Source organism: Chiloscyllium plagiosum, chromosome 26 (genome assembly GCF_004010195.1).
Source record: "Chiloscyllium plagiosum isolate BGI_BamShark_2017 chromosome 26, ASM401019v2, whole genome shotgun sequence".
NCBI lineage: Eukaryota > Metazoa > Chordata > Chondrichthyes > Orectolobiformes > Hemiscylliidae > Chiloscyllium > Chiloscyllium plagiosum.
This window is the reverse complement of record NC_057735.1, coordinates 36,526,925-36,599,013: the sequence shown is the minus strand read 5'-3', so window position 1 is coordinate 36,599,013 and position 72,089 is coordinate 36,526,925. Positions and strand designations below refer to the sequence as shown.

The window sequence follows — 72,089 nt, the reverse complement described above, 5'->3', positions numbered from 1 at the left end:
GAGAAGGCATGTATGTTCAGTGTTCCTCTACAACCTTGTCATTTTTGATATTTAAGACACTTTATTGCTTTATTTCATTTTGTCATTTCTCTCAGTAAACAGAACAATGTTAGCTTTAATTTTGATACCTGCACGTAAGTAATGGGCAGTCATCTGTGAATTCAAATGTTAATGATTACCAGGATAATCATTAAATTCGACAACTTAATGTAAGATTTCCAATGTAATTATATCATAAAGTTCCTCATGATTAAATTCACTCAAACTGTGCCATCTTCTTATTGCTGAATATTCCTGGCTACAGATGTTGTGGTAATAAATTGCATATTATGTGTCTTTCAAACAATTTCCTTTACCCTGGCTTTATTTTTCAGTCTCTCCTCTACTTTATTCCGGATATTGAAAGTTCAATTTTCAAGTAGCCAAGTTACATTGTACAATGGCTCACTGAAACACGATAAACATCTCCAATAATGAAGAGAATGAATGAGGTCACTTTTAAGAAGGTATCTGTATCGAGATGGAAAACAGGTTGCTTTTCATGCATCTACTGGAAACTTCTAGGGGAAGACAATTATTTGGGTTAAATTAAAGGCAACTGTTTCAAATTTCAGGATCATAATGAAATTCATATCCTCCTCAGTCAAATACTTGATTACTTACAATGATGCTGTGTGCAATTATTGTAATTTATAGAATCCCTGCAGTGTGGAAGCAAGTCATTTGGCCCATTGAATCCACACCAACCTTTGAAAGCATCCCATCCAGACTCATCCCATCCTTGTAACCCTGCATTTCCAATGGCAAATCCATTTAGCCTGCAGATTCCTGGATACTATAGGCAATTTAACATGGCCAATCCACCTAACCTATACATCTTTGGGCAGTGGGAGGAAACCCACAGAGACAAGGGAAGAACATGCAAACTCCACACAGACAGTTGCCCACGAGGCTTTGTTCTTTGCAGCCTGCAACACATTATCAATAAGGATGAGCACGTCACCAAGACCTTCCCCACAGCTCCACCGCTCGCCTTTAACCACCAACCTCAAACAGATCATTGTTCGTAACAAACTGCCAGTTTTCAGGACAACACCATGCAACCTTGTCATGGTGGACGCTGTAAGACGTATCGGAATGTCGACACGGATACCACCATTATGCGGGGGGACACCTCCCACCATGTACGTGGCAGGTATTCATGGCTATCTCATACGTTGCAGGTAAGGATGCCCTGAGGCATGGTACATTAGCAAGACCAAGCAGAGGCTACAGCAACAGATGAATGGACACCGCACAACAATCGACAGACAGGACCGTTCACTCCCAGTTGGAGAACACTTCAGTGGTCCAGGACATTCGACCTCAGACCTTCGGTGACATCCTCCAAGGTGGACTTTGGGACAGACAACAATGAAAAGTGGCCAAGCAGAGGCTGATAGCCAAGTCTGGCACCCATGGGGATGGCTTGAAACAGAATCTTGGGTTCATGTCATACTACAGGTGACCCCACTGCACTATACACACAGACAGACACACACACACACACTCCAACAGACCGATACACTCCCACACTCACACGTGCACCCTCTCACAGACTGATACCCCTTTACGCTCACACTCATGCACACAGACGCACTCTCTCACAGACACCATAACCACCAGCCACCACCTCCTCCCACCCCACACACACACACCCATATGCAGACATACACATATAAGTCTGTGGGGTGAATTTGTACTTGCAGAATTACATTTTACTTTGTTCAAAAACTGCATGAATCCATGTAAGATTCTGTAAATACATCTTTTTAGATTAGAATCCGCCTGACCATTGTGGCACAGACAGTCTCACACAGGGCAGCTCACAACCTAAATGCATTATCTGGGCTGATAATGACACCAATTGTAAAAGTTCACTTGAGAATGTAACTTAGAGTCAGAGAGTCATAGAGATGTACAGCATGGAAACAGACCCTTCGTCCAACCCGTCCATGCCGACCAGATATCACAACCCAATCTAGTTCCACCTGCCAGCACCCGGCCCATATCCCTCCAAACCCTTCCTATTCATATACCCATCCAAATGCCTCTTACATGTTGCAATTGTACCAGCCTCCACCACTTCCTCTGGCAGCTCATTCCATACATGTATCGGCCGCTGCGTGAAAAAGTTGCCCCTTAGGTCTCTTTTATATCTTTCCCCTCTCACCCTAAACCTATGCCCTCTAGTTCTGGACTCCCCAACCCCAGGGAAAAGACTTTGTCTATTTATCCTATCTATGCCCCTCATAATTTTGTAAACCTCTATAAGGTCACCCCTCAGCCTCCGACGTTCCAGGGAAAACAGCCCCAGCCTGTTCAGCCTCTCCCTATAGCACAAATCCTCCAACCCTGGCAACATCCTTGTAAATCTTTTCTGAACCCTTTCAAGTTTCACAACATCTTTCCGATAGGAAGGAGACCAGAATTGCACGCAACATTCCAACAGTGGCTTAACTAATGTCCTGTACAGCCGCAACATGACTCCCAACTCCTGTACCCAATACTCTGACCAATAAAAGAAAGCTACCAAACGCCTTCTTCACTATCCTATCTACCTGCGACTCCACTTTCAAGGAGCTATGAAAACCTGCACCCCAAGGTCTCTTACTATTAAGTGTATAAGTCCTGCTAAGATTTGCTTAGGTGCGGAGATTAGCTGAGGCTCCATCTGCCTGCTCGCTTTATGTAAAAGATTCCATGCAGGGCAGTTACCTAACATTCTGGTATTTATTCTGTCAACCAGCATCACAAGAATAAATTATCAGGTCATTATTAAATTGCTATTCCTGGGAATTTGCTGAGTGCAACCACATCCTTCCTAACAGTGTGGTGACCAGAGCTGCACACAGTACTCCAGCTGTGACCTTACTAACATTATAAACAACTCCATTAAACAGCTCCCTGCTCTTTTATTCAATGCCTTAACTAATAAAAGCAAATAACCCATTTGCCACGTTTAACCCCCTAATCTACCTGTCCTGTTGTCTGCAAGGATCTATGACATGCACACCAAGGTCCCTCTGATTGTCTGGACTTCCTAAGGTCCTACATTCAATATATACTCCTTTTCCTTCTTAGTCCTCCCAAAATGAATTACCTCACACTTTTAGAGTCATACAATCATACAGCATGTAAACCCTTCAGTCCAACTCATTCGCATCGACCAGACAGCCCAATCTGACATCATTTTGTTTGCCTGCACTTGGTCCATATCCCTCTAAACCCTTCCTATTCACATACCTATCCAGATGCCTTTTAAATGTTCTAACTGTACTAGCCTCCACCATTTCCTCTGAAAGTTCATTTCATAGACGCCTCACCCTCTGCATGAAAAAGTTATCCCTCTGGTCCTTTTTACAGAATTAAATTACTTTTGCCACTGTTCAGCACATCTGTCCAGCCTGTCTCTACTGTCCTATAGTCTAAGGCTTTCCTGCTTGGTTTTTACCACATCACCACTTTTCATGACTGATCATAACTCGTAAATCAATGTCTAAATCATTAATATACACCAAAACAGCATCTCCGGGACACCCACACCAATCAACCACACCGCTCCATGGCCGAACATTTCAACTCCCCCTCCCACTCAGCCGAGGACTTGCAGGTCCTGGTCCTCCTCCTGGTCCTCCTCCACCGCCACTCTCTCACCACCCAACGCCTGGAAGAAGAATGCTCATCTTCCGCCTCGGAACACTTCAACCCCAGGGCATCAATGTGGACTTCAACAGTTTCCTCATTTCTCCATCCAATGCCCCAACGGAGCCTTCCACATCCATCAAAGTTTCACCTGCACATTCACCAATGTCATCTATTATATCCGTTGCTCCCGATGTGGTCTCCTCTATATTGGGGAGACTGGACGCCTTCTCGCAGACCGCTTTAGGGAACATTTCAGGACACCCACACCAATCAATCCCACCCCCCAGTGGCCAAACATTTCAATTTCCCCCTCCCACTCTGCCGAGGACATGCAGGTCCTGGGCCTCCTCCACCACTGCTCCATCACCACCTGACGACTGGAGGAAGAATGCCTCATCTTCTGCCTCGGAACACTTCAAACCAAGGGCATCAATGTTGACTTCACCAGTTTCCTCATTTCCCCTCCCCCCCACCTTACCCCAGTTCCAACCTGCCAGCTCAGCACTGTCCTCATGACCTGTCCTACCTGCTAACCTTCCTTCCCACCTATCCTGTCCACCCTCCTCTCTAACCTATTATCTTCATCCCCTCTCCATCCATCTGTTGTACTCTTAGCTACCTTCTCCCCAACCCCACCCCTTGCCATTTATCTGTCCACCCCAGAGGCTCCCTGCCTCATTCCTGATGAATGGCTTTTGCCCGAAACGTCGATTTTCCTGCTCCTCGGATGCTGCCTGACCTGCTGTGCTTTACCAGAACCACACTGATCTTGAAAAGTGCAACAATGCAGGCTCTCTGGGCCATTTGTCAACGAACAAATGCAACATGTCAGAGGCCAATTGGGAGATTTGGCCTGTCAAGTGGCCAGGTGCAGTTTGAAAGGAGCTAGTGGCAAGGAAGTTCAATCCTGTGGTGCTATAGCACCACAGCACTTCCTCCCATACTGCCTGGCTGCAGACCTGCCTGCAGAGAGTGTTAGAGGAAGGCAATAGTGTCCTAAGCCCTGTCATATTGGCACTCATTCATCTGCAGGTAGCTACTGCACCTTCAGTTGAAGCTGTCATCGTAGATTGCTTGAAGGTGTTGAAGACCCTGGGTCTCCTCTCCGGACACTGCTCAATGCTCCACAGCTAGAACGCCCTGATTCTCGGATCTCTGTATCTCTCATTATTGGCCATCCTGTCTCCTTTCCATCCTCCTTCTCCATATGCTGACTCGGAGTCAGTATGGCTGCTGGACATTCATTTTACATTGAAGGAGGGATTTGTCAACAGCAGGAAAGAGACATCCTGCCTCCAACATTTGTACTCATCTTCAACTGAACTGCTAACTTTAAAGGAGAAACTTACTGTACAGTTATCTCAGTTAACAATATGAAAGTGAAAAAAATGATAACCTTTGTTTAAGATTTTTTTTCAGTTTAATGTTGTTTTCAACAGACTTCACGTAGGATGGACTTTACTCCCATGTTCCTCATGCCTCTGCTCCCACATTCAGTACTTGTGGCTTTCCTCTGGTTCCTGACTAACCTGATCCCCAGGCTTCCACATTCCGCACTCTCACTTTTAATGTTTCGAGTGTCTGCTTTCTCCCTGCTACTGTTCTCAACTCGCACTGAAGTTCTGCGGTCCACCTAGTGGCCGAATTTGATCTGTGCAAGTCATTCTACCCGCATTGACCAATGTCTGCCACTAGAGGGAACACGACCAGTTAAAATATCATCATGAGAATTTAAATTTTATATATAGTACCTACATCACCTGGATTGTTTGTAAATAGCCAAGTTCGGTACATATGGGGATGGCTTCAGTGGGGACCTTGGGTTCATGTCACACTACAGGTGACCCCACTTTACTATACACTGACTGACACACACTCCTTCAGATCCATGCGCTCACACAGATCCTCTCTCATACACAAGCTCTCTCTGAAACACTCACACCCACACATGCGCCCTCTCACAGACTTATGCCCCTTTACACTCTCACATACCCTCTCACAGACACTCATACTGCCTCCCTACCCCAAACACACACACACACACACACACACACAAAGGTTTGTGGGTGAACTTGTACTTGCAGAATTATATTTATTTTGGTCAAAAACTGCATGAATCCATGTAAGATTCTGCAAACCATTTTTTTAGAAATAAAATCAGTCTGGACAATGGGGCAGACAGCCTCACATAGCGCACCTCACACCTTCAATGCATTATCTGAAACAACATGGTACCTATGGGAAAGTTCACTTGTGAATGTTACATTAAAAAAAAGTTCTGCAATTTACATATGAAAGAATTGAAACCAATATGGTCATTCTTAAAGATGAGAGACTTAAACAATCCAGGTCTTTTTCAATATATAATTTCAGTTGCAACACACTGTAAACTTTTGCTATAAATTCTGTCTTGTGATCTTGCACTCCACAACCACCTAATGAAGGAGCAGCGCTCCAAAAGCTAGTGCTTCTAAATAAACCTGTTGGACTATAACCTACAATTTTCATCCAATAATGCTACCCATTATCAGTTTTATTTCTCGGTTTTATAATTATCCATCCCTTTGTCTGCACAACTGTTCTTTTTTTTCTCTGCTGGTCTCCATCTCCACCTGTCATTCACTTCTTGTCCTCCCTGCTCCCCACCCAGTCTTCAGCATAGGTGCCATTGCCTCTTGACAAAGCTGAAGAAATATCACGACCTGAAACATTAACTCTGCTTTCTCTACAGATACTTACCAGCAATTTGTTTTGTTTCTGATTTCCAGCAGACCCAACTCTTTTGATGGATCAAGCAGCAAAGGGATCTGGCTGTGTATGTGCACATGGCATCCTAGACTTGGTCATTAGGGGCACAAAATACAAGATTAACGTTAAACCTATATAAAAAAAACCAGTTGACCTTAACTGGAATATCATGTTCAGCACTGGGCACCAAATGTTAGGAAAGATACAAAGGCATCAGAGGCAATAAAGATTCATGAGAATGGGTCCAGGAAGGAGGAACTTCAGATGTGTCAAAAGATTGACTGTGTTCCTTGGTAAAGGTCGAGAAGAATTTTTAGAGGTATATAAAATTAAACTGCTCCCATTGGTCCACACAGAGAAGCAGTGGGGTCATATGAAAAACGTTTCTTCTAAAACTCAGATCACGGCTCAGCTTCCAGCATAAACTGGGGGAATGCTGCACACTCTGCTTCACAGAAACCCGGCTCAACCTATCCATTCCCGACTGCGCACTTCAGGCTGATTGTCTTACCAGAGGACACTGTACGGTCCATATGATGGATCAAAAAACCAAGGGTGGAGGGATTTGCTTTTAACTCAACAACTTGTGGTGCACAGACATTGCAACCCTGGGCAGCCATTCCTCCCCAAACCTTGAATTCCTCACCATCAAATGTCACCACTTCTATATACCACAGGAATTTACCCCTGCTATAATAACTGCAGTGTACATACCGCCACAAGCAAAGGTTGAGGAAGCTCTGAATGTGTTGTATTGCACCACTAATACCCTGGAGAAAGAACACCCTGAGGCCCTGTTTATTGTAACTGGCAACTTCAATCAAGCCAGTCTAAGGAAGGTGTGTTGTCCAAGTATCACCAGAACATTACCTGCCACACCAAGGGCCCAAACATTTTCAGCCACTGCTACACCATTGTGAAGGATGCCTACCGCTCCATCCTCCCACCCTCATTTCAGGAACTCCGACCACAATGGAGTGTTTCTTCTCCTGGCTTACAGGCAAAACCTTAAGTAGGAGATCTCATTGTGGATATAGGTCCAGTGCTGGTTGGAGGAGGAGGCACAGGATCAACTCCGGTGCTGTCTGGAATTGGCAGATTGGGCCTTGTTCAAACAGGCCACAGGTACATTGGACGAATACCACACTACCGTCACAGACTTTAACAACAAGTGTGTGGAGGACTGCATACCGAGGAAGTCAATCCAGGTGTTCCCCAACAGGAAACCCTGGATGAATCAGGACACACAGAACCTGCTAAAAACCAGGCATGAGGCTGTCTGTGCCCCAATGTTCAGACTGATTTTATTTCTAAAAAAAATGGTTTGCAGAATCTTACATGGATTCATGCAGTTTTTGACCAAAATAAAATATAATTCTGCAAGTACAAGTTCACCCACAAACCTTTGTGTGTGTGTGTGTGTTTGGGGTGGGGAGGCAGTATGAGTGTCTGTGAGAGGGTATGTGAGAGTGTAAAGGGGCATAAGTCTGTGAGAGGGCACATGTGTGGGTGTGTATGTGAGTGTATAAGAGAGAGTTTGTGTATGAGAGAGGATCTGTGTGAGCGCATGGATCTGAAGGAGTCAGATCAGAAGGCCCACTCAAATATAACAAAGCCAAGTATGACCTTCGCAGAGCCATTAAGCCAACCAAGGAACAATACTGATCCAAACTAGAGACGCCCGATGACTGTGGCAAGGATGGAATGGTATCACAGGTTCTAAAAAGAGACTGTACAAGATAGCAGACGATGACACACCCCTCCCAGATCGTCTCAATGCCTTCTATACCTATTCCGACAAGTCCTGACGAACCTATCCCAACAGTCACTGCATCAGAGGTCAGATCAGTTTTCCTTCCTGTGAATCCAAGGACAGTGATGGGACCAGTCAGAGTACCAGGCCGTGCACTCTGAGCATGCACAGATCAACTAGCGGTTGTCTTCTCAGACATCTTCAACCTCTCCCTGGAGCAGGCCACCTGCTATGGTCCCTGGTATGTTTCAAGAGGTGAAATGTGTTGCTGGAAAAGCGCAGCAGGTCAGGCAGCATCCAAGGAACAGGAGAATCGACGTTTCGGGCATAAGCCCTTCTTCAGGAATGAGGAAAGTGTGACCAGCAGGCTAAGATAAAAGGTAGGGAGGAGGTACTTGGGGGAGGAGCGTTGGAAATGCGATAGGTGGAAGGAGGTCAAGGTGAGGGTGATTGGCAGGAGTGGGGTGGGGGCAGAGGGGTCAGGAAGAAGATTGCAGGTTAGGAAGGCGGTGCGGAGTTCGAGGGATTTGACTGAGACAAGGTGGGGGGAGGGGAAATGAGGAAACTGGAGAAATTGGAGTTCATCCCTTGTGGTTGGAGGGTTCCTAGGCGGAAGATGAGGTGCTCTTCCTCCAACTGTCGTGTTGCTATGTTTCAAGAGGGCCAACATCATCCCTGTGCCTAAGGCGGCTCATGCAGCATGTCTTAATGACTACCGCCCAGTGGCCCTAACTTCGGTGGTCATGAAGTAATTTGAAAAACTGGACATTGCATTAATCAACTCCGGCCTCCCCACTACTCTTGACCCACTCCAATTTGCCTATCGGACCAACAGATCCACATCAGATGCCATATCACTTATCCTTCACGCCTCCCTAGAACATCTTGACACCAAGAACACCTATGTAAGAATCCTAATCATTGACTACAGTTCAGCCTTCAACATTATTATCCTCTCAAGACTGATTATAAACTTAGCGATCTCGGACTAAGCCCCACTCTCTGCAATTGGATCCTCAGTTTCCTGACCCACAGGTCACAATCAGTGAAGATTGGGGGCAATATTTCATCTTCACTAACACTCAACCGGAGCCCCCAAGGGTGTGTACTCAGCACCCTACTATATTCACTGTATATCCATGACTGCGTCACCAAATACCAGACTAACGGCATTTACAAGTTCACTGATGACACCACCATAGTCAGTTGAATTTCAGATGGCGACAAAACAGACTATAGATGGGAAGTGGAAGACCTGGAAAAATGGTGCAAGGAGAACAACCTAGCTCTCAATGCCAGCAAAACCAAGGAACTCATTATTGACTCTCAGCAGGATGTTACTCATGTCTCCCTTCACATTAACAGCACAGAGGTGGAACGAGTGGAGAGTGTCAAGCTCCTGCGAGTGGTCATCAACAACAAGCTTCGTTGGATTCTTCATGTGGACGCACTGGTTACAAAGGCCCAACAATGTCTTTTCTTCCTCAGACAGCTGAGAAAATTTGGCATGATGGCGAATACCTTTGTCTACTTTTACAGGTGCACCACCAAAAGCATTCTGTCTGGATGTATCACTACCTGGTATGGCAACTGTACCGTTCAAATCGGAGACTGTTACACAGAGTGGTGAACTCGGCCTGGACAATCACAACGGCCAACCTCCCATCTGTAGAATCCATCGACTAGGCCCACTTGTCAAGGAAAGACTGCCAGCATTCTCAAAGATCCATCCCACCCTGGCAATGTTTTCCTACAACCTCTACAGTCGGGGAGGGTACAGAAGCCTGAACACATGCACCAACCAGTTTCAAAACTGTTTCTACCCTACTGTTGTTAGAATACGAAATGGACTCAAACTCTTAGCATTTGCCCGTGCCTGTGTTTTTGCCACTGTTTACTATTATTTACCTATGCTATTTAATTATATGATTCTCACAAGACAATGCTTTTCACTGTGCCTCGGTGCACGTGACAATAAATTCAATTCAATTCTAAGTGGCATGGATCTAGAAATGCACTGCCTGAGTGTGTGGTGCAGAAACAGTCAATTGAGCTTTTCAAAAAGGGAATTGGCTTATTAATTTGAAAGAAAAAAGTAGCAAGACTATGGGAAAAAGACCAGGGTGTGATAAGGGGAATTCTTCCTTCAGAGAAACCAGTACAGACATTATTTGTCTCTCTTCTGTACCATAACCATTCTATGAGTAGTTCTTCATATTTGTAATTGCTCATGGATGCAAATTTGAAGTTAAATCTTCAGAAACAATATTTAGGTTTAATCTATTGAACTGAAGTGAAAAATAGTGAGAAACAATGCCATTGATTATTGTGCTTACAAGATTGCAAGCCAGAATTGATTACATACTCGTTTTGCTGATGAACACTAAACCAACCCAACCTTAAAAATACTTAAGAAACAAATTACCAAAATACCTTTGTATTTTGCAATCAACATTCTAAGAAATACACACGGATTAGAAAAAGTGTAGTTTATAATACGGCTATCGATTCATGCCAGTTCACAAGAAGCTGTGATTCTCTAACGGAGATCTTCTAAACGCTTTCCTTAAAGCAGTAACTTCAAATTCTTGTTTCTGAACTTACAAATGATGTCAAATTTCGCAATATCTGCTACCATGCAGCGTCTGTGCAAGTGATAATTTCCATCAGCATGACGCGACTGTCAGCCCAAAAAGACCTTCTGCCTGCCACACAATTGAGCAACACCATGTATGAATTTCACATAGCATATAGATTGCACATCTAACAACTGTCCAATCAAATCAAACAGTCTGTTACTTCTGTTGCTCATAATAATCACATTGCACTTAGTCAGCCTGCACTTGCAAAACCAAAAATATGCTGTTAGTTGTGACTGATCAATTGGGCAGCATTTACTGAACAATATTCATTGCAACAGTAGCTACAATACCATAATTTAAGACAATCAGAGATCATACTGCGGCTGATTTACATTTGCGAGAACATTTAAATATACAAGTCAGGAGCAACAGCAGCCCTTTCAGCCCCTCAAGACTGCTCTGTGTTACACCTCAACAAGGTATCACATTGGAAATCAAGCCCCACTATTCCTGGGTTCATCACAAACTTTAAAATTTTTTACAGAAGGTAGAACGTAGGAGACCAGCAAAGAGCACATTGAAATAGAGGTAATGAAGGCATGAATACAGGATTCAGCAAAAAAATAAGCGACAACTGGAACAAATGGGGACAATACGGGGGGTGTGGAAATAAGCAGGAACACAAAGACAGGCTCATCTTGAGGGTGAAATGGGACATTAATGGTGCAAACATTCACCATAGCGTCCAGAATTGTGCAGGCTAAGTGGAATAGCCATGGAAAATGCAGCATTACAGATATATAATAGGGGTTAGGTCAGGGTGGAATGCTCTTTAGAGGGGCAGGATGAGCCAAATAGCCTGCTTCCACACTGTAGCGTTCTAGTCAATGATTTTATGCCTTAATGCCAGATTGATGCAGGAAGAGACAGAGTCAGTAATTAGGGAATGCAGTTTGGATAGGGGACTAAGAACACTGATTGAACATTGGATTGTGTGACCTGCTGTGCTGTTCCAGCAATAAAGTTTCGACTAAGAACACTGATTGAACATTGGATTGTGTTGGTATTAAGGCCTTGGTCTTGAATAAACCCATTGATCACTTGCCAAGCATTAACTATATAAAAGAATAAAACTTGCATGAATTTCACAGCAACTTAATACTACCTGTACATCTATTGGGTACGAGGTGACTGTACTTCAGACTAGAGAAACTACATATGAGCAGATGGCCATATTAGTTCTGTTGGTCTGTTGTGCTACACAGCAATAATCCCTCATTAATTGGCTGTTCTCTGAAATCTTTCAATAAAAACAAAGTCAACAAGGTCCTACCAGACATAGGCTGCTCTCTCATTCGAGAGAGATAACTGGTGGTGGTTAAACCAGAGGATCATTATACCTCAAGAGGAGAGGTTGAGAAGAAGTATGCTTCATGATAACCTTAGCCAGTGCGGGAATTGTGCCCACGCTGTTGTCATCACTCTGCAGTGCAACTGCGTTAACTGACCCCAATCTTTCAAGAAAGCAACTATAAAATCAAATTTCAAAATCTGTAGATGACAAGGTATTGGAAACAAGACCAGTCTGCCATCTAGGCATCACTTTAACTGATCATAAATTGTTTATTCAAACACGTGTACTTATAAAACTACTGAAATATTGTTTCATACTGCTATTGAAGGCAGTGTGATGAATTTCCACAATAGCAATTGAATTAAAGAAAATTTACATGCTTAGATTTTTTTTTATCTTGAAAACTTGAATTTTCTCTCCCATCTTCATTTGAAGGAGAGAACGGATGTTTTCAAATGCATGAAAAATTTAGTGTTAACAAGAAAACAAATAACTTTTTAACATGATGTTGTCCCGATATTTGTAAACCAGATGATTTTTCCCCCCAGTAGGGAAGCAGGGCTGCTTCCATTGAAATGTTGTGCTCCACGGTAGTAGACAATATATTGTAACAAAAGTAAAAGAATTTACAAGTTCTCACAATCTTATGCAAGCTTTATTGGGCTCATGAAATTGTACACAGTGTAAAAATGCAATCTATTCCTTCTGAAAATGATTTAGTTTTGCACAGAAACAGTTCAACTTTTGAAAAGTGTAACTTATTTTTAAAAAATGAACAGTAGGGTTCACTGATTATGAAAGAAACAAATCCAAGACATGATTTCAGGCAATCAAGCTCACTAGATGACAACCTACATCAAGCTAAACATTTACTTAAAGTCCAGTTGAGGGAATCAGGTTATACTTCAGTAGATTTTACTGATATTTTAAAGTACAGAAGCAATACATTGTGAGCAAGTTGAACAGGTTGATCAATTCATGGATTCTGCCTCACTCATAAATAGGTAGTGCTGTATTATTCGATGTTCAACAACTAAGGTCTACAAAGTATTTTCCCCAATTTGTTTCTATCCACTGAGTATATTCATTAAACATGAACTTACAGCAAGGCAACTTATTGAAAGAGACTATTTCCATTGGTGTGAAAAATTTTAAATGGGCATAGGCATTAAAACTAACTATCCAAAAATGTATGTGTAGTTATTTTTAATGATCGTACTTAATTACATTCCTTCAATCAGCTCCCCTCACCAAGGAAAAGTGAATGAGTGTTTTATGCTTTTGAAAATACTAAATCTCAACTCAAATGCCAAAGTGGCAGAAAACCTGGAATGTTGTATCACAGAAAATTAAAAATACAAGTATGTCCTCTTGTTACCTCAAAATGCACCACCACCATGTAAGCTGTAAAAAAAAAATTCATGGCTACAAATTGTTAAATTGAGCCTTGCTATTTGAAGTGCAAAAATGGACGAGCACAAGAATATTCAGATTAAAAAGACATCTTATCAAAGCAACTGGAAAATTTCTTCAAAAAAGCAAGTTCCATGTTAAATATATTATTCAGATAACTTATTTGAATATCTTGAAGATAGTGTTACACTTGGAGACCTGGTTCTCATTTAACTTAAAAATTCAATACTTGCAAGTTGAATTCTCCAAATTATTCTTCAAGCATGTGCCTGTTCTTTGTTGTAAACTACCTGCATGTATGAGCAATCAAACATTTCATCAAAAATGAGTTCCTCTATGTTTCAATGTTTAGAATGCTTACAAGAAAAATTTAAATACAAGAATTACATTGTTGGCAGAAACTTCACATTCATCAAGACTTTCAGCAGTTTTCAGCTATGCTGTTTTAATTGATCAATATTTTATCTTTCCCAGCAGAAAATTGTATAGTTTAATTGACAGTCTATGCTTTAAAGGCTATCACTTAAAAATAAGACTGTTATTGATATTTTTCCCTATTCACAATGCAATAATTTAAATGCCAGTCTCAGGGAACTTAGTTTCAGTAACAGAAAGAGAAATCTGAGTCAAGTGATAAGTAGAAAATTGGCACAGAAATTTTAAGAACAGGTTCACTGATTTTAAACATAGCAAAGGCCAAATAGTTTCTCCTAAACAGAGAGAGTCTGCATGTTTAAACATGGGCATTAACGTATGCGCGTTTGTTTGAGACCACTATTTATAATCAATCCAGAAATTTAAATTATCTTTCAGCATGCTGTTTATGCATATTTAATGAGAAATAATGGTTTAAGAACAGACGCAGAAACTACATTGGCTCTAACACAAATAACAAACTCAAAATAATTTAACTCTTAAGTTTTCACACATTGGTTTAAATGTTCATTTGGGATAAAAACATTACTTTGCAAGCTTCAGACTACACTGAAACATTTATATTATTAAACCCAAACAAGCTGAAATTCGTCTGTGTATATATTGGTTTTGCTTCAGAAAACAATTTTTTTTTGTCTTCAAATATTAACAAGAAACAATTATTTTCATCCATGATATTGCCTTCAATGATTATCTTTGAATTCCATAATTCCACACCTCCAGAAACAAAGCCTGTTTACAAATGTAATGCCAACTTGGAAATTAACTTCTTTTACTTCATTTATGGCATGTCAAATAACATTCCAAATTAGATAATCAGAATATTAATGTGCCATTACGCTTTCATGTTTTAGTCTTTCGAGGATTTAAAACAAGTTTTCTGATTCAAATAACGAACTGCACCAAGCGACTATTTTTTAGTTGAAATAAGATTTGCAACCCACAAACTTAGTTATTTTTAGAGATTCTGAAAGCGTAAAACAAAAATCAGCATTTCTCAGATTGTGTGTATATATCAGCCACTCTTGATAATTCCTGCCCAGTGACAGTAAGTAAAACTTGACATTTAACCTTTCTTTCTGAGCAAGGATCGATAAATATTTATCACTGCTCCATACTACCTATAATAATATGATAAGACAATTTATCTGTCAAATTACTTTACACAGCAACTAAACTGCTGATGGATTATGAAACATTCCTCCACTGTACTTCATGGAAAGTAAGAATAACTATGCCATTTTTTTGAGTGGGTAATGTGAAAGTTTACTTCCTTACAATTAAAACTTTTTTTGAACATTTCTAAATATGACGGTGACTAACTAATTGCGCCTTCTCCAGGTGTAATCTGGCGAACACTCCATCACTTAAACACTTGCTTTCAATTTCGTTCAATTCTGACTCTTCAGAATTAAAATGGTAGTTGGGGGCGGGGCAGGGGGTTGGAGGGCAACATGGTCCGAAATTGAAACAGTGCTCATGCAAGTATTTTCTCAACAATAAATTGACTGCAAAGACTAGTTTTTCTTGTGAGTCATAATAATCTGATACAGTGATTTTAACCTGAGTTAAATTTAATGTTCTTAGCAAAAACTCAGCTCTGTTTCTAGGAAGTTCTGCAAGCTATTTTATAATAGTCTTTAATGGAACATTTTACAAACAGAATTTTTTATATTGGCCGTCATTCAGATAAATATATGTAGTGCATTGAATGAATGCATTCTAAATGAGATGCAAATATATGTAAGCAACTGTCCTGCCCATTGTAAATTACTGCAAGTGTTTGAAAAACAACTTCATACATTCCAAGTCAAAAGTGGTCTGCATCACATCTTAGACATTCTGCAATATAAAAAAAAAGCAAGTTGTGGTGTTGAACAGTGCCTTTATCTAAATTAAGATTACTTTATATAACAGAAACATAGAAATCTCAAAAAACATTAAACTATTGTTCTTAAAACTGAACTCATTTTCTTTATCTACCATGCAAAGCACTTTCCAGAACCCATCTTGTGTCAGCAGTTTCACATGATGTTGTGAAACACTAAATGCTGGCAGAAAAGGGAAACTGTGGATGCCACCAGTCCAGTAAGCGCACACTATGCACAGGGTCCAAAACAACTTGGAGTCCTTGGTCCTTTTTTGGCTTTTTTCCATGTGGAAGTGGAGAATCTTGGAACAGCATCCTGACACGGTGGTGCCTCATATCAGTGCTTACACTTATTGTAAACTGCAAGAGAAAAGAACAAGACACAATCTATCATGCTTTTCAAAATTTCAATGCCCCAAAGTGCATAACAGTCAATTAATACCCCTGAGGCTGAGTCACTAGTGTAATGCAAGGAAAATCTGTATGACTTGTCATATCATAAAAGAAAGATAGTGTTCCAATCCATTCTGCTGAATACAAGTTTCGTAAAATAATTTCAGATGCAATGTGACTATCCTTTCAAAACATAAATCAAATGCTGACATTTGGCCTTCCATAGCTGGTTTCTCTTATGAAGTCGACTCCAATAAGAAGATTATGCTTCCTAAATTTGGAGGAACCATAAATATCCTGGCAAAGCGAGTCCTAAACAAATAAGGAACCTCCAATAAGCTTATTTCATTGTTGAAATAAGACGTATTTGTTGAAGCTTTTCATCTTGCACTCAGCAAGACCATTTGCAAGAATACCAATGTAAAGAGGCACAGCAATTTCATACTGTACAAGAAAAATGTGTTGATTCATTGGAAAATAGGTTCTGATTAGTAGAGACATTGCTATGAAGCATGCACCAGTTAGAAGATGAATGAGAGTTAACTACTAAGGCTTTTACTTTGACTAATTGATTCATTCCTCAGAGTAATAACAGGATGCTTGTCATCTATTTTGTTCAATTAAACCAGGGGTCATAGGTATATAATTTCTTAAACCCATCAGTATGCACTTCTCATACAAAACAAAATTATTGTTTGTTTACATTGGTTAGGATTCCTGAAGAAGGGCCTGTGCCCGAAACGTCGAATCTCCTGTTCCCTGGATGCTGCCTGACCTGCTGTGCTGTTCCAGCAATAAAGTTTCAACTTTGATCTCCAGCATCTGCAGACCTCACTTTCTCCTCATTGGTTAGGAATTGTCTTGATGAGTAGAAAATGTGTCTTTATGAGCAGTATATAAATTCTGTACTACCAAATGACCATCTCAGATTACGGTGTAGCTTTGCTCGCTGAGCTGTAGGTTTGATATCCAGACGTTTCATTACCTGGCTAGGTAACATCATCAGTGGCGACCTCCAAGTGAAGCGAAGCTGTTGTCTCCTGCTTTCTATTTATATTTTTCTCCTGGATGGGGTTCCTGGGGTTTGTGGTGATGTCATTTCCTGTTCGTTTTCTGAGAGGTTGATAGATGGTATCTAGATCTATGCATTTGTTTATGGCGTTGTGGTTGGAGTGCCAGGCCTCTAGGAATTCTCTGGCATGTCTTTGCTTACCCTGTCCCAGGATAGAGGTGTTGTCCCAGCCGAATTGGTGTTTTTTTTCCTCCGTGTGTAGGGCTACGAGGGAGAGAAGGTCGTAACTTTTTGTGGCTAGCTGGTGTTCGTGTATCCTGGTGGCTAACTTTCTTCCTGTTTGTGCTATGTAATGTTTGTGGCAGTCCTCGCATGGAATTTTGTAGATGACGTTGGTTTTGTCCATGGGTTGTACTGGGTCTTTTAAGTTTGTTAGTTTTTGTTTGAGAGTGTTGGTGGGTTTGTGTGCTACTAGGATTCCGAGAGATCTTAGTAGTCTGGCTGTCATTTCTGAAACTTCTTTGATGGATGGTAAGGTGGTTAGGGTTTCTGGCTGTGTTTGGTCTGCTTGTCGTGGTTTGTTCTTGAGGAATCTGCGCACTGTATTTTTTGAGTATCCGTTCTTCTTGAATACGTTGTATAGGTGGTTCTCCTCTGTTTTCCGAAGTTCGTCTGTGCTGCAGTGTGTGGTGGCTCGTTGGAATAGTGTTCTGATACAGCTTCATTTATGTGTGTTGGGATGGTTGGTGGTGTAGTTAAGTATTTGGTCAGTGTTTGTCGGTTTTCTGTATACGCATTTGTAGTTCTCCGTTGTCCTTTCTTTCGACTGTGACGTCCAGGAATGCGAGTTTGTTGTCGGTTTCTTCCTCCTTGGTGAACTTTATGCCTGTGAGGGTGTTGTTGATGATGTTAAATGTCTCTTCTATCTTGTTTCATTTTGTGATGACAAAGGTGTCATCTACGTAGCGGACCCAGATTACAGAATGTAATCTCAGATTACATTTAGGATTTCTATTTTGTATCACAATACAAGATAAATTTTAGTCACATTGGATGATTTCCATAGCAGACTTAAGTGACAAACAGATTAATTCTCTATAATGATTATTTATGGATAAAAGTGATACACAGTTGTTCAAATTAGCTTAAACAAAACAATATTTCAAGAACTTGGGTGTGCTTGACATCTGTTAGCCATTTAATGTTCTTTTCTTAATCCTTGTATGTTCACAGTCGATAAAAATGAAAACATTTTCCAAGCTTGCAATTCTCAAATCCGTTTTGATAGAACATCATTCTTTAAAAAAGCTTTATGAAATTTAGTATGAAGAAAGAAGCCATAACATCTAGAAAATAAAACTGTCACATTAAACAAAACCTTGAAAAGTTAGTATGAATCAAGTACTTTCAACTCCATGCATAATTAAGTTTTTCTACAATAGGAATTTGTTATTTTCCTGATTATCTCATAACCTCAAGAAAACACTTGTGAAAGGTTTTCATACAAAGATTTGGATTAGATGATTAAGAAGGACGACATATCATTGAAAAATAGCCAGATTCTGCTGTAATAATTTTCCTTCCACAAATTATCCTTGAAATTGTAGTCAGTTTAATATGTTCTTTAATAAGAGAAAGATGAAAGAAACAATACCAATTCTTATTGTAAAAGTTTTATCATGCAGATTATTTAGCTTTGGAATATTAAAATGCTCTTACCAATGCTAGAGTCATTCCCATAACCACTGGCGTGAAGATGAAATTGAGAGTGGTTATCTGCAGCAAGTAGCAGTCTTGGTCAGGATTTGTGTGCACCTCTTCATACTGTCTTGGAAATTGAAGCCCATTTCGAGACCCATTTTTCAACTTGGGAGACTGAAGGACATAAATTAAGATAGATACAAGTCATTTAAAACAAAATTCTTCCCATTGAAAACTCTAGGTCATCTACGGTAATATGGAAATCAAAGGTTTGACAGCAAATTTTGGAACATAAAACCAAAACCTTTCTGATCTGGTGAAACAGAAATAGGAATTCTGTGGGTGATTTTTCCTCCTAGTCCAGGAGTGAAGAAACCAACAGTAAGATCTTACAGTGAGGTCAGCTAATACTTTGCAAATTTGGATTGTAAGTCTCAGGCACTCATTGCATAAACCCACTGATCTAATGGGGAACTAGAAAAAGTTATCTGAAGTTCACAAAACAAGACAGTTTAGGATTTATACACAAGAACAATCTACCAATCATCAGAAATTGAGGTCACAGAGTCATAGTGTTATACAGCATGGTAGCAGACTCTTCCATCCAACTCATCCATGCTGACGAGATATCCTAAACTGCTCTAGTTCCACTTGCCAGCATTTGGCCCATATGCCTCTCAGCCCTTCTTATCCATATATCCAATGAGATGCCTTTTACATGTTGTTATTATACCAGCATCCAACACTTCTTCTGCAGCTCATTCCATATAATGCGCCATACGCTGCGTGAAAAGGTTGCCCCTTAAGTTCCTTTCATATCTTTCCCCACTCCCCTTAAGCCTACGCTCTCTAGCTTTGGATTCTCCTCTCTCCAGCAATTCACCCCATTCATGCCCGTCATAAACCTCTATGAAGTCACCCCTCAGCCTCTGACACTCCAGCGAAAAATCCCCCAGCCTATTCAGCCTCTTCCGAGAGCTCAAACCTACCAATCCTAGCAACAACCTTGTAAATCTTTTTTGAACCTTTTCAAGATTAACAACACCTATCCCAAAGCAGGGAAACCAGAACTGAATACAATATTCCAGGAGTGGCCTAACCAATGTCCTGTACAGCTGCAACATGACATCCCAACACCTGTACTCAATGCTTTTAAAACTGAATATTTCAAGTATTCCCTGTGTAGTTTGAAATATCACTTAATTGTTGTTACAGCTGGAACACAGAAAATGAAAGATTTAGAAGAAATTAACCATTAAAAACAAAACTTTAAAGGCACACCTGCTTTTTGAATTTGTAGTTGAATTCCCATCTTTGGTCTGATCTATTTCCAGTCCCCTTCTTGCACCAGTAGAGCAAGCACTGAAAATAGAACATATGATGTGCTTCATGACAAAATGTTGGATTCACATGTTAATCACATACAAACTTGTATTTTTAAATCAAAAAAATTTGTAACTGCACAATAGTGTGCAAACTGTATTAATGTTATTCATTAAGAAAATCATTAAAAATAAATGCTTTGGTCTTAAAAGATGTGTTGAGCTTGGTGGTTAGCTTTTGTGAATTAGCAAACTTCTTTAACTAATCGGTATAAGAATTTGCATAACTTAATTGGCCCCTTTTACTACAAGTTAGCCCTGCATCAAAAGTTTGCTTTAATTAAAACGTAAAATGGATCTGTTTTAAGTTTCAACAGATCTTCTGCAATAATACAGAAAAAATGTGTCTCATTCATGAATAAAGATTAAGGAAGTAGTGTAATTTTAAAGAGGCATGTCTCAAAACAGTTAATTATTCAAAGTTCAGTACTGACTGCATTTGGAAAAGTATGATTTAATGATTTTTTTAAAACCTAGCTCACAATTCATTTCCTCTAATGTAGATTTTTATGAAGAAATAGAGGGAATGCACAATTTAATACATCAATCACTTCATTGATATTTTTTGTAGTTGCAACATTTAAATGCTATTTTAATGCATTTTTTCAGTATATTAACATCTAATAATTAAACTTCTTCAAGCAAAATAATGTCATTTCCATAACTAGATCTATCAGAAAAATGCAAAATCTGCATTTTGCAATATATTGTTAAACTAACCTAATGAAGAACACCTTGGAGTTCTTTTTAAAATCACAAGCAAAGAGGTTTAATTTAGTTGATCAGCGTTCACTGTACCAAGCAATAGTAAATATCAAAGGATTAAGTTTTGACTTACGCTACAGTTCTGTAATGTATTTGGAGTTGACTCAGGAATTGCAGGTTTTTCTGATATGCGCATACGAAATGGCTCATACATGTGATACAGAGAACGGATCACACAGGCACGCAGTGAACCCAACTTTCCTATGACTTCGCGTTGCAAACGTACAGGCAAGTAAACATCTGAACAGTAGTACCTACACATGAAGTACATTTGTGGATCAGTTAAGTGAAAGCATAGCAAAATGTCATGTTTGACTGATGTTAAAATGTAGATTCTTAATATACATATATATTGCTTAATAAACAGATACTCACCAAATAAAAACCAAATAATTAATTGGTAAAATGTCTGGGAGGTACTCTGAAACAATGACTACTAAATTCTAAATTGTAGCCTTCAATTAGAAAACATTTTTAAAAAAGCCTTCAGAATAAGTCTTTTTATAACCTATAACATGGAAAATATACATCTGCACAAACTAATTTTTGACACAAATGACTTTTGCACAATAAGCAGCCTTATCATATACCGCAGCAACAGAAAAACTATTCAATCCTTGGGACCAAATACTAACACAGCTCTATCTCAGGGACAGAACTTTTTTTCTGCAATTATAGATACTAACTAAAGAACAGTCTATTTGACAGAATTTCTTTTAGAAATAGCAGATATTACAGCAATTTTGAGCATAAAGGTACGTGAAAAGACAGCTGATGATTCTAAGGAATATTTAATTTATATTCATTCTAAAACTTAGTGCACAGTTAACCATTAAGATGGAAAAAAATAGCACTTCACTATATTTTCTTAACCAGAGACCAAACAATCCAATCCTACTTATGTCACCAAAAATTGCTTCCTAACGACTGCACTGAAATCCAAAACATTAAATTTCTAACAATCACTTATATTTCTTAAAATGTTCAGAAACATCCCTTCTATGCAAAGAGATTTTTAAGCAAACTTCTTTAAATAAAACCCATAAGTCTGCAATGACAGCACAAAGCACATGTCCTGTACCCACTGCACATGATGCTTAAAACCTCCAATAGAATTGTTGGTTATTCAATCAGTAAGTAAGGCCATCAGTCAAAATGAATTTAACTGGCAGAATGAATTACTACCACATACAATCAACTATTTAATGTTAAAGGGGAAGGGAAATGAAAATGTAAAAATGATGATTTGGTTTAAATGTCCTCAGCACGCCGACAATATATTTCCAGCCCATTCTACACTGGGACAAAAAAGGAAGCTTGATTATACTTAAGTTTATATAGGAACATTGGCTTCAATTGGTCCAAAGCAAGACAGTCCATAATCACCCTTGTGGGTGAGTACAGAACTATGGGACAATTTAAAAATAAGAGATCACCTGTTTAAAGTGAAAATACAGAGAAATCTTCTCTGTGAGAGGTGTTTGTCTGTGGAATTCGTTTCTCCAGATAGTGGTGGAGCCAGAGTCACTGAATATTTTAAAGGCTGAGTTGCTAACATTCTCTTACAGATAAGCCAGTCGCCATAAATATAGAGGGGCATATTCAGATCAGTCTTGATTTTATGAAATGGTGGAACTGGCTTGAGGGGCTGAATGGTCTACTTCTGCTCCCAATTCATACATTCCTATGCAACTATCATCACTGAAAGTTGTGCAGCTGCAGAATATTAATAATTACAGTAGACCAATTAAATCCATACAGAAAAAATCCTGGGTCTGAGCTGGATGAACATATTCAGTTTTAAAAGTGTCAAACAATGTATTTCAATCAAGAATTGGGTAAAGGTTGTATTGCAAGCGATCGACACAAAAATTAAGTTTATTTGCAGTACTCAGTTAAAATCTGCAAGCACACAGAATATAATCACAGTCCCTGGAAGTTCAAAGCATTCTAAAACAGAATTGATTAGTTTGCGTGCAAATCAAAAGATGAAACATGACCAAATATTTAAAATTTTGATGACCTAATCTTAAAAGAATCGTTAAAGATGTATAAGAGCATATAAAGAACTGGTTCAACTTGTAGCAAAATATTTCTTGGTTTGTAGGTCCATTCAGGTGTACTAAACATAGGGATATTATTCCTTCTAACAGCAAAGATAAATAACTAAAAGATTACACATATCAGAAATGCAAGTTTCACAAGAAACGGGAAGCTGCATTTACAGTCATTCAGACAATGAGGGTTCCAAGATAACCAAATAGATGGAAATGTTTTGATATGGATTTTTTGCCCTTTGGACCATTTCACAGAACTAGCCCTGATTTGTCTTTTTGCACGCAAGACCTCAAGAAATAGGAACAGAAGTAGGCTATTCGACCCCTTAAGCCTACTCTGTCATTCAATAGGATCATGGCTGATCTGACATTCCACACATCCACTTTCCTGCCTTTTCCTTGTAACCCTGGATTCCCCTACGGATCATGATTCTCTCTCAGTCTTGAATACATACATAAGTCTGCCCCCACAGCTTCCTGTATCAAGACATTCTAAAGACTTACAACCCTCAGAGAATAAATTCCTCCTTATCCCAGTCTTAAATGTCACCCTTTTATTTTGAGACAACACTCTCTGGCCCTAGACTCTCCCATGCTCTCCCAGCATTTACCCTGTCAAGCCCCTTAAGAATCTTACATCTTTCAATGAGATTAGCTTTCACTCTTCTAAATTCCAGTCAGTAGAGCTCCAACCTGTTTAATATTTGGTTATAAACTAATCCCTCCATAGCAGGGATCATCCTCATGAACATTCTCTGAATTGCCTCGAATAAAATTATGTCTTTCTTTAAATAAGGGAACCACAAATGCTCAAAGTACTCCAGATGTGATCTCACCAGCACCTTGCAGAGTTACAGTAAGATTTCCCTAATCTAATACTCCAAACCTCCCTTGAAGTAAGATCCAACATTCTTTCACCTTTCTGATTATATCACCACTGTGCACGTGGTTGGATGTTTAAGATGGTCCAAGCATCTAATTAGACAATTTGATTTAGATCAATTGAATTTGCCCTTATTGTTGAAGAAAATTCTAACAAAAAATTATAAAAGACAATATTCCACAAAGATAAAATTTGAGATACTGAGCCCTTGTGAGAAAATTGAAAGGAGATTGAAAGCTAGGTCAAGCATAAAGCTTTTCTGGATATTGCAAAAGACAGCAGGAGAAGCAGAGAGGAAAGGGAATTATGGGAACAAGTTGCAAAGAATAGGGCTAAAAGGTTGCTTTGCCACTGAAAGTGGAGGAAAGACAATGGTGATGCACTGAAGTTCAAATGAGCTTTGTGCAAAGTGACAAAAAACAGAAATCATGGGAGAAACTCAACAAATAGTAAACCCGAGAAGGAGAAAAGCTGATAATGAGGGACCACGAGTACTTGAAAATGGATTGGCTGTGCTAAAAGCAGCCTATGGCATGCCAGGGCCTGGCTTGTGGGGGTTGATGGAGGAAATGGAAAGAGGTGTATCAAGCACTCACATTATTGAACTCGATATTGAATCACAAAGACTGCAGGGACCTCTAGCAGAAGATGAGATGCTGTTCTTCTCGCTTGTGCTGAGCCTCACTGGAGCAGACACAAGACTGAAATCTGGGCCAGTGAACACGCTTGTATATTGAAGTGGTACGCAAATGGAAACTTCAGGCCAATTTTATGGAAAGAACACAGGTGTTCTGCAAAGCAGTCACCCACTCTGCATTTCATCTTCCCAGGGTAGAATACATCACATTGTGATCAATGAATACAGTAGAATAGATTTATTGAAGTGCCAGGTCAAGTATGTGTCAGGTGGTGGCATGTGCTGGAGGTGATGGAAATGGTAGCTTATGACCCTTTGTATGTGGATACTGGTGGGGTGGGGAATAACGATGAGAGATCCTATCGATGTGTGGGAGGGAAAAGAAAGAATGAGGGCAGCAATGCAGGAAATGGGTCAGACAAAGCTAAGGGCCCTGTCAGCCAAGATGGCAGGGAATCCTTGATGGAGGAAAAGTTGAACATTTCTGAGACCCTCACAGAAAGTGGAATTATCAGAATAGGATGGATTCCGGACTCAAAACATTAACTCTTTCTCTTCACAGATTCAGGCAGACCAGAGTTTCTCCAGCAATCTGTTTTTGTTTCAGATCTTCAGCATCTGCAGTTCTTTGTTTTATTCACATAAAGTTTGGAGGGTTGTGATCAGAGTGATTTTAAATTCTAGGTGCTGTTAAGAAAAGGTCAGTGTAGGTCAGTAAGGATTGGACTTGACAGTCATGTGGCAGTTAATGCTGTTTAAAATGCAGAGGCAGGATTCTCAGCATGTTGGAAATTTGGAGGGAATGCACACCAAGTAAGGCACTGGAGAAACCATCTGGACAGAGTCATACAGTGCGGCAACAGTCCATGCCAAATATAATCCCAAATTAAACTAATCCCACCTGCCTGCTCTTAGTCTATGTCCCTCCAAACCTTCCCTATTCATGTACTTAACAAAGTGTCTTTTACACATTGTAACTGTGCCTACATCCACTACTTCCTTAGGAAGTTCATTTCACGTGCAAACCACAATCTGTGTAAAGAATTTGCCTTTCATGTCTTTTTTAAAATCTCTCTCCTCCCAATGTGGTCCCAATCTTGAAATCCCATTCGAGGGAAAAGACACTTACAATTAACACTAATCGTACCCCTCACGATTTTATAAACTTCGATAAGGTAACCTCTCAACCTCCCCCATTTCAGTGAAAAAAGCCCCAGCCTCTCTTTATAATTCAAACCTTCCACACTTAGCAACATCCTGGTAAATTTCTTCTGAGCCCTCTCTAGCTTAGTAATATTATTCCTATAACTGGGAAACCAGAGTATTGCAGAAGAGGCCTCAGCAATGTCCTGTGTAACCTTAACATGACTTCCCAATTCCTGTATTCAAAAGACTGGGCAATAAAGGCAAGCATGCTAAATGTCTTTTTAACCATCTTGTCTATATGTGATACAAACTTCAAAGAATTATGTATCTGAATCCAATGCCCCACCATTAATTGTACAAGCCTTGCCCTTGTTTGTTGTACCAAAACACAAATCCAGATTGAATTCTATCTGCCATTTTTTCATGGGACACAGCTTTTGGCAGCAGTAGTTGAAAAAGACAAAGTTGTGAAGGTGTTTGTGATCTAGGATTCGAAATTCAACTTTGTACTGAAGGAACTGGAGCTGCAGTTTCTCACAGATTAGTTCAAATAATCATGTAAAAAAACTACAAGGGTATCTGGTATTGAGGTTGCACTGACATTTAGGAGAGGACAAAAAGGGATAGGCTTCAGTCTTGCCAATATGCCACCCAGAGAAATATTTATTCATCAACAACAGTGTTTGATAATTCACCCCCACAACAATCTTAACATTAAGAAAATGGCAGAAAAACAGAGCTGGATGTCTCTTCACTGTGGTTTGCACTTATAATTTCAAGTACTTTATATTCAGAAACAAATTGATGCAAACAATTTACAAATGCACCTAAATCTTCCACATGATTGATTTTGTAAATCTGTGATAAATGGTTGTAGTTAGTGAGTTTTGAGAAGATTTGTAGCTCGAGTTGAGGTTCTGGATGTAGGGTTGTTCGCAAGCTGGAAGATTTGCTTTCAGATATTTCGTCACCATATTAGATAACATCTGCAGTCAGCCTCTGGATGAAGCACTGGTGGTGTAGCATGCTTTCTATTGATATGTTTGAGTTTCCTTGGGTTGGTGACATCATTTCCTATGGTGATGTCATTTCCTGTTCTTTTTCTCAACAAACGCATCGAATTGGATCCCATTTACCACCCCTGAGAAAAAGAACAGGAAATGTCATCACCACATTAAATGACATCGGAACCCAATTAAACCCAAACACAAATAGAAAGCGGGCTACACCACCAGTGCTTCATTCAGAGACTCGCTGAAGATGTTACCTAGTATGGTGACAAAACGTCTGAACACAAACCTTCCAGTTCAGTGAGTAAACCTGCATCCAGATGGGTTATAGTTGTTGTTCGGATGGTGTACTTAAAATCCAATTTAAAAAGCAAATTTTTATGTACTTTCTTTGTGCCCCTGTAATAACAACTTCAAAGATCAGTCTCAGCAATTAGCAATTGTTCTCTCAACACGAAGAAATCAATGCATCTTACCTTCTGTATAACCTGGTCCAAAATGCAGCAGTACAGGTAACAGTCCAGGCATTTTTACAAATGAGAGCAAACTTGGTAACATCCTCAGGTCTTATGTAGGACGCCAGAAATAACCAAATATCTATGGGGTACTGCTGCCCACAGTCTTCAACATTCTCTATTGGGAAGGGAAAGAAAACATCAGTTCATTCCAGCAAGTAAAATCATATTACTCAGTGATGTCACAGCAATCAGGTGGTACAGCATGCTGCAACATTTTCTTGCATTTTGCTCTGCACAAGATCAGAGTTCAACTGTTTTTCACAATGCATTACCGTAAGTCTGACAACAGTAGTCAACAGTCATTTGGAGATTAAATAATTTACCTGCTGTGCCAAACAACCACTTTTGTTCAATACTTCCTCTCAATTATGCTGGAAGTTTGAGCATGCTACTTGAATTACAAGTGAAGTCCAATGGACAAGAAAACTACTGCATAGATTTAAAAAATTTTTGAGATGGATATGCATTAAAGCATGAGAACTAACTTCCAACAGTGCAAAACTGGGAATCTATAGTCTATGAAATACCAAAAATCTTAAATAATATTGTCTGCTATCAGGATTTGTATAGCACAGCTGGTTTTGATTTGGAGGCATGGGATAGGTTGAAGACCTCATCAAACTGAACTGCATAAACCATAACTAGTCAATGGTTTAACCAGCTGCAGAGATAGAAGGATAGAAGGAAACATAGGGAGCTGCCTGTGAGCAAGGAATTAATCAGGTTTCACTTCAGATACCTTTTATGCAATGAATGCCTGTGCAAGGAAATATGCAATTCAAACAGTGACCACAGTAATTGACATATGACTCTAGTATTAAGTGTAACAAATAAGAGAGGAGAATTTTATTGACCTTATTATAAAATGGACATTATAATTTGGGGAAAACAAGCTTGTCTTGGGAGGGTCTGGAGCAAAAATCATAAAACCTTGAGATATAAATATTGATAAAAGGGAACAAAAAGTTGAATCTTTTTGTCTTACATTCAACAGAACTAATATGCAAGAAATAAACTTGAAAGGAGAGATATACCATTTTATACAGCATGAAAAGAGGGTGCTGACCAGTAAGGATGCTACAAGATCTATCTTATTGGCGACCTCGTGAATAATGCCTTAGTAATTTGCTTACTCTGTAAACTTATCAATGAGATTATACATATCAGGATTATCTCTCTCTGACGATACCTTGATCAAATCTTCACTTGTTTATTATGAAAATGCAAGAAAGGACCTATACAATTACTATTGGCATTGACCGGTGCCCAATCTACCTCAGATTATGTTGGAAGGGGAAGATGTTTCAAAAATCTGAATAACAGGTGAAGCTAGGTGTCTCAAGCTGCTACTCTACAGTAAATTCATGTGTGCCTTTCTCCACTAACAGGATGCTGCTGTCAAGCCAAAGTATATTTTGCCTTTCACACAAATGAGTTATGTAATAAGAGTTTCCGTGCTGGTGTGATGCCAGATATGCAGACTGTACATCCCAATTGGTGGCCGACCAAAACAAAAATAATAATTCTCGTTGACCATTCACAGCTGGCAGCCATTCATGATAACCAGCCGTGCTTGCAAGTCACAGAAAAGTACATCTGCCATTAGACGCAATTCTGCTCTTGAAAATCATTTACTAAATAATCCAGACTGTGCTAAGAGTTACACGAGAAACCAATTTAAGATCATCAGCCTACAGCTTCCTACGCTAGAAGTTACATACATAAATAGTCAGGACTCTGTTTTATGCAGGCTAAAGGAATTTGCATATACATCATATCTTTTTCCATAAGAGAGGTCAAGGAGAGAGCCAGACTCCGCAACATCCCCATGTCATCACCCTGACCAATCAGAATCTCCCTGCCTGTTCTGAGAATCAAGACTGATAGGTGAACTATTCTTGCTTCATCGCCCTGCCAACAATGGCCCAACTAATCAGCATACTCTTTCTCATGCTGAAAAAAGAACACCATTTTATATCAGTCTGTTTCTTGGGTCCTAGTTGTAACAAGTACAAGACGAGTTAAAGCTTCAACTTCTTGTCTCTCCCTGAGGTAGTTTAAGTTTGTTACTACCAAGTATTTGTTTATTTTGTACTCTGTCACAAAGTGGTTAGACAAAGTTATCTGCGAAATATGTGTTTATCTATGAGGCACAATGGATGACAGAAAGGAGGGTTTCTAGGGATTGTTAGGTAAAGAGAAAGGAACCCCAAACTCCATGGAATGATATCCTAAGCTGCGTGAATAAAGTGTGTTCCCTATGTCTGCTGATTGCCAGAAGTGTGTCGCAAGACCAAAGTGGAGGAGGAGACTGATGCAAATATAATTTGTTCAACATACACAATAGTGCATCAGGAACTTTGGGCAGTCAATATATTGCATTCAGCGTATGACAAGGGGAAAATCTTAACTTTAATTGAAAATATAGCATCAAGAGTTTCAGACAAATTTCTAGCTTTGTTTACAATTTGTTGTTGCAATATGAGAGTGTATTACCTTGCTGTCTTTTGCTTTTCTTCTTCCTAGAAACCTTCAAGTCATTTGAGTGACCATCAACATCTACTTCATCACTGCTGTCACAATCCAAATGATCCACAGAAACAGAGGAAAGAGCCTCTTCTGTCACAGGGACTTGAGAAGCTTCCAAACCACATAATAACTTTACTGAAATAAAACCAATGAAATATTAGGAATCACTCAATGAACTGTAAAAACATGAAACTTCCCAGGGTTTACAAATTTTATTTCATGCAAAACATTTTTAAATGTATGTGATCTAATTAAAGCTAGCAGTGACACCAATATTTCAGTGATAAAGACAGTATTAATTTTTTTGTGCCTTATCCATATTGACTCTGAAAGCACACAAGGGTATACCTCTGGAGGACCCTCTCTAGTGCCCTTGTCTGAGTCTGCAAAGAGAACTTGAAAATACCCAAGATGCTAAAATTTCAGAGGTTATAGGACAGTCACCAACATTTGATAGCACGAATTAAACATATTATATTTCAATAGAATGAGACTTACTTGTATACAATTTTTTCTAAGGAATTCTGATTCCAACTTAAACATAATTCTATACAGGAAACAATTATACAAAATTGGCTGATTTTATTTATTTAAAACACAAGACTTAAAATGCAATCTTATACAAATATTGTCACAGCTGTTTGCAAAATATACATTCAAAAGAAACTATAAATTTGTACATGATAAGGCACTTTAACTGATATTTTCAGTGAACTGAAATTTAACAATTTCACTCTACAGTAGAAGAAACTGTTACGATTTTGAGAGAATGGCAAATAAAACTGTTTTCCAATCTTTTGTTCAATACCAGATTTAGTTCTGTAGATCCAAGACTACAAATAAAGAAAATCCTGAAAGATGGAGAAAGTGAGGTCTGCAGATGCTGGAGATCAAAGTTGAAACTTTATTGCTGGAACAGCACAGCAGGTCAGGCAGCATCCAGGGAACAGGAGATTCGACGTTTCGGGCACAGGCCCTTCTTCAGGAAGGGCCTGAAATCCTGAAAGATACCTACTTAAGCCAGATCTTCCATACATAAAACATTCAGCCACGCAACAGGAGCTTATAAGCAGGTTTACAGCATGTCAAGATAAATGCAGGATGTTCTCAATGACTGAGGAGTTCCGAGTTGGGGAACTACGGTTTAAGGATATGGAGTAGGCTATTTAGGACCGAGATGTGAAGAAATTTTTTCAGCCAGAGTAGTAAGCCTGTGTATTTCTCTGCCACAGAAATCAGTTGAGGTGAAAGCACTGAATGTTTTCAAGAAAAAGAATCAGATATTGCTCTAAGGGATAAAGGGAGCAAAAGGTCTGGGGAGAAAGCGGGTAGAGGGAACTGAGTTGGATGATTAGCCACCATCATATTGAATGGCCCACTCCTGCTTCTATTTTCTATGTTTCTATAACACTTTTACCATTGAATGCACTATCAACCTTAAGTTGCACAAATACTCAGGGCCTTTTGCTGAAGTGTACTATGAATTTGAAACAACAATCATAAGCTTAACTCTGACAAGAACTTTGTTATTTTCTTTAGTTACCTGGCTAGAACAGAATTTGACTATTGCTGAGAAAGATATGCTGCGGACACTTTTTATTTCTTGCTTTCATCAGGATATATGCAAGAGTTCCAAATTTCAAAGGGAATGACAAATATATCCATGAGAAAAAGCTCCTGATTGGTTGAGGTGTCAACATAGAGAACATGCTAGAGAACAGATATTTGCCAACCTTTTGCTTAAAAATCAAAAAAGGAAAATCAACATGGAGTGGTTAAGGTTCTGCCATGAGAAATTTACCAGGGAAATATTGTCCACATGTTGTTGATTAATGAAAAAAGACAATGCTTCGACATATTCATTCTGTTTGCAGAAGTACACATTGTACCCAACTATCATTTGCTTGTAAAAGCCCAGAATATGGTACCCAACATTAAATGCAACAGTGTGATTGGGTAACACTGACTGAACACGCCAGTTAAAACTGACACAGTACTAACACCTAATTTAAAATGATCAGTTTGGGTTTACACTGGATTCACTTACACTTGGTAGATTCCCTTCCCACGTGGTTAAAGACACCCTCCAATGCATCTCGTCCACATCCCGCCCCTCCGCCCTCAGCAAAAATGCCATCCCGTATTCCCAATTCCTCCGCCTCCAGGAGGAGCAGTTCCACCATAGAACACACCAGATGGCCTCCTTCTTTAGAGACCACAATTTCCCTTCCCACGTGGTTAAAGACACCCTCCAATGCATCTCGTCCACATCCCGCCCCTCCGCCCTCAGACCCCACCCCTCTAACCGTAACAAGGACAGAACCCCCCTGGTGCTCACCTTCCACCCTACCAACCTTCGCATAAATCACACCATCTGAAGACATTTCCGTCATCTCCAAACTGACCCAACCACCAGGGATATATTTTCCTCCCCATCCATTTCCACTTTCCGCAAAGACCATACCCTCCGTGACTACCTGGTCAGGTCCCACGCCACCCAACAACTCACCCTCCTTTCCTGGCAGCACCCTCCCCTGCCACCGCAGGAATTGCAAAACCTGCGTCCACACGTCCTCCCTCACCTCCATTCAAGGCCCGAAAGGAGCCTTCCACATCCATCAAAGTTTTACCTGCCCATCCACCAATATCACTTATTGTCTCCTCTACATTGGGGAGACTGGACGCCTCCTAGCAGAGCGCTTTAGGGAGCATCTTTGGGACACCCGCATCAATCAACCACACCACCCTGTGGCCCAACATTTCAACTCCCCCTCCCACTCTGCCGAGGACATGGAGATCCTGGGCCTCCTCCACCGCCGCTCCCTCACCACCCGACGCCTGGAGGAAGAACGCCTCATCTTCCGCCTCGGAACAATTCAACCCCATGGCATCAATGTGGATTTCACCAGTTTCCTCATTTCCCATTCCGCCACCTCACCCCAGCTCCAACTTTCCAGCTCAGCACCGCCCTCACGACCTGTCCTACCTGCCTATCTTCCTTCCCACCTATCCACTCCACTCTCCTCTCTGATCTATCACCTCCATCCTCACTCCCATTCACTTATTGTACTCTATGCTACTTTCTCCCCACCCCCACCCAGCCTCTATTCCTGATGAAGGACTTTTGCCCGAAACGTCGATTTTCCTGCTCCTCGGATGCTGCCTGACCTGCTGTGCTTTTCCAGCACCATTCTAATCTAGATTCTGGTTTCCAGCATCTGCAGTCCTTGTTTTTACCTAGATGCTACATATATTTAGACAGAGGACCTAAACATTGCAAACAGCATGTTTAGGTCTAGGCATTAAGCCTTTTTCAATTAAACAAGTGTCTCAGGAGTAACTGATCTCCTACACATTCCCCATGCCAGTAGCTCAATCAGTGCAAATATTAAGTGGCAATACTTCAACCAGAATCTATCTACCCACCAATCAACACACTATTCACATGCAGTATTGATTTAGTATTCTTGTGTCAGTCCTGATAAGTACAAAATGAAAAGCTTCAACAGGAGTCACTTTATTATGAATACAACTTATCAAAAGAAACCCAAGATTAGCACTCGGATAATATGTATTAAGATGATACTCCCTCCTTCAAATAATGTGTTCACATTTGTTGAGCAATTGCAATCCACAAAATTGGATTCTTCACCTTCTGATTTTTAATTTTTTTTTGCATGCCATGTGGATACCACTGGCAAGGAAAGTATTTGTTGTCCATCCATTTCATAAGGTAATTAAAATAGTGTATAGTTGAGACCAGGTAAGGATGGCAGATTTCCTTCCAAGGAATAATACTGAACCAAGTGAATTTTTATGACAATAGTCGGATATGTAACATAAACTATTACTGTGACTAACTTGCTTTTCTAAAATTTTATTAATTGAATTTAAAGTCCAGTAGCTACAGCATTAGCCTGAGTCTCTGGAATTTGATCCAATCATCTGATTCTACCACTATGCCACTGTCTTCCTATTTAATTCTTACACTACTCATACACACCTAGAGCTTCCAGGTTTCATATGGATAACTTACGAATTTAAACTACACAGTGGACACTTCTATGCAGGCGACCTTTTCTTCCACTGTCAAACTTCAACAGCCCTCTACATGCTCCCAGCTCAGCATATCGCTGACTCAATCATTACAAGGGGGGAGACAATGGCCAACCAGTATTATCGCTGGACTGTTAATCCTGAGACCAAGGTTTGAATTCCGCCATGGCAGATAGTGGAATTTGAATTCAATAAAGACTAAGGTGCCTGCATCGAGGACTGCTCAACAAAACAATTCTATAGTTAATAATTTACATAAACCACTATGATACGCCCTAGTACACTGAACACAACCATTGTGGTCTATGCCAGGAATTCCTAGTTTTAACATTGTTCTGGAGGGAAGGAACAGCACAAGAGAACTACAACCTATTCAAGTATTACCATTGAATTAAGTTGATATGGTTTTAAACAAACGGTGAACTACACTGGTCATTCAACAATACCAAGAGTATTTCTATCCAAGTCACAAGACCATAAATTCAAGCCCAATCTAGAAGCTTCAGCACATTGCTCAGGTTAACATTCAACCATAAAATTCAAAGTACTACATAATTGCCAACGTCATGCTTTGTATGATATATTAAACGCAGGATCTAACTGTCTCTTCAGGTGCATACAAAAAAACCCATGGCACTATTTCAGGAGGAGGCGACGGCAATTCTCCTCATGCTGTGGTCAATATATCATGCACAATATAAATTAAAACAGGTTATGCAGTCAGTCATTCACATCATGGCTCTTTGTCGAAGCTGGTTTTATGCAAACTGGCTGCCATGATTTCTTTCTCACCAAAGTGACATGACAGAATAAAAAAAACCTGTTAATGTATCACATTAGAACATTTTAAGGTTGTGAGCGATCTACATCAATAAAGTTCTTTTTTTAGGCTATAACATGTTTTGACAAAACACTAAATGATATAAATTTCATTTGGGGGGAAAATGCCTCTCTCTTAAACGGTGAGGACTAGATAATTCGTTCACTTTTACACACATAGCCTGTAACAACCATGTGACTAATCTGCTTGCAGTCTAAGAACTACAGCATAACCAAGTGATAACTTATTCAGTTATCAAATTTAACCAAGTTTAATGAATAGAAGCAGAATGCAACTAGAAATCTAAAACTACAATTTAAAGAGTTAGAAGTTTTACAAAATCTTAAATCATGCTTTGAAAAATATTCATACAAACCAACCTTCTTTCTGAATTGCATTCGCTACAGCTTTCTTTATTCTACCAGTCTTCACAATAGCTGGATCTGAATCGGCATAATCTGCCACAGTAACTGCAATGGGAAACAGAAGCTAAATATTTAAATTGTAATAAATTAATACATGAAATGAAAATGCTAAATCAAACACTTCCTGCTGAAAATACAATTACAAGTGTAATTGAGACTCTCAATCAAGTTTGCAGAATAGGAGAATACATTTGGCAGGCTACCAATCTTACTAGATTTTCCCAAGTCTCATTTGGTTCTGTCAAATGGTCTGTTACTCATCTTTTTTCTTCTGGATACAAACATTTGGAATTGGGCAGACATGCCAAATATCTCTCCCTCAGGTTGGTGAAATTGGTATTCATTTCTTAAAAGACAAATAAATGTGGAGGCATCATTAACAAGAACTAGTTGACTGAATTGAACACCATAGGAAATGTTGTGGTTCTGTTCGCCGAGCTGGAAGTTTTTGTTGCAAACGTTTCGTCCCCTGGCTAGGCGACATCATCAGTGCTTGGGAGCCTCCTGCGAAGCGCTTCTTTGATGTTTCCTCCGGTGTTTATAGTGGTCTGTCCCTGCCGCTTCCGGTTGTCAGTTTCAGCTGTCCGCTGTAGCGGTTGGTATATTGGGTCCAGGTCGATGTGTTTGTTGATGGAGTTTGTGGATGAATGCCATGCCTCTAGGAATTCCCTGGCTGTTCTCTGTCTGGCTTGCCCTATGATAGTAGTGTTGTCCCAGTCGAATTCACGAAACGTTTGCAACAAAAATTTCCAGCTCTGCGAACAGAATCACAACAACGAGCACCCGAGCTACAAATCTTCGCACAAACTTTGACCATAGGAAATGAAAACAATTTTTTGCATCAAAGATATTGAATCAGTCTATTACTGACAATCCAGTATTCATTAATTATGCAGACCACCTTAACCATAATCTAGAAAATGCCAGTACTTAACAGTTTTAATAGTTGCAATTGCAGGGATTCATTTTAAAGTTACAATAAAACTACCCTCTCCATCTATTTAAACAGGATCCAAACCACTGCTGCGATCTTCTACTATAGAGTAAAATAAAACGATCTAAACTGAACATTTCACTATTAAAGGGCAAAGTTAAGAAAACATATCAGAAATATGTAGATATTCACTTCTACAAGACCACATTCAATGAGGTTGATGTTGATTATAAAAATTAAATTGAATCTTGTCTGACTACATCAATACCACAACCTCAATCTTCAATCCAACAAAAAGCATGAAACTAAAAAGGTATAAACCAAATGTAATAGAACTGTAATAAAACAGAGAATATCAGTAGTTCAGAAACACTGCTTTTATATCTTTGGCATCAGAACGCCTTGACTATGTAAACAATATAATTCAATTAACAGAGTATACATTATGAATTAGCAATGGACTGTGGAGTCGGTCTGTAATTAATTAATAATAAATTATAATCATAAAACACTTTTTTGATCTTGTTTGTGTCTCTCAATAGAGAAATGTTAAGTTAGCCATTTTCAACACACTACCTGAGAGCACAAAATGGTGTTGGGTTAGGTAACCATACATAAAGTAGCCAACAATATACAGCACTTTTAATGCAATAAAAGATCTCAAACTGCTTCACGGAAGCCTTATCAGAAAAACCTTGAGAGAGATATTAGGATAAGAGGCAAAAACTCAAGTTTTTGATCAAGTTTTAAGGTATGCCTTAAGGAAGGGAGAGATTGAGAAAGTAATAAAGGGACAGATATCCAGAGTATAGGTCCTAAATAGCTCAAGGCACAGCCAAAGTAAACGAAAGCAAAAACTGCTGGAAAAACTCAGCAGGTCTGACAGCATCTGTGGAGAGAAAACAGAGTTAACATTTCAGGTTTGATGACCCTCCTTCAGAACTGATTGCAGCTAGCAATAGGTGGTAAATGCTGAACATGGGTGGGGTATGACAGAGAAAGAAAAAAACAGAGCCCAGAGGGAGGCAAAGACACTTGGGGAAAGGGATGAATAACGCTATGTCAGGGAGAAAGAAAAGCTGATAATGAGGACCATAAGCAAATAAAAATTGAATGGCTATGCTAAAACCAGCCCATGTCATGACAGGGCCTGAGATGTGGGAAGTGGATAAAGGACAAGGAAGCTGGTGTTCAGGTTCTAAAATAATTAACTCAATATTGAGTCCTAAAGTCAGCAAGGTAGCCAAGTGGAAAATAAAATACTGTTCTTTCAGCTTATGCCAAGCCTCACTAGAACACTACAGGGGGCCAGAGACAGAAATTTGGTCAGAGAACACTGGTGTATTGAAACAGCTGGCCACTGGAAATTCAGTCATTTTTGCAGTCAGAAGATAGGTGTTCTCCAACAGCGAAGGGCCCTAATAACCACAATGACGGGGAATACACAGTTGAGGAAAAAGATGGACATTTCTGAGGCCCCCGCTGTAGAAAGTTGCGTCATCAGATAGGTATGATGACGGAGAAACTGGGAGAGTGGAACGGAGTTTTTACAGGAAGCAGGATGTGAAGATGTATAGTCCAAGCAACTGTGGGAATCAGTTCATTTGTAGTTGGTATGTGGCCAGCCTATCCCCAGAAATGGAAACCAAGACGTCGAGGACAGAAAGAGCAAAGTCAGAAATGGACTAGATTAAGATGACAGCCGGGTAGAAATTGGAAGTAAAATTGATTTTTTTTTCAATTCCGGATAAGAAAGGGAAGCAGCACCAATGATGTCATCAATACACCAGATAAACAGTTGCTGGGAGGGAGGTGAGTAAAACTGGAAGAATATACCACATAACCCACAAAAAGACAGGCACAACTGAAAGACAGGCACAACTGTGGCCCAGATGAGTACCCACAACCACACCTTTGATCTGAAGAAAATGAGAGGAGTTAAAGGGTAAATTGTTCAAAGTGAGGACATACTCCACCAGGCGGAGGAGAGTAGAGGAGGATGGGGACAGTTCAATCCTTTTTTCTAGGAAGAAGCAGAGACCCGCAAGACCATCCTGATGGCATTTGGACATGCAAAGGTATTACACATCCATGGTGAAGAGGAGACAGGTGGTGCCCGTGAACAATAAATTCTGAAACTGATGTAATGCATCAGAGGACTGGACAAGGGGAGAAAGAATTGAGTCAATGTTGGAAGAGGCAAGATCCTGGAGCAGAACAGGCAGAAAAAAAACAGAACTGTCCATGCAGTTCTGTTTGTGGATTTTGGGAAGAAGGCAGAAGAAGGCTGTACAGGGTTGATGTAATACATGTTTGGAGGCTGGTGGTGGAAGTGGTGGGGTCCCCAAGTAAGATGGGTGATCATCACAGACACAACAGCCTGTTGTTTATTAATGGGGTCATGGTCCAGGGCACGATAGGAGGTGGTATTCAAGAGCTGGCATTCAACCCTCCATAATGTAGAGATCAGGGTTGGATCTGAGAGCATGAGTGCAGTCAGAGAGAGACAAGTTCAAATGGACAAGGGAGGCAGAGAAATTCAGGTGATCGATGTTGACAGTTCTCAATAAACAGGTTGAGTGTAGACAAGTGGTATGGGGAAAGAGGACTTTTGTCCAAAAAAATGAGGCAAAGGCATTGGAAGTGTTCAACATTGTCATGCCCAAAGTTCACTGAAGTGGGGTTGCAGAGGGATGAAACTAAGACCGTTGCTGAATACAGAACATTCAGCATCAATGAGCAGAACGCCAGGAGGGATAGTAAATATCTGATAAGTTGTGAGGTGAAAAGGGAATGGTCAAAGAAAAGTTGGGTTTTGAAATAGGTCATACTTGATAAACTGTGGAACTAGTAGGAAGCTGTGGTGCTGGGTGATCAGAGATAGGCAGGATTTGAAATAAAGACAAGAATTTTAATATTGAGGTGCAATGGGACCAGGAACTGTTGGACATGTGTAACCTGTGAGCATTAGCATTCAGAGCTTTGGATGAGCACAAGTTGCATAATGTAAGGAAAGTAAAGCAACAATAATAGAAAATGTTGAAAATACTAAGTAGGGGAGGCAGATAATGAAAATAAAGTTGATATTTCAGGAAAAGGGCTTTTTAACAGAACTGGGACAGGTTAGAAATTTAAAAAGTGAAAAGTGGCAGTGTTGGATAAAGAACAAAACGGAGATCAGATGGAAGAAAGTAGGAAAGAATCACTACTCCATCCGCCCCGCCCCCCCCCCCCAAGTTGGAAGTTACTGTTTGTAATTCTGCTTTTGTTTCTTTCAGCTCCTTGAAATTCATGCTTTGTTCCTTTACTTAACTCTCAGAAAACGGACAGGCCTGAAGACAGAGAACATGAAGATGATGTTTCCACTGAGATAAGACTAGGACCCAAGGGCACAATATTAGTGCAAAGAGAGGACCCTCTCTTTGGTTACAGGGAGAAGGCAGGAGATTAGAGTTGTGAAACATATCATTTACGACGAAACGGCGAGGTAAACTCGATGAGCCAAATTGTCTAACTCTTCTCCTTTATGTATGGTTTCATTATCATTTTCGTCCGCTTTGCCCGATCAGATGTTTGTGACATTTCATTTCACCTAACATTCCCTCCATCTTCTTCTTTCCACAGATGCTGTCAGACCTGCTGAGCATTTCCAGCTCATTGTGTCTTTGCGAAACTACGCCTGCCACTCCTCAAAAGGTTTCTTTCGTGCAGATTGCAGTACCAGGCACAATCAGGCGGGCAGTTTCACTGTGGAGCATTTCCTGGCAGAAGGACAAATCATTTACCGATGATACCTGCTTGCTGGCTCGGATTGTCGTTGTTTCTCAGACCCATGAGCACAGCAGGAACCTGTCTGTCCCAGGCTTTGCAACCAAAGGAGCAACCGAACTTGACAAGAGACTCAGCTCCTTGACTGACGGCTCCTCTGTCCAATCGGAAACTTCAGAGAACAATGGACACCAATCCCAACCAATCGGGCTACGCTATGTATAACCCCGCCCACTCCGCGCCAACAGGTTTGGGTGCTCTTGCAGCCGCCGCCCTCCCCCTTAAATCCCATCCCCGTTTCAATTCGCTTTCTCTCAACCTGTTTCAGAAGAAATGTTTCCGCGGTATTTCAGCCGTTTTCTGTTCCCTTTCTTTGGCATGGCGACGACAACACGAGACCGAAACACGCTATCGAGAGTTCTTCCATGTTGCGGAACCGGCAGGAGAAAAGGAAAGAAAAGAGAAAGTGATTGAGTGAATAAAAGTCACTCCCCCGGGATCTTCAGCCATATTGGAACTGAGCCTCCCGTCAGCCACCGCGCCACATCCACGGCGCCTGCGCCGAGCCCTGCTGACGTCACTTGGACAGTCTCCCCTCACTGCGCAGCGTCTGACGCTCACAATGAAGATGTGCGTTCATCTAGCGCCTGTCAAGTACTTTTGAACACACCAGGAGTAGTAGGAGCAAGAGAAAAGTATGTGGCTCCCGCTGTGCCAGTCAGTTGTGATCACAGTCGATAAAGCGAAGAACCACAGGGGCTGGAAATCTGAAACAAGAACAGAAATTGCTGGAGAAACTCAGCAGGTCTGGCAGTATCTGTGGAGAGAAGGAGAAAGTGATCACTGCAGATGCTGGAGATCAGAGTCGAGAATGTGTTGCTGGAAAAGCACAGCAGGTCAGGCAGCATCAGAGTAGCAGGAGAATCGATGTTTCGGGCCGGAGCCCTTCATCAGGAAAGGAGGGAAGACAGAGATAAAAAGACGAAAGCGAAGGAAAAAGTAGTATTGTTGCTGAGGACAGAGGGTGCATTTCTTTCTTTCTCTCTCTGGGGCTCAGTCTCCACCTAACTGCTTATAACCCCCCGCCCCCCGCCAATTGCTAAAGATCTCACAGCATCTGTGAAGAGAAAACAGAGTTAATGTTTGAGTCTAGTAACCCTTCTTCAGAATTGATAGCATCTAAAAAAATGCTGTATTGATGCTGATGACTGGTGGGGGTGTAGGGTTGCTGGTGGTTAGCAAATAGATGGATCCTGAACTCAAAGACAGTGGGGGAAAAGGAAAACATCTGTGTCATCAGCATCAATATCACATTTTTCTAGATGCTGTCAGTGCTGAAGAAGGGGTTGAAACATTGACCTGGTTTCCTCTTCCACAGATGCTACCAGTCCTGCTGAGTTTCTCCAGAAATTTCTGTTTTTGATCACTGTTGATGTTGGCCAAGGTGAGGGAAGAAGCTTTGAAATTTCCCTCGGATTGTGTGACGGCAAGGGGGCACTGTCCAGATGTGCAGATGTTGAAGGGAGCAAAGATTGCTGGTGAGCTGCTGCAACTGGATGTGGATGAGGAGAGTCCAGAAAGGAGAACGCAATCCATGGGTATGGAAATTAAAGATCGCCAAAAGAGAAGGTTCACAATGATTCGATCAGGGAATCCCTACAGTGTGGAAACAGGCCATTAGACCCAATAAGTCCACACCATCCCTCCAAAGAGTATTCCACCCAGACACATTCCCCTATCTTTTACTTTGTATTATCCCTAACCTACACATCCCTGAACACTATGGGTAATTTAGCATGGAGGAGAAAGTGAGGTCTGCAGATGCTGGAGATCAGAGCTGGAAATGTGTTGCTGGAAAAGCGCAGCAGGTCAGGCAGCATCCAGGGAACAGGAGAATCGACGTTTCGGGCATAAGCCCTTCTTCAGGAATGAGGAAAGTTTGTCCAGCAGGCTAAGATAAAAGGTAGGGAGGAGGGACTTGGGGGAGGGGCGTCGGAAATGTGATAGGTGGAAAGATGTCAAGGTGAGGGTGATAGGTCAGACTGGGGTGGGGGAGTAGAGGTCGGGAAGGAGATCTCAGGTTAGGAAGGCGGTGCTGAATTTGATGGGTTTGACTGAGACAGGCTGTGGGGAGGAGAAATGAGGAAACTGGTGAAATCCGAGTTCATCCCTTGTGGTTGGAGGGTTCCTAGCCGGAAGATGAGGCGTTCTTCCTCCAACCGTCGTTTTGTTGTGGTCTGACGATGGAGGAGTCCAAAGACCTGCATACCCTTGGTGGAGTGGGAGGGGGAATTGAAATGTTGAGCTACAGGGTGGTTGGGTTGGTTGGGCATGGCCAACCATTTGGCATGGCCAATTCACCTAACCTGTGCATCTTTGGACTGTGGGATGAAACCAGAGCACCCGGAGGAAACCCACACAGACATGGAGAGAATGTGCAAACTCCACATAGACAGTTGCCTGAGACTGGAATTGAACCTGGGTCCACTGTGAGGCAGGAGTACTAACCACTGAGCCACAGTGCTGTGATTATTCTAGTAGCAAACGTCTTGGGATGGCCTCAAATACTTGTAAAATCTGGGATGGTTGATCAGCCTGATCATTGGCATCATTTTCTAGACACTCCCTAAATCCTTTGATTTAGAGTCATAGAGGCTCAGCATGCAATCAGATCCTTTGGTCCAATTCGACCATGCCAACCAGATAACATAAATTAATCTAGTCCTATTTGCCAGCATTTGTCCCCTCTCCTCCTAAACCTTTCCTATTTATGTGTCCATCCAGATTCCTCTTCAATGTTGTAAACTGTACTAGTCCCCACCACCTCCTCTGGTAATTCATTCCATTCACACACTACCCTCTGAGTGACAAAATTGCCCCTTAGGTCATTTTTAAGTGTTTCCCCCTCATCCTAAACCTACACCCTCTTGTTTTGGACTTCCTTACCCTTCAGAGGCAAAAGAAATTCATCTCAGCCTTAAATATACTCATGTATTATACATTGTCAACTCTCTGGAGAGAGAATTGTAGTTTCATCAACTTTGCAAGAAGAAATTTCTCTTCATCTCAGTCCTAATGATAGGGGCTTTATCTTGGAACCTTGCCCCATTGTTCTAGATTCTCCAGCAAGGGCAAGCAATATCTCAATGTCTAATCTGTCAAGCTCTTTATAATCTTGAATGATTTAGAAGTAGGTCACCCCTCATTATTCTTGTCTCCAGAGAATATAGATTTAATTTAGTCAGCCACTTATAGTGAACCTTCATTGTATTGTCTCCAAATATATCCTTCCTTATGGAATCACAATATTCCAGGTGTCATTTCACCAACACCCTGTACAATTGTACTCCGATCTTTTTGAAATAAAGGTCAACATGCCATTTGGCTTTCTAATTGCATAGGTATATCCCAGTGTCCTGGAACATGAACATTATGATCATGTAACCTCACCCTTTCCCACACGATGCTCCATCTGCCACTATGTTACTCATTTATCCTGTCTGTATCTCTTTGCATCCTCTTCATAGCTTGCATTCCTACCGAGCTCTGTATCATCAGCAAATTTAGATGTATTACTCTCTGAGTGTGTTTGGATATTTTCTAAGCAACCTGCTCAAACATGTTATTACACACTTCTGGAGCAAATGAGACTTGAACTCAGGATTCCCAGCCCAGGAAATTTAGATGTATTACTTCCTGAGTCTGTTTGGATATTTTCTAATCAAACTGCTGAAACATGTTATTACACACCTCTGGAGCAAGTGAGACTTGAATTCAGGATTCCAACCACTTCACCACAAGAGGGCCCGCTTGTGTCTGTCTAAGTCATTAATGTAGACTGTAAATAGCTGATATCCCAAAACAGATCCTTGCAGTACTCTATCAGTTACAGTTTGCTAATCTGAAAATGCCCAATTTATCGTTGCTCTCTGCTTTCTGTCTGTTAACTGATCTGCTTTCCATGCTAATGTACCACCTCCAAATCCATGAGTCACTTTAACCTGCATATTAACCATTTGTGTGAAGATACAAAATGACTGTACTACTATTTCCAAGTTCCCCATAGTTTCTTCCAGTTCTGCTACTAAAGAACCAACATTTATTTTAACTATTCTCTTTCATTTTATATACTCTTAAAAGCTGTAATACCATTTTTATAGCCTTAGCTAGTTTACTCATTCCATGTTTTCCTATTTTATCAATTCTTTGGTAGCCTTTGATGGTCTCCAAAACATTCCAAACCCTCATATTTACTTTCTGTGACATTATAAACCTATTCTAAATGTAATACCATCTTTCATTTCTCTTAAGACATGGATGAATCTTTATTGATTCAAATTGTTTCTTCAAATGTTTCCTACAATTCAGTTACTGCCATATTTTAAAGTCAATTTACCCAATAAATATTAGGCAGTTTCTCCCCCATACCTTTTTAGTTGCCTCCATTTAAAATTAAGATTATTGTAGTTTACATAATATTGTAATGTAGGAAACATGACATGCAATTGGCACACAGCATTGCTCCCACAAAAGCAATGTGATAATTTAGATAATCAGTTTCTGTGACGTTGATTAAAGGACAAATATTGTCCAGGATGTGTATTCCCCTGCCCTGATTGTTTGGCCCTTCAGTGCCCTGATTGGCCATTGGTCAAATGCTCTAATTGGCTAATCAGGGGTTCTGGGGATGTGCTCAGTTTGAAAGTGTATTCGTGTATGTGCATGGCATTGGTGCACGTTAAAAACTATATACCTTTTACTAAACTCTGTCACTTTGGAAAATTAGCTCAAAAATCACTCGGAAAGGGAAGGTGAACATGAACATAAAATGTTTATGAATTAATAAGTGTTAGTGGCACTGCTGGTAATTATTGTAAATCACACAGGTTTAAGGTGAGAAGGGAAAGTTTTAAAAGGAACCTAAGAGGCAACTTTTTCACACAGAGGGTGGTGCTTGTATGGAATGAGCTGCCAGAGTAAGTGATGGAGGCTGGTACTATTATAACATTTAAAAGTCACCTGGATGGGTACATGGATAGGAAGGATTTAAAGGGATATGGGACTAGATTAATTTATGATATCTACGCAGCATGGATGAGTTGGACCGAAGGATCTGTTCCCATGCTATACATCTCTATGAGGAGAAAGTGAGGTCTGCAGATGCTGGAGATCAAAGTTGAAACTTTATTGCTGGAACAGCACAGCAGGTCAGGCAGCATCCAGGGAACAGGAGATTCGACATTTCGGGCACAGGCCCTTTTTCAGGAATGAGCAGAGAGTGTTCAGCAGGAGAAGATAAAAGGTAGGGAGGAGGGACTTGGAGGAGGGGCGTTGGAAATGTGATAGGTACCCTACCTTTTATCCTCCTCCAAGTCCCTCCTCCCTACCTTTTATCTTCTCCTGCTGAACACTCTCTGCTCATTCCTGAAGAAGGGCCTGTGCCCGAAACGTCGAATCTCCTGTTCCCTGGATGCTGCCTGACCTGCTGTGCTGTTCCAGCAATAAAGTTTCAACTTTGATCTCCATGGAACAGCACAGCAGGTCAGGCAGCATCCAGGGAACAGGAGATTCGACGTTTCGGGCACAGGCCCTTCTTCAGGAATGAGCAGAGAGTGTTCAGCAGGAGAAGATAAAAGGTAGGGAGGAGGGACTTGGAGGAGGGGCGTTGGAAATGTGATAGGTGGAAAGAGGTCAAGGTGAGGGTGATAGGTCGGAGTAGGATGGAGGCGGAGAGGTCAAGAAGAAGACTGCAGGTCAGGAAGGCGGTGCCGGGCTGGAGGGATCCGGCTGAGACAATGTGGGGGGAGGGGGGATGAAGAAACTGGTGAAGTCCAAGTTCATCCCCTGCGGTTGGAGGGTTCCCAGTCGGAAGATAAGACGCTCCTCCTCCGACCGTCGGGTTGTTGTTGTTTGGCGGTGGATGAGTCCAATGAGGCCATCTGTGTTGTACGTATTTTGAACTGGTCCTCCTGGGAGCAGATGCGGCGGGCCGCCTTCCTGACCTGCAGTCTTCTTGTTGACCTCTCCGCCTCCATCCTACTCCGACCTATCACCCTCACCTTGACCTCTTTCCACCTATCACATTTCCAACGCCCCTCCTCCAAGTCCGCCCTTTTTCGGAATGAGCAGAGAGTGCTGAACACTCTCTGCTCATTCCTGAAGAAGGGCCTGTGCCCGAAACGTCGAATCTCCTGTTCCCTGGATGCTGCCTGACCTGCTGTGCTGTTCCAGCAATAAAGTTTCAACCATACATCTCTATGACTCTAATTACTTTTTTATATGCTGGATCTGTGAATCACTGGGGTGGTTTATTGGAGTTGTAAGAATATAAGAATTACGGGTGTAACCCTATGGGAACAGCTGGGGCTAATCATATAAGGGCAGGAGAGAGAGGCAGAGAGGGAAATGGAGATGGTGGGAGATGGGTTTGGAAATTGTTTGGGTATAGAATCAATTGTGCCTCGTGTCTTTGCAGTTGGTAAGCAGCTGCAGTGAAGCTTGAGGATTTTGGAGATAGGGTTTACATTCAGTCATGTTCGAGGAGATGGTGCATGTCTCTCTTTAAGAGATGGAAATTCATGGATAGGATTTGCCCGAAACATTTTCTCATTAAATATGGTTTATTTCTTTCTCATTATTCTTTAAAAAGATTTTACAAGATTTTGAAACACACAAAAGAAATGTTAACATCTAATTTTCTTTTGTTTTACTAATAAAAGAAAAATCCTGTCAAAGCTTTTCATCTTGCACTCGTCAGGACAGAATAACAAGAGTACCAAAGCTCAAATGAAACAACAATTTGAAAGGGAACAACAATTAATCCTCCATAAATTGTTTCAGAATCACTACTTTATACAAAAGCTCTCTCCAAATGTTTTTCCCATAGTTATCAATTATATATTAGTGCATTTAATTACTTTTACAATCACCATTCATCCATCTTCCCTAAGTTTCTGACTTCACTAATGAAGGCAGTCTTAAAGTTACCCAATTCTTCCAGAATTCAATTCTTTCTGACATGGAAGATCGGTAAGCTTTTAGTTTGAGGATTATTGATTCTGATTTTGATGTTTTCCAAATCGCTTATGCACTGGAGGATCTTTTACGTTGGATGACTTTTATGGAGGATGTTGTTCCGGCTGAACCTAATCATTTGCCCATTATCTGAAGAACAGTTGATTTCCTGATTCCCCTTTGAACGTGAAATCTTACTTGTTAGCTAAGTTGGTTCTCCCATAACATCACCTGGTGGATCTTCTGTAGCCAAGACAGATGATTTTACATTTCTTCAGGATAAAATGGATGTTTTCCTGCCTTTCAAGCTCTAAACACCCTTTACACTTTTTTTTAAAAGACTAAACATCTATGGCTTCACATCAGTTAAACTCTTTCTTAAAATCTTTTGACTTTGCCCTTTTATTTTTATGACAATCAGTAGTGGTTGCATGGTAAACAGTAGACTTGCCTTTTATTCCAGATTTTCACAGAATTCAAATATTAGCATCTCCTATGGTGGCATTCAAATCCATGTCCTCAGAACATTAGCTTGGGGTTCTGGATTCACTCGTATAGTGATAACACACTGCACCATTGCCTCCGCATTTGCAATGGCGATTACTGGCAGAACTGACATTGATGGATGAACAGATGGTTTCTGGATTCTGTGGTTTGCAGATGGATTGAAAATCTTTAATTTTGATGCCTTTGGAGTGTGATTTGGAGCTAGAAACAGTTCTTTGCTATTATGTTTCTTTTTTAAATGGCTTGTAGCTCGAGGAATAAGAGTCTTTATCAGCAAAATAGGGATTAGTAAGGAATCATTTTTTGACTGTGACCTCGACAGCATGCAAATACTCGAACGCAGGCTGATACATGCAAGAGTACTCAGTCGGACTAGCCCACTCCAGTAGAGTTGAAACTGGCTTTTTAACCTCTGTCCTTGTGTATTCTTCAAAAAGAAAAGCATCAAATGTGTCTGCAGTTGGGCTATAATCTGCAGGGTGTGGCTTCTTGTTGAGCAGAAGATTGCCTGCCCCTTGCTATCTTTGTGTTCACAAGAAGTAACAGCCCAGTCTTTTTGATGCTTCGCTGATGATTACATGTGCAACATTTCATGGGCTTCAGACAGCACATAACCGAACAGTCACTGAATTAAAGTCTACAGTTTTTCCATAGCAGTCCTCCTTTTAAAAAAAACATTTTGGAATTAAAAGTTTAAAACAATGCCTATTAATATTCATAGATTATCATCCATTATCTTAACAAGAAGAAACATTTCCCCTTGAAGGAGGGATCATTGACCAGGCGGCATCAATCTAGTGTAAGCGGCAGAAAGTTTAGAGATGAAAGGAAAATGGGAGATGGGAATCTGGGACTCTGCCTGTAAGGATGGTAGAAGCATCAACCTTCAAAATGTTTAAGAAGTATTTCAGTATGTACTTGCAATGCCAAGGTGTACAAGGCAATATGAGCCAAGTGTTCAAAAGTGAGATTAGAATAAATAGAATTGTTTTTGACCAGCAGGGATAAAATGGGCTGAAGTGCCTAATATGTGATATAGATCTCTATGGCTGTATGATAACAGCAAGCACTCCCTTTTATGTCTTCTCTTTTCAGAATTGTTCCAATTGTCTTTGCACCATTGTCCTCAGGGATTTTTAAATTTACTCCTGGAGTTTTCAATTGCTCCACTGTTTCCCTCGCGCACACTGTTTTCCTTGCACTTCTTACTAGCTTTGAGATGAAGCTAGTCTTCTGGAGTACTTCTTTATTCCTGTTGCAGCTCTCACAAGTGCTCCTGACTGCTTGTGGTTTTTTCACATTTTTGTTGCTCACTTGTGTGTGTCTTTTTAAAGCGGACTGTTCTTAAGTGTTCAATTCACATATCTTGATTTTTTTTTTCTTCTGGGTCAAATGGATTGTCTCCACTGTTGGTACCATCGGGTATTTTAGAAACAATGCCCACCCTGATCACCACATCATAATGAACTCTGCTTAGCAACCCTGGCAGCTGATAGAGGGAGTTTACTGCCATCACTCCTCCTTTCTGAGCTGAGTCTAAGAACCGGTATAATTATCAATGGCACAGAATAGGTCACTAAAAAATTTTAAAAAGAAAGGGCATTTGACTTATATAGCAAGTATAGTTTATTGCATGATGGCTATAGGTATAAGCAACATGAGTGAGTCAGTCAAGAGGCAGTTAAATCATATGTGTCTCTGTCAGGACCCTTGTGCAAAACTAACTTGCAACAGGGTCATTGTGGAACAGCTTTTGAAAGCTGAGTTTCAATGCCTTTACTGATCAGGCCATATCATGCAATCATCCCAAACAGGGTGTCTTTCATCATAGTGGGATACTGTCTCCACCACAATCTCAGATCCCAAATTAGGCAATGTATTGGCTGATGAAGAGATGTAGGATATTACAATTAGTCCCTGAGGTTCCCATTATTTGGTACTGTTCTAAATGGGATAACCCATATCATTAAGTGAGGAGGGATGAACTTCTTTATCTTGTTTATTCACCAACTCTCTCAGTTGGTCACAAGATTAAATTAAACAAGAATCTCTTATCTTGTGGATACTTCCCTCCCAGTTCAAAGGAATTTATGTTTTAACAGGAGTCAATTTAACCAGACAGTTTTGAGTTGACAAAATGTGAGTTTCTTTGTTATGAAACATGAGATGAAAAAATAACACAACACACAAGCACAAAGATTGGAAAGCAAGCACAAAAACACATAAAAGTTTATAGATATACAATTCTGTCTCTGAGTCATTCATGAAGAGTGGGTTTGATATAGGTAGGAGATAGTGAGGACTACAGATGCTGGAGAGTCAGAGTTGATGTATGGCACTGGAAAAAGCAGAGCAGATCAAGCAGCATCTGAGGAGCAGGAGAGTCGCCATTTTGAACAGGACACCTGATCAGGACTGTTATCGGCTGCATTGACATTGGTAGTTGAACAGTCACTTTCAAGGTTCTTGGCTTTGCAGGTTAATTTAAATTATTTTGTTGTGGTTTCTTTTACAGCAGCAGGCTGGCAGCATTCAGAATGAGAGAGAGACTTCTTTTCCTTTTCTTTGCCTGCAATAAGTTTATCAGTCTCTAAATATGATAAGAAATAAAAACACAATACACATTCATGCAGGTTAGAAATAAGTGTGTCCAAAAATGATAAATTTAAAGAATATATAAATCAATCATTGGGTCATTCTTGATGAGTAGATAATGGAACACTGATAGTTGAATAGTCAATTTTAAAATTCTTGGCTTTGCATGTTAGCCAAAGTTCTTTTATTGTGTTTCCATTTGAACTGGTTTACTGACTGAATGGGACTCAGAATGAAAGAATCCTTTACATGTAACATAAGAGTGACTTATGGTTAGCTCACCAACTGTGACTTTCACAGCACAGCGTCAAATCCAAGCTACAAATACCTCAGCACACCAGCTAAAAGAAGTACTTCAGCCCACTAGCAGGCACAGACCAGTGTTGAAGTTCATTTCTAACCCCTGTCTAGTGTATTCTTGAAAGGGGAAAATGCAAATGTTTATTCTCCAAACCCCTGTATGATATTCACAGATATTCACAGAGTTCAGTTTGTAGTGCATTTCTCTCTGTGAATCTTCATTGGCAACTAAAGGTGTGAACTTCATAATTCCTCTCCAGATTGCCAGTATAGTCATTATTTGGCTGTGTCTTTTCTTTCTAAAAAAAAACACATGTTGCAATTAAAAGTTCAGTATGTCTGTGGATGATATTTAGTCATGATCCATGAACATGACAAGGAGCTAATGAAAATCTCTGACGAGGAAAATTAAGCGGAGGTCCCTGAGATGGGCTAGGATAACCATTAAACACAGGAAGACAAGACAATGGTCTAGCAGACTCGAGAGGCCACCTGCTTCCAGGATGACAGAGCTGGGTTGAGATTTTCTCTGTTCCTGTCAGAATTTCATTGTGTTTTGGCTTTCAGCCTACTTGCTGTATGACACATTCCTTGAGGATTGAGGGTTTCATTTAGATTTATACATGCAATGATATGTTGACTTTTCCTTTCAACTGTGATTCTTACCTCTGCTGTAAAAGCTTAAAGTGTATGTTCAAATTATGCTTTGGACTAGTGAGAGGGCTAAAGCAGTTGTACTGAATCCTTTCTAACCACATGCATCGAGATGATTGCATTAAAATGGGTCTTTGATTCAAAAACATATGTGTCACATTAGAGATTTCACTCTCTGGTGAATACTACTAAGTTGTCCTACATCCTGAGACTGCTTATTATGTGCCTTATGCCCTCACTATCTCTGTAATGCTGCAGAATGCCATGAGTCTTCACTATTCAATGAGCATCCTCACTGACAATACCTCCGCTACTAGAGGCTATAAAGCTTTTGATTTCTTCACGACTTCTGGCTTCCATCTTCCTCCAAAAAGTGCAGACTGCAACCTTTGGACATCTCAGGCCCTTGTTACTCACTTATTGTTGCCCTTAGTGTCCAAAAGACCAAAAGACAGAGAGCAGAATTAGGCTATTTGGCCTTTTTTCACAGCTGATTTGTTTTTCAACCCTATTCTCCTGCTTCCTTCTTACCAATTAAGAGCTGATTCATCTCTCACTTAATACACTAAAGTACTTGGCCTCCACCTTCTGGCTGAAGAAATTCCTCCTCATCTCAGTTCTAAAGACATCTTGGTGCTGTGCCCTTGGGATCTAATCTCTCCTACTAATGGAGACATTTTCTTCATGTCCATTCCATCCAGACCTCACAGTATTCAATAACTATCAATCACTCTCCTCATCCTACTAAAGTGCATTGAGTAAAGACCCAGAGTCCTCAATCACTCCTCACATGACAAGCCTTTCAACGCCAGGCTCATTCTTATAAGCCACCTCTGGATATCCTCCAATGCCAGCACATCGTTCCTTAGAAATGGAGACAAAAATTGTTCACAATATCCCAAGCTGGTCTGACAGAGCCTTATACAGTCTGAGCAGTATATTTCTGCCCTGTATTCTAGCCCTCTTGAAATGAATGCTAATGTTGCATTTGCCTTCCTAACTGCCAACTGTACCTGCATGTTAACCTTAAGAGAAGCCTGAATTAGAACTCCCAAGTCCATTTTTGCTTCAGATTGACAAAGCCTTTCCTCATTTAGATAATAGTTTACTCCCCATTCTTCCTTCCAAGTGCATAACCTCACATTTTCTCATGTCTTCAATCTACCAATTCTTTGCTCACTCTCCTAGCCTATCCAAGTCCTGCTGCAGCCTTCTCGCCTCCTCAACACTACCCATTCCCCCATCTATCCATTTATCATCTGCAAACTCAGCAACAATGCCCGCAGTTCCTCTGTCCAGATCATTAATGTATAACGTGAATAGTTGTGATCCCAACATGGGCACCTTTGGAGTTCCAATAGTATCGGTGGCCATTCTGAAAATGACTCCCTTATCCCCATGCTCTACCTTCTGCCAGTCAGCCAATCCTCTATGCATGTCAGTACCTCACCCCAACACCATGGACTCTTGTTTTAGCAGCCTCATGTGCAGCACATTATCAAAGATCTTCTGGAAATCCACATTAGGGAAAGTCAACATGGCTTTGTGTGTGGTACATCATGTCTCACGAACATGATTGAGTCTTTTGAAGAAGTAACAAAGAGGATTGATGAGGGCAGAGTGGTGGACATGATCTATATGGACTTAGGTAAGGCATTGAACAATGTTCCCCATGAGACTGGTCAGCAAGGTTAGGTCTCATGGAATACAGGAAGAACTAACCATTTGGATACAGAACTGGCTCAAAGGTAGAAGACATAGTGTGGTGGTGGAGGATTGCTTTTCAGACTGGAGGCTTGTGACCAGTGGAGTGCCACAAGGATTGGTGTTGGGTCCACAACTTTTCATCATTTATATAAATGATTTGGATGTAAACATGGAGGTACAGTTAGTAAGTTTGCAGATGACACCAAAATTGAAGTGTAATGGACAGCGAAGAAGGTTACCTCAGATTACAACAGGATCTTGATCAAATGGCCAATGGGCTGAGGAGGGACAAATGGTATTTAATTTAAATAACTATGAGGTGTTGCATTTTGTGAAAGCAAATCTTAGCAGAACTTATACACTTAATGGTAAGGTCCTAGGGAGTGTTGCTGAACAAAGAGACCTTGGAGTGCAGGTTCATAGCTCCTTGAAAGTAGAGTCGCAGGTAGATAGGATAATTAAGATGGTGTTTGGTATGCTTTCCTTTATTGGTCAGAGTATTCAGTATAGGGAGGTCATGTGGTGGCTGTATAAGACTTTGATTAGGCTACTTTTGGAATATTGCATGTAATTCTGGTCTTCCTATCAGAAGGATGTTGTGAAACTTGAAAGAGTTCAGAAAAGATTTACAAGGATATTGCCAGGGTTGAAGGATTTGAGCTACAGGGAGAGGCTGGGGTTGTTTTCCCTGGAGCATTGGAGGCTGAGGGGTGACCTTATAGAGGTTTATAAAATCATGAAGGGCATGGATAGGATAAATAGACAAAGTTTTTTTCCTGGGATAGGGCAGTCCAGAACTAGAGGGCATAGGTTTAGGGTGAGAGGGGAAAGATATAAAAGAGACTTAAGGGACAACCTTTTCATGCAGAGGGTGGTGCATGTATGGAATGAGCTGCCAGAGGAAGTGGTGAAGTCTAGTACAATTGCAACATTTAAAAGGCATCTGGATGGGTATATGAATAGGAAGGGTTTGTAGAGATATGAGCCAGGTGCTGGGTGTATGGAATGAGCTGCCTGAGGAAATGGTGGAGGCTGGTATAATTGCAACATTTAAAAGGTCTCTGGATGGGTATATGAATAGGAAGGGGTTGGAGGGGTATAGGCCGGGTGCTGGAACATGGGACTAGATTAGGTTGGGCTATGTGGTTGGTATGTATGAGTTAGACCTTGGGCTATTTTTCCGTGCTGTACATCTCTATGACTCTAAATTACTTTCACTGGCTCTACTCTGTCTAACCTGCTCATTACCTCGTCAAAGAATTCTAACAGGTTTGTCAGGCATGATCTCCCCTTGATGAAGCCGTGTTGATTCCACCCTATTCTACTGTGCACTTCCAAATACTCTGCAATCTCACTCTTAATAATGGATTCTAAAATCTTACCAACAACCAAAGTCAGGCTATTCAGCCTATAGTTTCCTCTCTTCTTAAACAAGATGTTGCATTAACCATTTTCCAGTACTCTGGGACCTTCCCTGATTCCAGTGATTACTGAAAGATCACCACCAGTGCTTCTACAATCTCTGCAGCTATCTCCTTCAGAACTGTTGGGTCTAATTCATCTGGTCTGGGTGATTTATCCACCTTCAGAGTTTTCAGCTTCCCCAGCACTTTCTCCTTAGTGATAGCCATTACACTCACTTCTGCCGCTTAACTCTCTTGATTTTCTGGTACACAACTGGTGTCATCCACCATGAAAACAATGCAAACTATCTAGTCAGTTCCTCTGCCATTTCTTTGTTTCCCTTTAACACTTCTCCACCCTCATTTTCCACCGCCCAATGTCCTCTCTTGCCTCTCTCTTACATGTTAGATAGCTAAAAAAATCTCCTGTAATTTTTAAAATATTAATAGCTAGCTTGCTCTCATATTTCATCTTCTTCTCCAATATTGCTTTTAAGTTATCTTCTGCTGGTTTTCAAAGGCTTTCCAATCCTCCAGTTTGGCATTAATGCTCACCATATTGGATGCTTTTTCTTTTGCTTCATGCTGTCCCTGACTTGCTTTGTCAGCCATGGTTGCCTCATCCTCTCCTTAGTATGTTTCTTCTTCCTCGGTTTGAATTTCTGCTGTGCCTCCTGAATTACCCCCAGAAGCACCTGCTGTTGCTGCTCCACTGTCTTCCCTGCTGGATTCCCCTTCCAAGCAACCCTGGCCAGTTCCTCCCTCAAGACTTTGTAGTTACGTTTCCTCAACTGTATTACCATTACATCTGATTCCAGCTTCTCCCTCTCAAACTGCAGAGTGAATTCTATCATAGTATCATCACTACTTACTACTTAAGCACCCTAATCAAATCTGCCTCATAACACATCACAAAATCTAGAATTGTCTGTTCCCTAGAGGGCTCTATCACAAGCTGCTCCAAAAAACCCATCAATGGACATTCTATGAATTCCTTTCCTTGGAATCTGAAACCAACATGATTTTCCCAGTCCACCTGCATATTGAAGATGCACATGATGATAGTAATCACGCCTTTCTTACATGCCTTTTCTATCTCCTGATTTAATTTCTTTCCCACATCCTGACTACTGCTAGGGGGCCTGTACATAATTCCCATCAGGGTCTTCTTTGCTGTTCCTCAACTCTACACACACAGATTCTATGCCTTCCAATTCAATACTACTTATTGTCACTGATTTAATTTCATTTTTTTTACTAACAATTAAGCCTGCACTCTCTGCCTATCTGTCTGTCCTATTGATAGGATGCGTATCTTTGGATATTTAGTTCCCAGCCCTGCTCCACTTGCATTCATATCTCTGTGATACCTACAACATCGTATCTGCCAATTTTTATGTGTGCTACAAGCTCATTTACCTAGTTTTGCACTTAAGTACAACACCATCAGTCCTGCATTGACTGCTCCCCTTCTTGTAGTTTTTCCCTCATCTGCTGAGCCTGAAGATAGTTTCCTGACCTATTACTGTTCTGGAAACTTTAATAACCTCTGCTGAGGCCTCCCCTCTTTTAACTTTTTCCATAATATTCCATGCAATTGAACCCACCCATCCTATGTCCACCCCCATGTCCCCACCCCACTTCCCACCTAAGACTAATCTGCATCACCTTGACTAAAGTCCTCAACTTACAGGTGCATGTTCCATGAGAGTTTCAAGTGATCTTACATTACCTACTTTTCTTCTTATAAGAGATCCTTGCACATCCTTTCAGTTGTGAAAAATGACAGGATTTTCCACTTTGCAGAACCTTTGCATCTCGTAATGGTAAAATAAGACTAAATAAAACATTAGTATATAAAATTGACAAAAGTGCAGATTATAAACAATGAACATCCATACTCAGAAAGTATTCATTTCCTCGCCTACCATTATGTCGACATGTCTGCAGCTGGTTGGAGGGAGCCTGCTGACTGGTGACTTTGAAGACTTAGGCAGGTGTTTATTGCCTTTGACTGGTCCTGGCGTTCTGTACTTCTTCAGCTTTAGCCGCTAGAGACAGTGGGCCAACTGACAGAGTGACGTCAGACTGTCCTGAGAAGAAGTTGCTGTGGTGCCCATCACTCTTCCTTCATATCTCTGCCTGGTGGTATCACCCCATCTCCTTAAGAAGAAGAGTCACTTCAATTGAGATTAAGGTACTTTTTCTTTTCTTGTCTTGTCATTGATGCTAAGCACACATGGCTAGAGCATGGGATGCAGAACAGAGCACTTATCTGGCACATTGAGTATTCTGTCAGACCTGGGTCTCCAAAGCGGCTGACATCTTTTTCATGGAAACAGTTGAGCACTTGAATGCCAGAGCCACCACAGTAAGGAGAGATCCTCCATCTTTGCAGCTTCACTGCCCCAATGGACCCTCTTCAGGTTCACCATGTCACTAATGGCCAAAAACTGGGTCTCTGCATGGGGCTGTGTAGGTACCAGGTCTCTAGCTGTCCTTTTGCGCCAGAGACCTCCAGTATTTCTTCCCCAACTGGCAGTAGACGCATGTCAGTGCTTGCTCCTGTTCAATTTAGCTAACGTACCCACTGAAGTGACTGTCCCTGTGCTAGTGGAGGATGCAGGTGACCACCTGGCAGTAGATTCTGTAAGGGTGTAAGATATCAAAAGGGGTACAAAAGTTAAAGTGAGGACATATTTCTATTGTGTGCATGGGTTCCTTCAAGTCAGATGAGATCTAGTATGGATAAGGAGATCCACATATAATCCTTTCTCTCATTGCAGGACAAATTAGCACACAACTGTGTGGAGGGGCCAAGACGAGCAGAGACGTAGCAGACATCAATATCCTTACCCCTTTGAGAAATATGCTATCCAGTTGGCTCAGGATGACCATGACAATTCTTGTGACAATGGTGAGACAGTAATGGGTGAGGAACCCCATAAGCAACATTACCCTCTATTCCTATCAGATGTACATTGGTCTGCTCCAGCTATTTTGCATCTTCACTAATTAAGGAGAAAGTGAGGACTGCAGATGCTGGAGATCAGAGCTGAAAATGTGTTGCTGGAAAAGCGCAGCAGGTCAGGCAGCATCCAGGGAACAGGAGAATCGACGTTTCAGGCATAAGCCCTGAAGAAGGGCTTATGTCCGAAACGTCGATTCTCTTGTTCCCTGGATGCTGCCTGACCTGCTGCGCTTTTCCAGCAACACATTTTCAGCTCTTCACTAATTAATACTTCTTTTTCTCATCTGCAGCAATAAGACTGAAATTATCAATAAAGAATGGATGAACCATTCTTAAAAGCAATTTGCACCATATTATGCATCCAGAAATGGATTTGGTGTAAAGTCCTTTGGGACATCTAATGGTCACAAAAAGCATAATATAAATGGAAGTCTTTCTTCCTGTTATTCTTGGGATATTATGTAGATGTCATTCTGCCCAGTGATGCTCCTTTCAGGCGGCATTTGTGTTAACCTTAAGACCTGCATGTTTGTCAAAACATAACTTTCTGAATGTCCATTTGCAACAGTCCAAATAATTCTGAGAATTCTGCAAGGAATGTTTCTTGAAAGGTTACCTACAGATACTGATGGCTCTATTCACAAGTTTTTTTGCCAAGTGTGCTACTGAGTCATAAGGGCAGGTGTCTCAGTTTAGTTGTGTTACTCCACAACTGAATTTCTTGCTAAAGTTCTCTGTTGAGGTTCACACAAAAATAATGTCCAAGTGAAAGAGGTGCAAGGAATGCTTTTTCAAAGGTTACCTACAGATTATACTGATGGTTCCATTTTCAAGTTTTTTTTCCCATTGTGCTACTGAGTCATAAGGGCAGATGTCTCAGTTTAGTTGTGTTACTCCACTACTGAATTTCTTGCTAAAATTCTCTGTTGAGGTTCACACAAAAAGGATGTCCAAGTGAAAGAGGTGCAGAAGGAAAGATGCCAAGTTCATTGTCAATAGATATCATCAAGGGAAGGGATGGGGGTATAATAGTTAGTAGTAAAGATCTTCTCTGAATATTTTCCAAAGCCTAAATATCATGCACCATATCAGGAGATCAGCATTTGACAAAACATACTACATGAAAACTAACCAAGGACAAAACACCATATTTGGTTTTATACTCAATTGTCTTGTGAATGCAACTCAGTATCTTTCATTATCATGAACTCCGACACCAGCAACTTCTTGCTCCATAATCTCCCTATTCTCTGTAAACTAAATCATATTGGGCTGCCCACATGGAAAATGCCTGAATCATCTGATTTAAGTTGGAATCTACCTTTTTGACTTAGGTCTGACAGAAAGTTTCTGAATTTCCTAACATTGGAGTACCTGGAATAGAGGTATTGGGTATACATAAGAGGGGGCAACTGAGTGTCCAACTGAGGAGGATGGGCAGTGCTCAGCAGTGCAAATTGGGGGAAGTTGAGCGTGCAGTGTTGGGGTTGGGATGGGGATGGTTTCTATCTCTGCAGAAGGAAGTGTGTGTGAGATCCCAGTGGAGGGATTGGGTCCGTCTTTAAAGATGGGGTGTTGGAGTCAGCATGAATGAATGTGGTGTCAGCAGGATAGACTGAGGGATTAGCTTTTTGCTTAGCAGTTACAGCAGGTTTTAAGCTCCTCCTTTTAGAGCCTTACTACTGAGGTAAGCGTGTCAGAAATACCCCCAATCCTCTGATGCAAACTCAGAGGTGGCGACCTCTTCAAAGAGTTCCAAGCACGGGAGAATTGCCAACCTGACTTTTGAATTTTTTGGGCAGTTACCACATAGTTAATGCAGCAGGGATACCAAGAAGTCCCAATGTGCATCTTTCATGTTCCGTGTAGTCACCAGTTATCTGGAAATTGCAACATTTGGGCCAATTTTTAAATTCAGACATTCCCCTAGCACACTGAGGCCAATCTGCAGTGTTACAGAAATCTTTCTACCATCTGCAAACCTACAGATTATGCCCAAAGTATATTTTTAGGTCATTTATAAATGTAATAAAAGCATTTCACTCACAAAATATAATTGTAATACTTCTAAGTATGTAACAAATTCTTAATCCACTGCATGGGCTTCACAAAACATATCCATTGCATTGCACTAAATGAAAGGCTTTCTGAAAATCCAGATAGATTATACCCATGTGGATATTCCATCTACCAATCTAATAACATCTTCAAAAGATTTTGTCAAACTTGTTAGACCTTTCCAGAGGGTCTTTTCCATAGGCCCATATTATAGACTCCTCTTTGTAGATAATAACATGGCAATAATTCTTGTGTTCTCTAATTACATGTCACTATTGATGAAATAATGAATACTTGAAGAATCTATCTTACATTCTTGGTATTATAAAGATTCACTTACCATTGCCAAATGTAAAAAAACCTTAAATTTCTTCCTGAAAATTGGTTTCAATGATCAAATATGACAAGATAGCAAGTAAAACTATTTAAAGGCTCTTGATATTTTGCAAAGTCTTGCTTTTATAGAAGACTAAGTTAAACCATAAGAAGCAACTAAATTGTTAGTGTTTCTGAAGACGTGATCTATAAAATCTCCTAAATAAGCTCACAACCGCTTTCTGGCTGATCACATACAATGCAACTAAAACTATCCTTCATTTCAGAATAGTCAACTTCATTACCTATTGATATTTCATCACTAAAAAGAAACTACTTATGAGGTCCTCTGGGAAAATTATCATTGATTTAAAATAATTATTCTCTCAATATTCTCAAGTTGTGTAACACTATTCATCATTAAAGTAATCAGTATTTGTTTTTTTCTAATAACCATAGCATAACTGACACTTGTAAATGGCACAAAGCAAATGTACTATGTACAACACTGTTCAGTTGCATAGACTGTAATAATGAAAATATCAACCTTGATAGCACTCGCAGTGATAATGAGAAACTAAATAGCTAATGCATCATCTGCTTAAGAATGACACAGGAATAAAATACTAAATCAGCACAATATTAGAGAACACAGGTAGGGACTGTCCTTACCACAAGAACAATTATCCTTCATTGTGAAATTCGGGGCATTGCCCTAATCCTAACCCTAACCCTGAATTTCTTTGCAACTTCTTCTTTGCAAAGCTCCACATTTGACTTCTGTGGGATCTCAGGGTCCCCATAACATAGCTGCATCCAGCAAGTCATTGACGTCTTTCTTCCAGAGTTGATGATTTGAGCTCCTTTGATACAGATGGAGCATCACAGACAGAAAGGGTGACAGCATTTGCCTCAGCCTCAGGAATGCCCCAGATGCAGAGTGCAATTGGTTGCATGCACATTGTAGTTTTGGGACTACACATGAATGCTGAAAGGCATGTGGATTCTAGTGTGATGTAGGGTATCAATCATTGGTGGTTTGTGGTTGGAGTAGAATGCTGCTATCAGTCCTCTTTCCCATGGTTGGTTTAAGTTCAGGTTTCAGTGGCTTGTGATGGAGGATGGACCACAAATAATCAAATGTAATTTATTACATTATAGTAATAATATATAAACTATGTTATCTCCTTGGTGTTTTAATTTTAACAAGAAGTATAGAGGACATGTGAACCTCCATCAGGAGACTGCCTGAATGCAATTGATACTGCACTCTGAGCTCACTTTAGATTAAACGTTAACCCTTTTTCAGAACCACTGTCTTATACGTCATGTGCACCCAAGCCTTTATTTTCTCTTTGTCAATTAATTCCATAATTATGCATGTAATTATGCTACATTCACCACTACCTCTGCTTCAACAATACACCTCAAGTCTCAAACTTCTCAAATTCAAGTGTTCTGGATTTTTCAGAATTCTTCCAAAATACATTCATTTTGGACTTGAATAATTTGTTTTAAGGGTTGCTGACCTTGACTGTCATGTTTCTGTCATTTCTCTACTGCAGGATCTTTTATCTCATGGATGTTCTCTGTAGAGGAAGGACATTGTTCTTTGTAGACATTGTCATTTGTTCATTACCTTATCTGGAGGATCTTCAATCTCGTGAATGCCCATCATGGAACAGAGTTGTGCTGATGAAACAAGTATTCTCTTCCTTGTAGTTTCCTGGATTTCTGAATCAGGCAATCTATTTCTAATTGGAAAAGGAGATTTCTTTTTTAGCAGTGTCCTCGATGATTAGCCCAGGCAGTTTCTTCTTTTGTCCAAAAAAGGAAGCTAATGGATGTGGGTTTGCTCGGTGAACTGGAAGGTTCATTTTCAGACTTTTCATCACCATACTAGGTAACATCTTCAGTGAGCCTCCTGGTGTTGGTGTTTCCTGCTTTCTATTTATGTTTGGGGTTCCTTGGATTGGTGATGTCATTTCCTGTGGTGATATAATTTCCTGTTATTTTTCTCAGGGGAGTGGTAAATGGGGTCCAAGTCGATGTGTTAGCTGATAGAGATCCAGTTGGAATGCCATGCGTCTAGGAATTCTCGTGCATGTCTCTGTTTGGCTTGTCCTAGGTTGGATGTATTGTCCCAGTCGAAGTTGTGTCCTTCCTTATCTGTATGTAAGGATACCAGTGAAAGAGGGTCATGTTGTTTTGTGGCTAGTTGATGTTCATGTATCATGGTGGCTAGTTTTCTGCCTGTTTGTCCAATGTAGTGTTTGTTACAGGTCTTGCACGGTATTTTGTAAATGACATTAGTTTTGCTTTTTGTCTGCATAGGGTCTTTTAAGTTCATTACCTGCTGGTTTAGTGTATTGGTGGGTTTGTGGGCTACCATGATGCCAAGGGACCTGAGTAGTCTGGCAGTCATTTCTGAGATGTTTTTCATATAGAGAAGAGTTTTGTCTGCTTGTTTGGGTTTGTTGCTGAGAAACCGGTGGACTGTGTTCACTGGGTACCTATTCTTTTTGAATATACTCTGTGGGTGATTTTCCTCTGCTCTGCATAGTTCTTCTGTGCTGCAGTGTGTGGTGGCTCGTTGAAATAATGTTCTGATGCAGCTTCGTTTGTGGATGTTGGGATAATTGTTTCAGTAGTTCTCTCCCCTAGGTCTCCTCTAGCCTCTCTCCCCTACATCAAAGACATCTCAGAAACGACTGTCAGATCATTCAGACCCCTTAGCATCATGGTAGCCCACAAAACCATCAACACACTAAAACAGCAACTAATGAACTTGAAGGGCCCAATACAGACAACAAGCAAGTTATTTACAAAATACCATGCAAGAACCATAACAAACACTACATTGGGCAAACAGGCAGAGAACTAGCCACCAGGATACATGAATATCAACTTGCCACAAAGCGACATGACCCTCCCTCACTAGTATCCTTACATACAGATAAGGAATGACTCCACTTAAACTCGGACAACACATCCATCCTAGGACAAGCCAAACAGAGACACGCACAAAAATTCTTCGAAGCATGGCATTTCAACCGGCACGCTAAAAACAAACACATTGACTTGGACCCCATTTACCACCCCCTGAGAAAAAGACAGGAAATGACATCACCACAGGAAATGATGTCACTGCAGGAAATGATATCACCAACCCAAGGAACACCAAACATATGAATAGAAAGCAGGAAACATCAGCAGTGCTTTGTCTGGAGGCTCACTGAATATGTTACCTAGTATGGTGATGAAACATCTGAAAATCAACCTTCCAGCTCAGTGAGTAAACCTACATTCAGAACCTCAACCTGAGCCACAAATCTTCTCAAAACTTGATATGCAGCTTATGTTTCTCAAGTTGCTGGTCATGCTGGAAATCTTCAGTCACTCTTTGTCGTTGTTAAACTGGTGAAGTAGAGCTTTTCAGATTCTCAATCATTTTACAGGAGGCTAACTGTTCACTCAACAGTAGCTCTTTCATTGTAATTGACTGTTCTGTTGTATCAACATGTTTCACATGCTGTTGTGTTGTTTGGAAAGCTTTGGTTGAAAGTTTCTCTTGTGGATATGAAACAATTCTATTATGCCAACATAGGCAATCTTCAGCAGCAGCTTTATTCAGACACCAATATGTGATTTTTGCAGCTTCAGTCTTTTTAGAGTTAGCTATTAACCTTAACAAGCCTATGATGTATTCCAATTTTTTTTATGGTTCATTGATTTTCTGAAACAACTGTACTTGTTGACTCAGTTTTGTTTTTATTGACTCATGGGATGTGAGTGTTGCTGGTTGACAAGCATTTCTTGTCTGTCCCTTTGCCCCTGAGAGAGTGGTGGTGAGCTGCCCCTGGTTCTAGGAAGCTTGAGATGTTTAAATTGATTATGCAAGATTATAATTTAAAGGAGGAAAACATGGAATTGAGTTGTCACCATTAAGCAAAAATTCAGTTTAGAATAAAAACAAACTTGAGTTACAGGAAGCAGAGAAGGGGTGAAACAGTTGAATTGAAAGAAAAAGAGAAGAAAAGAGCAGTGGAAAGAGAGGAGAATGAAAAGAGGAATGGAAATAAGAAAGCTTGAATTGGAAAGAAAGGTGAAGTAAAACCAAGAGTAATAGAAAAAAGAAAGAAAATAAGAAAGATCATTGGAAATAATTTTGAATTAAGAAAGCATGGACTGCAAAGGATAGGAAAATCACAAAATGCACTTACGGTAGAGAAAAGCTTGGAAAAAAGGAAGAAGTAGTGACTCAGAGGAAGATTCTGATTCCAATGAGGGATTTGATTTCACTAGAAATCTGTGTTCAGTGCCTAAATTTAAAGAGGATGGAGTTGAAAAATATTTTGTTTAATTTCAAAAGATAGCTTAGAAAATGAAGTGGCCTAAAGATAAATGGACCTTAAGATTACAGAGTGTTTTGATGGATACAGCTATAATAAGCACACCAACTAGTCAGAAAAGCAATCTGCAAACAAGGAAAATGGTTAAAAGACCAATTCTCGATGCTTTTGAGTTTGACCCGTAAGTTTGTCAAGTAAAATTCAGAACTATAAGAAAGAATCTGAATCAGACATTTATACAACGTGCAAGAGAAAAAAATATATGCTATAGGTTCGGTGCTTTCAATCAGTAAAGTTAAAAAACATTTTAAGAATGTGAGTGGAATTATGATTATGGAAGAATTCAGAAATGACATTCTGGTAACTATTAAGAATTATGAAGATGAGGGTCAATTATCAAAGATCTGAGCAGCAGCAATTCTGTCAAATGCGTATGGTATCTCACACCAACAGTGTAAATGCTGTGCTATAACATAAGTAGTAAGACTGGGCATAGTAAAGGTAGTTGTTGGAAGCTAAATGGGAGACTGATTACTGTAGTAGGAATGGCTAAGGCATCCTCAGAAAAGTTTGAATATGGCAAGGAAGTGGATATTAAAATTGTAACAGTGATACAGATAGCGTATGTTCCCTAGGCGAAAGTGAGGACTGCAGATGCTGGAGATTAGAGTCAAAATTAGAGTGGTGCTGGAAATGCACAGCAGGTCAGGCAGCATCCGAGGAGCAGAGGTGGGAAGGAAGATTGACAGATGGGACAGGTCATGAGGATGGTGCTGGGCTGGAAGTTTGGAATTGGGGTAAGGTGTGGGGAGGGGAAATGAGGACACTGGTGAAGTCCACATTGATGCCCTGGGGTTGAAGGGTTCCGAGGCGGAAGATGAGGCATTCTTCCTCCAGGTGTCGGGTGGTGAGGGTGTGGTGGTGGAGGAGGCCCAGGACCTGCATGTCCTCGGCAGAGTGGGAAGGGGAGTTGAAATGTTTGGCCTGGGGGTGATGGGGTTGATTGGTGCAGGTGTCCCGGAGATGTTCCCTGAAGTGCTCTGCGAGAAGGCATCTAGTCTCTCCAATGTAAAGGAGACCGCATCGGGAGCAACAGATACAATAAATGACATTTGTGGAAGTGCAAGTGAAACTTTGGATGTGGAAGTCTCCTTTTGGGGCCTTGGATGGAGGTGAGGGGGGTGAAGGGTCTGTGGGTGCAGGTTTTGCTGTTCTCCCCACATCTGTTCGGGACACCACTCTCGAGGCTTCCAGCCTCATTCCTGATGAATGGCTCCTGCTCCTTGGATGCTGCCTGACCTGTTGTGCATTTCCAGCACCACTCTAATCTTGAGCGTATGTACCCTTACAACATAGTACGAAAGGAGAGATGACTTACGACAGTTCAGAACTCCACTGGGAACTGTAAATATTTTAGTTTGAAGGGACAGCGATTTCCCAAAGGAGGTGGTTATAGTAGTAGAGATAGCCTGAGGGTGATGTATTGGAGAAAAGTTGGCTGCATTTATACTGACAGAGTGGAGAAGAACTTTCTGTTGATAATGCTATACATTCCTCCAGATGGCTGAGATTGACCTATCCTAGGTGGCATCCCAAGACCAGACTGGCATGGCTTGGTGTCGTGAATTCTACTACTGGTCCTGATGGAAAAGGAAGTCCCACCTCTGAACTACCCCATACAAAGGACTTCCACATCCCTGCCCACAAAATGGGGTGCCAGTTTCCCTCTGTCTATCATGTCTGGGGCAAATGTTAGGCAGCGTGCAATACAGCTATGGAATGAAATGTTTGTCAGAGTGGACAGCGGCCTTTTTTAGATGACCAGGGTGGGGGTACAAGGGATGCCTGTGAATTATAGGATATCCGCTGAGTAGTGAAACTTTCTGGGAAGGGAGCATGATGAGAGTTGGTCGGAATCAGATGCCATGGGTTGGGTAGGACTGAGCCAGTGATGAACCAGGGTAGGACTGGACAGTGACTGAGCTTCCACAATCTTCTGGAATAGATGATTCCAAACACCCTCTGAGGGAAGGAATATCTTCTCATCTCAGTCGAAAATGGCTTTGCCCTTATTCTCAGACTGTGTGTCTGATTCTGCATCCTTAATCCAGGAGAAACATCTACCCTGTCAAACCTTCTAAGAATATTGCATCCTTAAATGAGATCACGTCTTATTCTTATGAACTCCAGAGAATAAACTAATTATATAAATAAAGTGTATTAATTTAATCTTTTATTATAGGACCATTTCATGTTGCTTTATTTAAAAAAAGCTAATCACAAAATTTAAGAACGACAAAAGTATATCTGAACATAGGAATAATAAAAATGAATAATCTAATAAATGAAATTTAAATAACTTAAATAATTTATATCATTTTCAGATAATTGGATTTTAATAAAGCATTTTCTCTTTGGACTGCAACACTGGGACCATCCAATGTTATGAAAATAAAATAGTTGTCCAAAGCCTACAAATGTAAAATGTATGGCATGTGTACAATATTCATTTGCAAAATTAATTTTAACATTGATATCCATAATTCATTTAGCAGCAGCATAGGTTACAATTGTAATTCCAGTGAGTTATGTCATCTAATAATGAATCATATTGTGTTTTTAGCTGATCCACATAAATTATCAAAGACATGTTATGCATTGAAGTTATTAGCCCAGTAACTGACACATAACTGCGCTTGTTAATTGTGTAAATGGCATATAATTCATTCACATCATATTTGTGATAAAACTTTGAAATTTGCCTTGCAGGTCGCATAACTTCAGTAATTATCTGGAAGTGTTATAAAACACCATATACTGTCTGAGTGCTGATGGTTTGCAAAATACAAAAGAAACTCTGGTACTTTTTAAAAACACCCGTGGATCTTTGAACGTCTAGGTTGCTCTGCTATACTGCTACAACTGTGTTCCTCTGTGACCCCGTGCTGTAGAAAATCGTGCTATAGAAAACCACTGTAGAAAATTGCTCTGTACAAGATTGCTATAGAAAATCGCAATATCATGTTATCCAAACGGCATCCACAACTCATCAAATGCATTATAGCCAATTTATGTTAATGGAACGCAGGTTATTACTGGAATGACCTGTAATGTTCACACAGTCTAAGGTCAGATAGCACAGGCTCCAGTTTTGTTTCAGGTCCAGACCCTGGCTTCCAACCCAAGAACAGAGATCCCACCTCCACCACAAGCACAGTGGCCCTTGCACGTGCACACAGGTCCCCTAGAATGCCAGGCCATAAGACCATAAGACATAGGAGCAGAAATTAGGCCACTCAGCCCATCAAGTCTGCTTTGTCATTCAATCATGGTTGATAAGTTTCTCAACCCCATTCTCCCACTTTCTCCCCATCACTCTTGATCCCCTTGACAATCAAGAACCTATCTATCTCTGTCTTAAATATACTCAATGACCTGGCCTCCACAGCCTCCTGTGGCAGTGAATTCCATACATTCACTACTCTCTGGCTGAAGAAGCTTTTCCTTATCTCCATTCTAAAAGGTCTTCCCTTTACTCTAAGGCTGTGCCCTCGGGTCCTACTCTCTCCTACTAATGGAAACATCTTTCCAACATCCAAGGTGTCCAGACCATTCCGTATCCTGTCAATTTCAATTGATCTCACCTCATCCTTCTAAACTCCATTGAATATATACTGAGAGTCCTCAAGTGTTACTCGTACGTTAGGCGCTGATTATTTGGATTTTCGGCACCATCCACTCTGCCCCAATGCTCACCATCAAATGTTGAAAGCCCTTATACCTTCTTTTAATCATTCACAGGATGTGGGCATTGGTGCCTGGGTCAGCATTTATTGCCCATTCCCTAATTGCCCTTGAGAAGGTGATGGTGAGCTGCCTTCTTGAATCATTGCAGTTCATCACTGTATGTAGACCCACAATGTGATAATGAAGGGAATTCCAGGATCTTGTCCCAAAATGATTTTGGCAGTGAAGGAACAGTGATATATGTCCACGTAAGGATGGTGAGTGGCAAGGAGGGGAACTTGCAGGTGTGCCCATGTATCTGTTTCTCTTGTTCTTCGAGATGAAAGTGGTCACTTGGTGAATTTCTGCTGGACATCTTGTCAATAAAGTGTGGCACTGGAAAAAGCACAGCAACATGGGTGGAAAAAGAACATAATGGGCCATTCACCTCTTTTAAAATTCAACTTGGATTTATTGGAAGCTATAACTTCATGCAGATTTCAAATAAGCCAATACATAAATAGCAATTTTAATATTTAATTTTCAGCTATACTTATTTTGTCTTTCTGGAGCCCTTTTCTAAACTTCTACACAGAGTACACTGCCTCTTCAGAGGTCAGTTTCCACTATTGGTAAGTGGAGATATAATTGAAATAAGTGAATTCAAGATAGTGACAAAACATACTCGTAAATATACCTGGTTGAAAATGCTACCATTAAAATAAACACTTGATCAATATATTTAAGCTATAGGGAGAAGCTGAACAGGCTGGGGCTGTTTTCCCTGAAGCGTCGGAGGCTGACGGGTGACTTTATAGAGGTTTTTAAAATTATGAGGGTATGGATAGGATAAATAGACGAAGTCTTTTCCCTGAGGTGGGGGAGTCCAGAACTAGAGAGCATAGGTTTAGGGTGAGAGGGGAAAGATATAAAAGTGATCTAAGGGGTAACGTTTTCACACAGAGGGTGGTATGTGTATGGAATGAGCTGCCAGAGGAAATGGTGGAGGCTAGTACAATTGCAACATTGAAAAGGTATTTGGATGGCTATGTGAATAGGAAAAGTTTGGAGGGATATGGGCCAGGTGCTGGCAGGTGGGACTAGATTGGGTTGGGATATCTGGTCGGCATGGATGAGTTGAATTGAAGGGTTTGTTTCCGTGCTGTACATCTCAATGACTTTATGACTCTATAAGTCAGGCAGCATCTGAGGAGCAAGAAAGTCGATGTTTTGGTCTTAATCCTTCATCAGGATGGCAATACTAGGACCATCCAATGTTATGAAACATCTTGTGCACAGTGCTGGTACTGAGCATTAGTGATGGAGTGAATGTTTGAGGATGTAGTGACACAGTGGGTTGCTTTGTCCTGGATGATATTAAGGTTCTTGAGTGTTGTTGGAGCTGCACTCATCCAGGCAGTGGACAGCATTCCTCCCTTGTGCTTGTAGATGTGGACAGCTTTGAGCAGTCAGGAGCAGTTGCTTGCTCATTACAGATTTCTAGTCTCCAACCTGCTCTTGGAACATAGTACACAGAACAGTACAGCACAGGAACATGCTCTTTGGCCCAACATGTCTGTGCTACCCTAAACTTATGTCCATCTTTATCCCTCTGTTCTCTGCCTGTTCATGTGTCTGTCCAAAATGCCTCTTAAACTTTTCTATTGTGTGTGCTCCTGTAGCAACTGTATTTAAATGGCAAGTTCAGTTGAGTTTTTGATCAGTGGTAACCCCCAGTTTATTGATAGTGGGGGATTCAGTGATGGGAATGCCATTGAATGTCAAGTGATGAGGGTTAGATTTTATATTGCAGGAGATGGTCATTACCTGGCATATGCATGGTGTGAATGTTACCCTGCCACTTGTCAGCCCTAACCCGGATACTGTCCGGTTTTGCTACATTTTGATGTGGACTATTTCAGTATATGAGGAGTCGTGAATGATGCTGAACATTGAGTAATCATCAGTGAACATCCCTGCTTCTGACCTTTTGATAGAAGGAAGGTCATTGATGAAGCAGCTGGAAATGGTTGAGCCGAGGATACTATCCTGAGAAACCTCTACAGACATGCCCTGGAATTGAATTGACTGACCTCTAATGACCACAAACATCTCGCTTTGTGTCAAATATGACTGAAATCTGAAGAAAGTTTTTAACCGCTGATTCCCATTAACTCCATTTTGCCAGCTCTCCTTGATGTCACACCTAATCAAATGATGTCAAGGCAATTAGTCTCACCATCATCTTGAATTCAGCTCCTTTGTCCATGTTTGAATATGGTCAAATGATGAGATCAGGAGCTGAGTGGCCTTAGTGGAACACAGAATGAGCATCAGTGAGCAGATTATTGCTGAGAAAGTGCTGTTTAATGGCACTATTGATGACAACTTTCAACTGTTTACTGACGATCTAGAGTTGACTGATGGGGACTAAATTGTTTGCCTTGGATTTGTCCTGCTTTTCGTGTGCAGGATGTATCTGCAAGTCATAGCTACACTGGAACAGCTTTATCAGAGGTGTGCCAAGTTCGGGACACATATCTTCAGTACCATTGCTGGTATGTTGTTGGGGCCTACAGCCTTTGTAATACACAGTGGGTTAAGCCATTTCTTGATATCATGTGAAGTGAATTGAATTGGTTGAAGACCAGCTGGCAACTGTGACGCTGCTTGGCACTTGTGGCTGAATATTGTTGCAACTGTTTAATCCTTATCTTTTGCACTGTTCCCCGTGCTTCATGTGGTTGATGCACATCATATTGCATCTCAGGTTCAGGCTGAAGTCTTTGAATTATTTTTGTTCCACTTCCCGTGTGGTATCATTGGAGCTTATACCAATCAATACAATGGGAATACCACCATCTTCCGCTCTATGCCAGTCACCATCCTATTTTAGAACAAAGAAAATTTACAGCCCAGGAACAGGCTCTTCAGCCCTCCAAGCCTGAGCCTATCCAAATGTACTGTCTAAACCTGTCGGTCAATTCCTAAGCATCTGTATCCCTCTGCTCCCAAACCTACTCATACATCTGTCCAGACGCATCTTAAATGAATCTACCGTGCCTGCCTCTACCACCTCTGCTGGCAACACGTTCCAAACGCCCACCACCCTCTGTGAAGTACTTGCCATGTGAATCCCCCTTAAACTTTCCACCTCTCACCTTGAAAGCATGACCTCCCGTTATTGAATCCTTCAGCCTGGGAAAAAGTTTGTCTCTATCTACCCTGTCTATACCCTTCATGATTTTGTAAACCTCAATCTGGTCCCCCCTCAATTTCCTTTTTCCTAATGAAAATAAACCTAACCTACTCAACCTCTCTTCATAGCTAGCATCTTCCATACCAGGCAACATCCTTGTAAACCTTTTCTGCACCCTCTCCAAAGTGCCCACATCCTTTTGGTAATGTGGCGACCAGAACTGTACACAGTACTCTAAATGCGGTTGAACCAATGTCTTGAACAATTTTAACATGACTTGCCAGCTCTTATACTCTATACCCCGTCCACCGAAGGCAAGCATACTATGTCTTCTTGACCACTCTATCCACCTGTGCAACAAACTTCAGGGTACAATAGACCTGCACTCCCAGAACTCTCTGCCCATCAACTTTTCCCAAGGTTCTTCCGTTCATTGTATAATTCGCTCTCAAATTAGTCTTGCCTAAATGCATCACCTCACATTTGTCTGGATTGAAAACCATCTGCCACTTGTCTGCCCAACTCTCCAGTCTATCTATATCCTCCTGTATTTTCTGACAGTCCCTTATGCTTTCTGCTACTCCACCAATCTTCGTGTCATCTGCAAACTTGCTGGTCATACCAACAGTGCCCTCTTCCAGATCATTATATGTATATTACAAACAACAGTGGCCCCAACACTGACCCCTGTGGAACACCACTAGTCACCCTTCTCCATTTCGAGAAACTCCCTTCAACCACTACTCTCCATCTCCTGTTGCTCAACCAGTTCTTTATCCACCTAGCTAGAACACCCTGCACACAATGTGACATCACTTTCTCCATTAGTATACCATGGGGAACCTTATCAAACGTCTTGCTAAAGTCCATGTATATGACATCAACAGCCCTTCCTTCATCTATCAACTTGGTCATTTCCTCGAAGAACTCTATTAGGTTGGTAAGGCACGATCTCCACTGAACAAAACCATGTTGCCTATCACCGATAAGGCCATTCGTTTCTAAATATAAATAGATCCTATCCCTCAGTACCTTCTCCAGCAACTTTCCCACCATTAACGTCAGCTCACTGGTCTGTAGTTACCCAGAATGTCCCTACTACCCTTCTTGTACAGGGGGACAACATGGGCAATTCTCCAGTCCTCCGGCACCTCACCTGTATTTAAGGATGCCACAAAGATATCTGTCAGGCCCCAGCTATTTCCTCTCTCACCTCCCTCAGCGACCTGGGATAGTTACCATCCAGTCCTGGGGATTTGTCCACCTTAATAAGTATCTCTCGCCTCCCCAACACATCTTCCCTATTTATATCAACGTGATCCAGACTAATCAAACTTCTATCTCTAATCTCAACGTTCATCATGTTCCTCTCCTCAGTGAACACTGATGCAAAGTAATCATTCAGAATCT

General features: G+C 40.7%; 1 protein-coding gene and 1 long non-coding RNA gene across 4 annotated transcripts in view; one reads left to right on the top strand and one right to left on the bottom strand.

Moving 5' to 3' along the window:
- Window positions 1–7,673, top strand: part of LOC122563248 — a 47,304-nt gene extending 39,631 nt beyond the window's left edge. Inside the window, exon 4 of the long non-coding RNA XR_006315542.1 lies at window positions 6,456–7,673. This is a non-coding gene — a long non-coding RNA (uncharacterized LOC122563248). The remainder of the gene's footprint in view (window positions 1–6,455) is intronic.
- Window positions 7,674–12,760: 5,087 nt separating this feature from the next.
- tmem183a (transmembrane protein 183A) lies at window positions 12,761–40,410 on the bottom strand. 3 transcript variants are annotated; one of them, XM_043716873.1, is made up of 8 exons: window positions 40,198–40,410; window positions 35,132–35,221; window positions 29,843–30,010; window positions 27,305–27,461; window positions 21,169–21,349; window positions 20,230–20,310; window positions 18,967–19,122; window positions 12,761–16,202 (listed from the first exon to the last, which is right to left on the bottom strand). In XM_043716873.1, the coding sequence occupies exons 1-8, from the start codon at window positions 40,256–40,258 to the stop codon at window positions 16,017–16,019; spliced, it is 1,080 nt and encodes a 359-aa protein (XP_043572808.1). In that variant the 5' UTR covers window positions 40,259–40,410; the 3' UTR covers window positions 12,761–16,016. The 3 variants fall into 3 exon arrangements, with proteins under 3 accessions (XP_043572808.1, XP_043572810.1, XP_043572809.1); XM_043716875.1 differs by lacking the exon at window positions 40,198–40,410 and adding an exon at window positions 39,896–40,042; XM_043716874.1 differs by lacking the exon at window positions 40,198–40,410 and adding an exon at window positions 39,905–40,025.
- Between the last annotated feature and the right edge of the window lie 31,679 nt (window positions 40,411–72,089).

Excerpts from the sequence above, each read along its gene's own strand:
- tmem183a (XM_043716873.1), bottom strand. The coding sequence starts at position 40,258 with ATGCCAAAGAAAGGGAACAGAAAACGGCTGAAATACCGCGGAAACATT. Across the intron at positions 35,222-40,197 it reads AAACATTTCTTCTGAAACAG|TTACTGTGGCAGATTATGCC; the intron begins GTTGAGAGAAAG and ends TTCCCATTGCAG. Across the intron at positions 21,350-27,304 it reads TGGACCAGGTTATACAGAAG|GTACTACTGTTCAGATGTTT; the intron begins GTAAGATGCATT and ends CTTCATGTGTAG.